The sequence below is a fragment of the Balaenoptera musculus genome, chromosome 8 (assembly GCF_009873245.2).
Source record: "Balaenoptera musculus isolate JJ_BM4_2016_0621 chromosome 8, mBalMus1.pri.v3, whole genome shotgun sequence".
NCBI classification, from domain to species: domain Eukaryota; kingdom Metazoa; phylum Chordata; class Mammalia; order Artiodactyla; family Balaenopteridae; genus Balaenoptera; species Balaenoptera musculus.
This window is the reverse complement of record NC_045792.1, coordinates 90,671,431-90,743,519: the sequence shown is the minus strand read 5'-3', so window position 1 is coordinate 90,743,519 and position 72,089 is coordinate 90,671,431. Positions and strand designations below refer to the sequence as shown.

The 72,089-nt window shown below is 36.4% G+C and overlaps 1 pseudogene; it reads right to left on the bottom strand.

Annotated features, from left to right (window-relative positions):
- Positions 1-40,582: 40,582 nt before the first annotated feature.
- Positions 40,583-43,365, bottom strand: LOC118899564 (annotated as a pseudogene).
- Between the last annotated feature and the right edge of the window lie 28,724 nt (positions 43,366-72,089).

The window sequence follows — 72,089 nt, the reverse complement described above, 5'->3', positions numbered from 1 at the left end:
GGAAATTAGTCGTACAGGCTCTTGGGCATTAAATGACTCGCTTATGGTCACATGGTTAGTAAGTGGTGGAGCCAGTTTGGGGACCCAGGTCTGTGTGATACTACCTTGTCTTTATTACTGGTATCTCCCTCTCCTTTACTCTTTGAATTCTCCATCTGAACACACTCTGTCCTTCAGGACTCTTTCTGCAATGTAGACCCCACACTGACTGTGCCCAGAAGTAATCCCTCAATGACTTCACGTTACCTATAAAGCCAAACATCTTTTTAGAACTTGCCAACCTCTCCCTGGTGAGAATCCTGCTTCCCTCTCTAGTCTCACTTCTTGGTGCCCTGCCTGCCAACGCCCTTGAGTACATCCTCCTGCCTAATGCACTACTTGTAACTCTGCCATACTCGCCATGTTGTTTTATGTTTTTCTGCATTTGATTCATTCCTGAATGCGTTTACCCATTTTGTCTACCCTGTGACTTCCTATTCATCTTTCAAAACCCTTCTGAGGTTCTGGACCGCAAGTAAAATTGGCCACTTCATGGTGGCAGCCATCAAAGTATGCTACTTGGCCTGCTGCTGGAAACATAATTGATTGACAGCCCTAGCTGCTGCTTTCTGTATCCACCAGGGCTTTTGCTACTAGGCTGTGCTTCCATTAGGCTGCTCCCAGCCAATGACTGCTACTGGCTCAGGCCCATTCTTGTGAACTACAAGACTCCTCTGATGGGGAACTGTGGCTCTAGGACTGCCCATTGGCTTAGCTGAATCTTTCTTAAAAATGTGCTGCAGTTCCAGAATCTTCCATCCAACCTTCTGTCCTTCTATTCTCCTTTACACGTGTCAGACTTCTGCTGTAGTTTGAAAGCTCTCCAGTCTTTCTCTTGATCATTCCCCCTTTATCCTTCACAGGCTTTCCCGATAAATTTCTTATATGTCTATTCCCATCTTGGTGTCTGCTTCTTGATGGACCTGAGTAAATATAGCCCTGCAGGTGCCTTTCTCTCTCCTGTACACATACCACCACGAATAAAATATTGTATTTGTTATTTTACTTTTCAAATATGAGGCCAGTAAAATTAGGAAAAACATTGTATTACTTCTTTTATTTTAGCCCTTAGTATACTGTTTGGTACTTAGTGAGTATTTAATGAACTTGCATAAATGAATTCTAAAATTATGATGTTATCTAACATGAGTTTATTTAGGTCAAAACAAGCAAAACTGTGTGTTAACTTCTCAGCTAACACTGCCAATCAATGTGAAGATACCTGGGAGTTAGTTTATGGTCACTAATGCTAGGCTTGTGTTTCAGAGTATTGCCATTTATCTTCTATAGGCCCAAAATATTATCTTGAGTTCAAATGAGTTTTTATGCTTATGAACTTAATTTAACTAAACTTTAAATCTTGAAATCTCACTGAATATCTCTCATCACTAAATGAAGCAGCCTTGATTAATCACTCTGAGCATTTCAAAATATTCTGTCAGTTAACCTATATTTAACATAAGCATGTGTAAAATCTATATGAGAACATTCATTAGTAGGAAAGCATATTCTTAGAGAGCTATAAATTCACATAGTAATTCTTCTTAATATTTCAAGTGAGGAGAAGGATATAGAACATTTCTATTCATTACTGGTAAATCCATTACAAACCTGTTCTGATCCATACAGCAATAGAACTCATTATTTCTTTGTTGTTGGGTTATTTATGCTAAAAAGGAAAAAATAATTAAATATTCCATTTACCATTAAATTTTCTCTTCACACAAAATTACACTGGTTTGGCCACCAACTAAAATCCTATGTCATTGATTGATTCCAGATAATTTTTTACTTTGTTCCACTCCATTTTTCATACTTGGGATCTCTCTTAGAATTTTTCAGTATAATCTCCTAAATATGTTTTGTCTTGTTCTTGTTCTATAGATAATGGTAATAATAAATACCATTTACTGAGTCTATTATGTGTACCAAAAATTATGTCTTAAATGCTATCATCCCAATTTTCCAAATGAGATACTAAGAATCTGAGAAATAAAATAGCTTGGAGGTGATTGTACGACTAGTAAATGGATCGTCAGTGACCTGAACCCAGATCTGCCTAATTTTTGGATTATCTAATCTTAGTTTAATTGTCTAGAGTTTTGACTATAAAATTTGAACAATAGTCTATTAAATCGAAAGCATACAATGTTCTTCTAAGAGCTTTGCAGTTTCCTCTAGAGGAAATAGAGAGCCACTTGGCTTCTAACACAGAGGAAAATAATGTAATTTGATATATACTTTAAAAAAACATGTCAGAAGGAGACAGTTTAAAAAATGTAAAGGACGGCATATAAAACTAGAAAAAGGGTGACTTGGAAGCTAGTTACTGACAAAGCCTAAACAAGAAGTGGTTAAGGTCTGATTTAATAGTGTCAGCAAGGGTATGGACGGGAGGAAGAGAAGACTGGAGAAACATTTCTAAAACCAGTGGCTCAGCAATGTATGGACCATGGGATTTTTGGTCAGATTCCCTAGTTACCCTGCATCTGTTTCCTCTTCTGTAAAATAGAGATAATAACATCTATTTCAAAGTGTTACCGGGAGCTTCAAGTAATAGTATACTATCATATACTTGTATGTTACACACTGTGAGTCTAGGTGCTTCCATGGGGAACTTTATTTATACTAGGAATTCACTTCTCACAACAACTCCAATAACTAAGTGTCATCATTACCAGTTTTACAGATGAGGAAACTGAGGCACAGTGAGGTGAAGTAAAAAAAAAAGTGATGGTGCTGTGGTAACATGAGATTAAAATAATAGCAGGTATTATATGTCTGATACATAGAAGGTGCTCTATAAACGACTATAATTAGCCACCTGGACTAATGCCCTTGAAAAGGAGAACCAAATCTGACTCATTTTTGAACAAGGTAATCTAGAATGTGGAGTGGGCAGAACCGCTTGATTGGATCATCATGGACACAGCACAGGTACTGTCCTTGGTGCTGAAGATCTGGTGGCAAACCAGCCCCTGCCTTCATGATATTTTCCTTCTGCACGAACAGATGTTCTGATGACTAGGTGGTTGAGTACAGGGAGCATAGTTGGAAAACTATTTCTAAATTATTTTCTGTGACATATTTTTTTCCTGTAAACATTTGCTCAGAAAGCTGACACAGGAGTAAGACACTGTAAACTTTCTCCACTTTACAGCCTTTTCAGTGAGGACTCGGAACAAATTTGTTTCAGATCCTTTCTTGAGCCTTTTCCATTTTCATAGAGTTAACTTTTAGCTCTGGCCTATTATAGGCCCCAAAGCTAGTTACAAACTAACTTATTTTCTGTTACATCCTCAGCTCTTAAAATAGTACCTAAAACATTCAACACTTAATTACTGTGTATTGAATGAATAGATGAGTGAATGAATAAATAAAGGCATTTTTCATTTTTCAGACTATGCATTCTTTACATACAGTAAGTTGATCTCTAAGGGAAAAATTGAGTATTTAAGGTTAATTACTAACTAGAATGTATGCTAGGATTTATGTTGTGCAAAAAAGATATAACAATTTGAAAGTGGTTCTTAAGAGTCGTTTATAACAAGCTCTGAGGAGATAATTTTTGTAAGCACCAAAACCACAGCATCTCTGAATTTCAGAAGTGTCATTATGCCATCCTTTTTTTAAAATTAAATCTCACTTTCAAAATTCAGATCACAAATAACTTTGTAAAAACATTAATGTTCAAAATGGATGTGTCACTCAGTCTTACATCATGCCCTACAAATCATGAGAAAACTGTTCTATGTTTTCCTATCTCATCCTTGTACATGGATACATATAGTATGTACATAAGTTTAGAAAATATGCCATTTTGAAGTTCCCTTCTTTCATGTGATATTATATCATGAGCATGTTTATATAACACTATGCAATTATATGATTATCTTTCTCCTATCTGGATGATATTTCCTCTACTTGCCCCAGTCCTATGTGGCCACCCACTCACTTACCTTCAGCAGAGCTGTGGAATTTTATCCATTCCCAGTTGTATCTAAAATATACATTTGCAAGATAGAATCTTGCGAGCATTTTCTAGTTGGTGAAGAGCTTGAAATCCATACAATTAAATAATTCTCTCCATTTAAGGATAAAGACAGAGAAACTGAAGGGGGCTGTGGGAAGCAGAGTAGTCTGGTGAGAAAGGTAGAGGGCCGTGTGGAAGTTCTTTAGATGTGATGTTACTATGTAATCTCAGGCCATCACTTACATCCTTTGTGCCTCAGTGTTCTTGAGTCTGCCTCACTTTAGAGTATATTTGGGGGAATGTAATGTTTATCTACCTAAGATGCCCTACCTGGCTCAAACTAAGCAATGGCATTTCCAAACCAATCTGTACAACAGAGAATCAAAATAAATCATGTAATGTGCTAACCATAATATCGAACACATTGTGTATGTTCAACATATTCTACATACCGCTGTGATTTTTATTATAGTGATAATGATTTGAATCAAGTCTCTACTTGGTGTGGGATAAGTGTATGCTAAAATTGTTCCTTAGTTTGTTGTCAAGTAGAGTGAATTATCTATAGGATTTCCTCACCCTTCTCTTGGAACTTATTTATATGAGAATTCAGAATCGTTGTAGTGCTCTCGACCATATGTAGAAAGGTCAGAGGGAGATTAAGTTTTTTTTTTTTTTTCATGCCAGAATAGTTGTTTATCAAAAGGAAACGAACTGTCATAACTGGAGGAGGACTCGGGCTTGTTCATTCATTCTGCTCCCCCTTCCGCTAATGCACGATCGTTACTGATAGAATATTCTCAAGTGATTCTTTTTAAGTGACTCTAGTAGTGGCACTTCCAATTAGATTGATATTTGTCATAACTATTTTATTGGCTCTTGGTAATAATCACAGAGTGAATTACTGCTCTTACTCTCCAACATCACAATGAATCAGTTCACAGAGGCAATTACAAAGAAGAGTGAATTACTAGGGAGACAGAGTAACTAGTCTCTCTCAAGTAACTAGATGCTGTGAAGTAACCAGATCCTAAAGAATGTTATCATAATATCAGTTACTCTGTTTCTTAACTCATTATTAGGCTTACAGATACTAAACTTTTTCATTTAGGTGTAAAAGTGAATGGCTTTTAGGAACTCTACTGTATTGGCTCCAAATGAAGTATTCTGAGGATGGCAGCATGATAACTATAGTTAAAAATATAGTGTTGTACACCTGAAAGTTGCTAATAGAGTCAATTTTTAAAGTTCTCATCACCAGGGAAAAAAAAGCCACAATGTGAAGTGATGGATGTTAACTAAATTTATTGTGGTAATCATATATATTGTGGCAATATGTACATATATCAAATCATTATGTTGTACACTTTAAATGTATACAATGTTATATGTCAATTATATCTCAGGGAAACTGGGAAAAAAAGAAAAAAATTTTTGAATTAAAAATAGTTTTTGGGGCTTCCCTGGTGGCGCAGTGGTTGAGAATCTGCCTGCCAATGCAGGGGACACGGGTTCGAGCCCTGGTCTGGGAAGATCCCACATGCCACGGAGCAACTGGGCCCGTGAGCCACAATTACTGAGCCTGCGCGTCTGGAGCCTGTGCTCCGCAGCAAGAGAGGCCACGATGGTGAGAGGCCCGCGCACTGCGGTGAAGAGTGGTCCCCACTTGCCACAACTAGAGAAAGCCCTCGCACAGAAACGAAGACTCAACACAGTCATAAATAAATAAATAAATAAATAAATAAAAGAACGAAAAAAAAAAAAAAAAAGAAGAACCTGGCTTCAAATCCTGGAAAAAAAAAAAAAATAGTTTTTGTGTCACAAATGTGCCTAGGTTAACAGCTCAGTTTCACTACTTACTAGTTCTGTGTCCTTGTACAAATTGCTTAATCTATCTATGCCTGTTTTTCCTTTTTTTTTTTTTTTTGCTTAGCCAATACAAGTTTTTATTATTTCTATTTATTTAACATCAATATTTCCAGGCATATGTGCAGGCATATCTTTAAGAGCCTTACAAATAATAACTCACTTTTATCCTCATAACCGCCTATGAGGTAGGTATTATTATTGGTTTTTTTTGCAAATGAGGAGGCAGAAGCAGGTTGCTCAAGGTCACAAGCTTGCTTAACAAAATGGCAAGAGCTTGGGTAGATACAGTACCTTATCCTGGACCTCATTTCTGCTCATCATTCCACTCAGCTATTCTCAGAGTGTCAGCCAGGTTTTCGCTCATGATCACAAAATGGCTGTCACATCACATACTCACACCACAGTATCCAAAAGAGGTAGCGAGGGCTCCTCTCCTAGCATATGGTTCTCTTTTTATCAGGGAGTAAAATCTTTCCCAGAATCTTTCCTGAAAACTTCTTTTTATGACTTATTGGCCAAAATTGGGCCACGGGCCCACCTTTATTTTTTTATTTTTAATTTTTTTTAACATCTTTATTGGAGTATAATTGCTTTACAATGGTGTGTTAGTTTCTGCTTTATAACAAAGTGAATCAGTTATACATATACATATGTTCCCATATCTCTTCCCTCTTGCATCTCCCTCACTCCCACCCTCCCTATCCCACCCCTCCAGGTGGTCACAAAGCACAGAGCTGATCTCCCTGTGCTATGCAGTTGCTTCCTACTAGCTATGTATTTTACGTTTGGTAGTGTATATATGTCCATGCCACTCTCACTTTGTCACATCTTACCCTTCCCCCTCCCCATATCCTCAAGTCCATTCTCTAGTAGGTCTGTGTCTTTATTCCCATCTTGCCACTAGGTTCTTCATGACCTTTTTTTTTTTCCTTAGATTCCATATATATGTGTAAGCATACTGTATTTGTTTTTCTCTTTCTGACTTACTTCACTCTGTATGACAGACTCTAACTCCATCCACCTCATTACAAATAACTCCATTTCGTTTCTTTTTATGGCTTAATATTCCATTGTATATATGTGCAACATCTTCTTTATCCATGCATCTGATGATGGACACTTAGGTTGCTTCCATGTCCTGGCTATTGTAAACAGAGCTGCAATGAACATTTTGGTACATGACTCTTTTTGAATTATGGTTTTCTCAGGGTATATGCCCAGTAGTGGGATTGCTGGTAGTTCTATTTTTAGTTTTTTAAGGAACCTCCATACTGTTCTCCATAGTGGCTGTATCAATTTACATTCCCACCAACAGTGCAAGAGTGTTCCCTTTTCTCCACACCCTCTCCAGCATTTATTGTTTCTAGATTTTTTGATGATGGCCATTCTGACCAGTGTGAGATGATATCTCATTGTAGTTTTGATTTGCAATTCTCTGATGATTAATGATGTTGAGCATTCTTTCATGTGTTTGTTGGCCATCTGTATATCTTCTTTGGAGAAATGTCTGTTTAGGTCTTCTGCTCATTTTTGGATTGGGTTGTTTGTTTTTTTGTTTTTGAGATGCATGAGCTGCTTGTATATTTTGGAGATTAATCCTTTGTCAGTTGCTTCATTTGCAAATATTTTCTCCCATTCTGAGGGTTGTCTTTTCGTTTTGTTTATGGTTTCCTTTGCTGTGCAAAAGCTTTTAAGTTTCATTAGGTCCCATTTGTTTATTTTTGTCTTTATTTCCTTTTCTCTAGGAGGTGGGTCAAAAAGGATCTTGCTGTGATTTATGTCATACAGTGTTCTGCCTATGTTTTCCTCTAAGAGTTTGATAGTGTCTGGCCTTACATTTAGGTCTTTAATCCATTTTGAGTTTATTTTTGTGTATGGTGTTAGAGAGTGTTCTAATTTCATACTTTTACATGTAGCTGTCTAGTTTTCCCAGCACCACTTATTGAAGAGGCTCTCTTTTCTCCACTGTATATGCTTGCCTCCTTTATCAAAGGTAAGGTGACCATATGTGCATGGGTTTATCTCTGGGCTTTCTATCCTGTTCCATTGATCTATATTTCTGTTTTTGTGCCAGTACCATACTGTCTTGATTACTGTAGCTTTGTAGTATAGTCTGAAGTCAGGGAGCCTGATTTCTCCAGCTCCAGTTTTCGTCCTCAAGATTGCTTTGGCTATTCGGGGTCTTTTGTGTTTCCATACAAATTGTGAAATTTTTTGTTCTAGTTCTGTGAAAAACGCCAGTGGTAGTTTGATAGGTATTGCATTGAATCTGTAGATTGCTTTGGGTAGTAGAGTCATTTTCACAATGTTGATTCTTCCAATCCAAGAACATGGTATATCTCTCCATCTATTTGTATCATCTTTAATTTCTTTCATCAGTGTCTTATAATTTTCTGCATAGAGGTCTTTTGTCTCCTTAGGTAGGTTTATTCCTAGATATTTTATTCTTTTTGTTGCAATGGTAAATGGGAGTGTTTTCTTAATTTCATTTTCAGATTTTTCATCATTAGTGTATAGGAATGCAAGAGATTTCTGTGCATTAATTTTGTATCCTGCTACTTTACCAAATTCATTGATTAGCTCTAGGAGTTCTCTGGTAGCATGTTTAGGATTCTCTATGTATAGTATCATGTCATCTGCAAACAGTGACAGCTTTACTTCTTCTTTTCCAATTTGGATTCCTTTTATTTCTTTTTTGTCTCTGATTGCTGTGGCTAAAACTTCCAAAAGTATGTTGAGTAATAGTGGTGAAAGTGGGCAACCTTCCTGATCTTAGTGGAAACGGTTTCAGTTTTTCACCATTGAGGACAATGTTGGCTGTGGGTTTGTCATATACGGCCTTTATTATGTTGAGGAAAGTTTCCTCTATGCCTACTTTCTGCAGGGCTTTTATCATAAATGGGTGTTGAATTTTCTCGAAAGCTTTCTCTTCATCTATTGCGATGATCATATGGTTTTTCTCCTTGAATTTGTTAATATGGTATGTCACGTTGATTGATTTGTGTATATTGAAGAATCCTTGCATTCCTGGGATAAACCCCACTTGATCATGGTGTATGATCCTTTTAATGTGCTGTTGGATTCTGTTTGCGAGTATTTTGTTGAGGATTTTTACATCTATGTTCATCAGTGATATTGGCTTGTAGTTTTCTTTCTTTGTGACATCTTTGTCTGGTTTTGGTATCAGGGTGATGGTGGCCTCGTAGAATGAGTTGGGGAGTGTTCCTCCCTCTGCAATATTTTGGAAGAGTTTGAGAAGGATAGGTGTTAGCTCTTCTCTAAATGTTTGATAGAATTCGCCTGTGAAGCCATCTGGTCCTGGGCTTTTGTTTGTTGGAAGATTTTTAATCACAGTTTCAATTTCAGTGCTTGTGACTGGTCTGTTTATATTTTCTGTTTCTTCCTGGTTCAGTCTCAGAAGGTTGTGCTTTTCTAAGAATTTGTCCATTTCTTCCAGGTTGTCCGTTTTATTGGCATATAGTTGCTTGTAGTAATCCCTCATGATCCTTTGTATTTCTGCAGGGTCAGTTGTTACTTCTCCTTTTTCATTTCTAATTCTATTGATTTGAGTCTTCTCCCTTTTTTTCTTGATGAGTCTGGCTAATGGTTTATCAATTTTGTGTATCTTCTCAAAGAACCAGCTTTTAGTTTTATTGATCTTTGCTATTGTTTCCTTCGTTTCTTTTTCATTTATTTCTGATCTGATCTTTATGATTTCTTTCCTTCTACTAACTTTGGGTTTTTTTTTGTTCTTCTTTCTCTAATTGCTTTAGGTGCAAGGTTAGGTTGTTTATTTGAGATGTTTCCTGTTTCTTGAGGTAGGCTTGCATTGCTATAAACTTCCATCTTAGAACTGCTTTTGCTGCATCCCATAGGTTTTGGGTCATCGTGTCTCCATTGTCATTTGTTTCTAGGTATTTTTTGATTTCCCCTTTGATTTCTTCAGTGATCACTTCGTTATTAAGTAGTGTATTGTGTAGCCTCCATGTGTTTGTATTTTTTACAGATCTTTTCCTGTAATTGATATCTAGTCTCATAGCGTTGTGGTTGGAAAAGATACTTGATACGATTTCAATTTTCTTAAATTTACCAAGGCTTGATTTGTGACCCACGATATGATCTATCCTGGAGAATGTTCCATGAGCACTTGAGAAAAATGTGTATTCTGCTGTTTTGGGGTGGAATGTCCTATAAATATCAATTAAGTCCATCTTGTTTAAGGTATCATTTAAAGCTTGTGTTTCCTTATTTATTTTCATTGGATGATCTGTCCATTGGTGAAAGTGGGGTGTTAAAGTCCCCTAATATGATTGTGTTACTGTCGATTTCCCCTTTTATGGCTGTTAGTATTTGCCTTATGTATTGAGGTGCTCCTATGTTGGGTGCATAAATATTTACAATTGTTATATCTTCTTCTTGAATTGATCCCTTGATCATTATATAGTGTCCTTCTTTGTCTCTTGTAATACTCTTTATTTTAAAGTCTATTTTGTCTGATATGAGAATTGCTACTCCAGCTTTCTTTTGATTTCCATTTGCATGGAATATCTTTTTCCATCCCCTCACTTTCAGTGTGTATGTGTCCCTAGGTCTGAAGTGGGTCTCTTGTAGACAGCATATATATGGGTCTTGTTTTTGTATCCATTCAGCCAGTCTGTGTCTTTTGGTGGGAGCATTTAATCCATTTACATTTAAGGTAATTATCAATATGTGTGTTCCTATTACCATTTTCTTAATTGTTTTGAGTTTGTTATCGTAGTTCTTTTCTTTCTCTTGTGTTTCCTGCCTAGAGAAGTTCCTTCAACATTTGTTTTAGAGCTGGTTTGGTGGTGCTGAATTCTCTTAGCTTTTGCTTGTTTGTAAAGGTTTTAATTTCTCCGTCGAATCTGAATGAGATCCTTGCTGGGTAGAGTAATCTTGGTTGTAGGTTTTTCACCTTCATCACTTTAAATATGTTCTGCCACTCCCTTCTGGCTTGCAGAGTTTCTGCTGAAAGATCAGCTGTTAACCTTATGGGGATCCCCTTGTGTGTTATTTGTTGTTTTTCCCTTGCTGCTTTTAATATGTTTTCTTTACATTTAATTTTTGATAGTTTGATTAATATGTGTCTTGGCGTGTTTCTCCTTGGATTTATCCTGTATGGGACTCTGTGCTTCCAGGACTTGATTAGCTATTTCCTTTCCCATATTAGGGAAGTTTTCAACTATAATCTCTTCAAATATTTTCTCAGTCCCTTTCTTTTTCTCTTCTTCTTCTGGGACCCCTATAATTCGAATGTTGGTGCATTTAATGTTGTCCCAGAGGTGTCTGAGACTGTCCTCAGTTCTTTTCATTCTTTTTTCTTTATTCTGCTCTGCAGTAGTTCTTTCCACCATTTTATCTTCCAGGTCACTTATCCTTATCCTTTTTTCTGCCTCAGTTATTCTGCTATTGATCCCTTCTAGAGTATTTTTAATTTCATTTATTGTGTTTTTCATCATTGCTTGGTTCCTCTTTAGTTCTTCTAAGTCCTTGTTAAATGTTTCTTGCATTTTGTCTATTCTATTTCCAAGATTTTGGATCATCTTTACTATCATTATTCTGAAGTCTTTTTCAGGTAGACTGCCTATTTGCTCTTCATTTGTTAGGTCTGGTGGGTTTTTACCTTGCTCCTTCATCTGCTGTGTGTTTTTCTGTCTTCTCATTTTGCTTATCTTACTGTGTTTGGGGTCTCCTTTTCGCAGGCTGCAGGTTCGTAGCTCCTGTTGTTTTTGGTATCTGTCCCCAGTGGCTAAGGTTGGTTCAGTGGGTTGTGTAGGCTTCCTGGTGGAGGGGACTAGTGCCTGTGTTCTGGTGAATGAGGCTGGATCTTGTCTTTCTGGTGGGCAGGTCCACATCTGGTGGTGTGTTTTGGGGTGTCTGTGGTCTTATTATGATTTTAGGCAGCCTCTCTGCTAATGGATGGGGCTATGTTCCTGTCTTGCTAGTTGTTTGGCATAGGGTGTCCAGCACTGTAGCTTGCTGGTCGTTGAGTGAAGCTGGGTCTTGGTTTTGAGATGGAGATCTCTGGGAGATTTTCGTCGTTTGGTATTACGTGGAGCTGGGAGGTCTCTTGTGGACCAGTGTCCTGAAGTTGGTTCTCCCACCTCAGAGGCACAGCCCTGATGCCTGGCTGGAGCACCAAGAGCCTTTCATCCACACGGCTCAGAATAAAAGGGGGAGAAAATAGAAAGAACAAAAAGAAAGAGGATAAAATAAAATAAAGTAAGATAAAATAAAATAAAGTTATTAAAATAAAAAATAGTTATTAAGAAAAAAAAATTTTTTAAGTAAAAAAAAAACAAAAAAACGGACGGACCGAACCCTAGGACAAATGGTGAAAGCAAAGCTATACAGACAAAATCTCACACAGAAGCATACACATACACACTCACAAAAAGAGGAAAAGGGGAAAAACTAATATATCTTGCTCCCAAAGTCCACCTCCTCAATTTGGGATGATTCGTTGTCTATTCAGGTATTCCACAGATGCAGGTACATCAAGTTATTTGTGGAGATTTAATCCGCTGCTCCTGAGGCTGCTGGGAGAGATTTCCCTTTCTCTTCTTTGTTCGCACAGCTCCCAGGGTTCAGCTTTTGATTTGGACCCGCCTCTGCGTGTAGGTCACCTGAGGGCATCTGTTCTTCGCTCAGACAGGACGGGGTTAAAGGAGCAGCTGCTTCGGGGGCTCTGGCTCACTCAGGCCGGGGGGTGGGAGTGGTATGGAGGAGGTGGGGCGAGCCTGCGGCGGCAGAGGCCGGCGTGACGTAGCACCTGCGTGAGGCGCGCCGTGCGTTCTCCCGGGGATGTTGTCCCTGGATAATGGAAGCCTGGCAGTGGCGGGCTGCACAGGCTCCTGGGAGGGGAGGTGTGGACAGTCACCTGTACTCGCACACAGGCTTCTTGGTGGCGGCAGCAGCAGCCTTAGCGTCTCATGCCCGTCTCTGGGGGCCACGCTGATAGCCGCGGCTCGTGCCTGTCTCTGGGTTCCATGCTGTTAGCTGCGGCTCGCGCCCACCTCTGGGGTCCGCGCTGATAGCCGCGGCTTGCACCCGTCTCTGGAGCTCACTTAGGCTGCGCTCTGAATCCCCTCTCCTCGCGCACCAGGAAACAAAGAGGCAAGAAAAAGTCTCTTGCCTGTTCGGCAGCTCCAGACCTTTTCCCGGGCTCCCTCCCGGCTAGCTGTGGTGCACTAACCCCTTCAGGCTGTGTTCACGCCACCAACCCCAGTCCTCTCCCTGGGATCCAACCTCCGAAGCCCGAGCCTCAGCTCCCAGCCCCCGCCCACCCCGGCGGGTGAGCAGACAAGCCTCTCGGGCTGGTGAGCGCTGCTTGGCACCGATCCTCTGTGCGGGAATCTCTCCGCTTTGCCCTCCACACCCCTGTGGCTGCGCTCTCCTCCGTGGCTCTGAAGCTTCCCCTCCGCCACCTGCAGTCTCCGCCCGCGAAGGGGCTTCCTAGTGTGTGGAAACCTTTCCTCCTTCACAGCTCCCTCCCACTGGTGCAGGTCCATCCCTACCCAGGTACATGGGGAGTTTCTTGCCTTTTGGGAGGTCTGAGGTCTTCTGCCAGCGTTCAGTAGGTGTTCTGTAGGAGTTGTTCCACACGTAGATGTATTTCTGATGTATCTGTGGGGAGGAAGGTGATTTCTGCGTCTTACTCTTCCGCCATCTTCTCCTCCTGTTTTTCCATTTTTAAATGGAGATGTTTACAGCTGCAACCATGCCACATTATTTAAGAATTAAATAAAATAGTACAGGTAGTCATTTAGGGTAGTACTCTGTGTACAGTAAGTCCCAAAAACTGTTAGATATTATATATACCAGATGTATTTTTCTGGCTCTATAATTCAGGCAAATATAAATCACTTATTTTTAAGTGTTAATAAAAGTTGTTGTGGTATAAAATGACCTACTTTAGAGTCTGAAGATCCAACTTTTGTATGGAGTTCAGCAAAAGTTGACTTTATGAACTAAGTCAGATCTCCGAAAATCACTGAAACTAAGCTGTATGTGTAAAGTGTAACAATACACAATTGTATCAGGATTGAGGTAAGGCTCAACTATGTTGTATATTCAAGTTGTCACATCTTGCTTAATACCTTTTGATACTCAAATATTTTTACTGATTGTCCCATTTTATTACCTCAGCTCCCTTGGGAAAGCAATTGAGAAGATGTTACTACACTAGTTTCATAGCTAAGGATCTGAGACTCAGTTAGAATGAAGTTACATAACCAAAACGCAGTAGGACAGGAACTAGAACCTAGGTCCTCTCATGTCAAAAGAATAAACTCCTTCAAGTAAATCTGAAATCTGAAAAGGAATATATATAAATCTGAAATCTGAAAAGGAATATATATATAAGTGATACATGTATAACTGAATCACTTTGCTGTACACCTGAATCACTGTAAATCAACTATACTTCAATTAAAAAAAAAAAAAGAAGAGAGGTCTGTGAGCTAACATGGGCTTAACTTGTGTAGGATCTCACCAACGCTTTTTAGAGATTTGAGCTTTTATTAGAATGAGATGGAAGCTACTGGAAGCTTTTGAACACAGAAAAGACATAATCTGATTTACCTGTTAATAGAATCATTCTAGCTGCTATTTTGACAATAGACAAAAGGAAGGAATGGAGTAAAGTAGGTCTCCATTGCAATAAAACTTAACAGAACTTATAGTGGCTTGGACCAGCATATTAGATGTGAAGATGGAGAAAAGCAGTCATAGTTTAGACACATTTTGGATACGTTTTGAAGTTAGCACCAATGACATTTGTTAATACACTTGCTATGGAGTATGGGAGAAAGAGTGGAGTCAAGATTTTTTGGAATGAGAAAATGGAAGGATGAAGTTGTTTTTCTGAGAAGAAACTGTAGGATGAGCAAATTGCTGATGACAGCAAACTCAGTATATGCTCATTTTAAATTGCCTATTAGAACTCAAAGTGGGTCTAGCAAGTAGACAGTTGCTTATAAGTATGGCACTCATGCAGAGTTAGGCACTAAAATAGAAATTTGACAATCCCAGATGTAAGGATGATCTTTAAAAGTTTAAGCCTGGATTGGATCTAGTTGGGAGTTAGTCTAATAGAAAATAAGAGATGTTCAAGATGTGAGCCATGGTGTATTGTATTATTACAAAGCTGGGGAAATGAGGAGAAAACCTCAGAGGAGACAAAAAAAGTGTAATCCATTGAAGAAGGAAAACTGGAGAGAATGATGTTTTGGAAGCCAAGTAAAAAAAGTATTTTAATTGAAAAGAAGTATCAGATTGGCATAGTGTAAGGCCTTGACTACAGCATTACTAATGTCTGATTTATACCAAGATAGAGTAAGGAACAATTATTCCTTATATTTGAATGTCCATTGTGTGCACAGGGAAGGTGGTGATTAAAGAAAAATAATACAATAAAAATAATACAGCAACAGCAAAAACACTCACAGATAAAAACATTCTCTCTGCCTTTAAAGCTCAAAGGCAGGGAGACAGAATTTGGAACATAGGTTATAAGTCTCATAATGCATGACCATCAACAGTCTGTGGGACTATATATATATAGATAGATGAAGTAGAAATTAATTTTGATAGGCAGCTTCAGGAGGGAATAAAGGTCACATTCGAGCTGGGCATTAAAGAATGACTATAAGTTTGTTGGGTCGGAAATGGGAATGGACAAAAGATTAATGACATTTCAGGCAGATAAGATGGCACGAGAAATGCCATAGAGATACGAGAAGACAGAATATGTACAGGGATGAAGAATAAATTCATTTGACTGAAATAGAGTATGCAAAGTAAAATGGGGGTAAAATAGCAGTAGATACACTTTTTTGCCTTTATGGAAAATCTTGCTCAACAGTCCAGTAGAAAGAAAAGCTTGATAAAGTGAGATATTTATCCAGAACCAAATATTATAATTAATATAATTTTTTAAAAAGCCTTTATATTCTGGGAAAAGCCTCAATGACGACATAGAGTAAAATGAATGTACCCTTGGAAAAATATATGGAAATATAACTTGTTCCCTGTAGGTTACTCCATTAGGCAGATTTTAATTTCAAATAATTTTGCTTGGGCTCTTTTCTAACTTCCTTAAATGTAATGTGTTTTAATTTTATCTCTTTCCTAGAAATGGTTCTCTGTATTGTGAGGCTGCAAGGTCACCCAGGGAGAGTGGGACCAAACAGACCAGAACGTCTGACACACTGAATGTATGTGAGTACAATATTAACAGCATTTTTACAAAAAGGAAAAAGAAAAATTGTCTTGTATATGACTTAAAGTGCTTTGGAGTATATAGACTGTTTGTGAATTAATATGGCTAATTGCTGGATCCTTGGCATGGGCAAGCTCTCACTGGTGAGAAAGGGGTTTGTGTGTGCACCTGTGACAAAGGCTTGATTTCTCCTCTAAGGATACACATTCCATTTTTAGCGGGAATTACTGTCTCTGATAACTGCTCTGCTTCTAGTAAAACTTTGAAAGCCTGCTTTCTGACCACAGCTGCATATATTCCCCACTTCTTCCGCTCCCAGATTCCTACTGAACCCATTCTTTACCCTCCTTTTATCTTTCTCTGTCATTCTGGTCCCTCAGACACCACATTTAGTTTTATTTGCCTTCCTGAATACAACGTCAGCCAACTGGACAGTTCTCCCTAACTCTCTTATTCTCTATCAACTTTCTGTCCTGCCATACATACCTTGCCAATTGTCAAGTTAGTATTTATTTGTGTAATTATTTGGTTATTTTATGTACCTTTCACTAGATCAATTGCTCCATGCAGACAAGGATCATCCTTGTTTGCTGATATAACATAGCTGGTCCACGTTTCTAGGCTGCCTGCCCCTGCCTGTTCCTGAGTGGAATTTGGCCACTTAAAATGTTCATCCCTTTTTTTTTTTTTGTCTTTTGAATATGTTTAATATATTTTTGTCCCATTCTGTTAAAGGGAAAATCAGTGACACTTTACACGTTTAAATTAGTAATTGTGGGAATAATGCAATTATTTATTATCCTTCTCCAGCTGGAAGCTCTTCTAAATCTTAAGTTGAAGTTTCAACTTTAGTTTTAAGGAGATGCTTCTCAAGGTGTGCTGTTTTCTACAGGTGATACGCAATAGAAATGCTGGTATTTTGGTATTGATCTTAGAGTTCAAATTCATAACTTGAAGTTGTTTGTTCCCACTCTGGGGTCAAGAATGGTCACCAAGATTCAGAATGGTCTGGATGTTTGTAAGACAACTTCCGGTGACCTTTTGAGCCTGAGCAGCTTGCCTTGGCCAACTGGGTTTATCTCAGATCCACCTCCATATCAGGAATCCTAAGTATATCAGATGTCAGAACTTGCTCAGGGAACACCTGTGTCATGTCTCTCACCCCAGGAGACATAGGAGTGCAGTTCTAATGGGCACAAGGGGAACTCATTGCCTTGCTGAAAACCCAGGACTCGCATTGACTTCAGGCATGGCTGGATTCCGGGCTCAAACAATGTCATCAGGACTCAATTTCCCTCCGTCTTGAGGTTCTTCCACTGAGATAGTTAAGATGTCAGGAGCTCCAAGGTGGCCCCAGTCAGCTCCAGGTTTTCCCTTACTCTGGCTAGGAGGAGACAGTATCTCCAGACTCTGTATCTCCTCAGCTCCAAATCCAGTCAGGAGAGAATCATGCCTTCTCTCTTACAGCATTTCCAGGTGTCATTATGTCTCATTGGCTCTGAGTGGGTCACATGCACACTTCTAAGCCAATTACTGTGACCGTGGAGATGCAATGTATTGATTGGCTTAGGCCTATATCACATGCTTCCTCGTCAGAATTCTTCCCAAATGGACAGCTTTCTCCCCTTCCGATATGGTCTCCTGCTGTATTTCCTTCTGGTCTCATGGGACCATCACACACCAGTGGCTGTGAGGTGCAATTACCTGGCTGCCTGAGTGGGAAGCAGCCCATATATCCTAGTGGCTTTTTTTTTGAAATACCTTCACTTTATTGCACTCATCACATTATAAATTTGTTTGCTTTACACATTTGTTTTTCATACAAGACAGATGTTTAAAGGGCAAAAGTTATTGATCATTTTTAACAATTTTATAGTGGTATAATTCTTAAACCATACACTTCACACATTTAAATTGCACCATTCAATGGTTTATAGTATATTTATACTTTTGCAACCATCACCACAATCTAAATTTAGAACATTTTCATTACCCCAAAAATAAACCATGCACCTACTAGTTATTCCCCCATCCCAACTCTATGTTGACACTTCCCCACAGCCCTGGGCGACCACCAATGTATTTTGTTTCCATTGATTCTTGATACTTCAGAATAGAAGTATCCAGATAATATTGGAATCATACAGTATGTGGTCTTTTGTAATTAGTGTCTCTCACTTAGCTAAACATTTTCAAGTTTCATCCATGTTTTAGCATATATCAGTTATTCATTGTTTTTATTGCCAAATAACATTCCATTGTATAAATAATCCACGTTTGTCAATCAATTCATCAGTTTATGGACATTTTGACTGTTTTTTACTTTTTTAAAAAAAATTTATTTTATATTGGAGTATAGTTGATTAATGCTGTGTTAGTTTCAGGTGTACAGCTGAGTGATTCAGTTATACGTATACATGTATCTATTCTTTTTCAAGTTCTCTTCCCATTTAGGTTATGACAGAGTATTGAGCAGAGTTCCCTGTGCTATACAGTAGGTCCTTGTTGGTTATCTTATTTTAAATATAGCAGTGTGTACACGTCAATCCCAAATCCCAACCTATCCCTCCCCACTCCCGACTCTTCTCCCAGTAACCATAAGTTCATTCTCTAAGTCTGTGAGTCTGTTTTTTTTTTTTTTTGTAAGTAGGCTTGTTTGTATCATTTTTTTAGATTCTGCATATGAGTAAATATTATATGATATTTGTCTTTCTCTGTATGACTTGCTTCACTTAGTATGATGATATCCAGGTCCATCCTTGTTGCTGCAAACTTATGGTTGTTCAAAATCTCTGTACTTTTGGGGCTCAAATCTTCCCCAGATTGTCTCAGTTTGAAATAAAACAGCCTCTTGCTTTCTAGAAAAGATGAAGCTATCTGTTATGAACATCATTGAATTTTTCTTCTTTAGACCTTAAAATATCTCTGTATCTATCTATAGTCTATTTCCTGTTTCCCAAAATAACTTTTTATACGTATTAGATTTTAATCCTAACATTTTACATTTCTTTATCAACTTTATTAAATCAGCTATTCCTTCCTGATTTGCATTTCTCCATTTTTCTGATTCTTTCCACACAGGCAAAAAAACCCATCATGCTTTTAGGTCCCTTATCTTGGAACAAATTCAACCAACCAAAATCAAAACAAAACAAGCCTCCTTCATCTCACTATTATCTTATTTTTCCCCCCACTTAGCCACTTTTACCCATTCAAAGTCTCTGTAGAACAGTCAGTGTTCTTTGCCAATTCATGTTAAATTCAAGAAAAGAAGGGGCTATTTTTATTTTTGTAGTACAGTGTATTACCAGTACCTAGCACAATATCTAAAATGGTAGGGGCTCAATAATTAAATGAGTTAATTTTAGCTACCCTTTCACTTCCCACTCTCCACCTGAGTGTTAAAATTTTGCTTCAAGCACTGCTTAAATTAATCTTACCAAATAACTAACCAAAATAGCTCCTTTCTCTGTTATTCAGTCCGGGACCATGTTTCAAATACTCCTCTTATATGCTATATCATAATCTATCTTAATTACCATTAACTGTGTGTATGCCTCATCGCTTCATCAAAGCCTCAGCCCCTAGAGCTCAGGACAATTAACCTGGTATTTCCTTAGCCCCCACAACTCTTAACAAAGTGTTTACTAGTCAGTATTTACTAGTGAGTTGAATTCATACCTTTAAATATTGAAGGGTCCTCTAGCATTGCTCTGACCACATTAGTATTACCTTTGATGAAATATTTTGCTCCTAAAATAAAAATGTGAAAATATAACTGGATAGCCTTTTATAAACCATTTCAAATCATTAAAATAATAATTTTTTAAAAACCCTATGCTGAATGAATCATGATATATGTGTTTTGTATTTATGATCACTTTATTTCAACAATTATAAATATTTATCCATACATATATTATATGTACATGTACATACATACACACAAAAACATTGCTTGTAACCACTTGATAAAAGAAAAACCATTGTTTAAATTATTTCCAAGATAATAAAATTCTCTTCGAGGTTCTTTAAATGCACCCAATAAATGCACACAAGAGAAAATAGAAAATCTCTTAGAAACTGTTTCAGGAACCAACAGAGACTTAAGATTTACTCTAAACACTCCCAAACTCATTCTACGAGGCCACCATCACCCTGATACCAAAACCAGACAAGGATGTCACAAAGAAAGAAAACTACAGGCCAATATCACTGATGAATATAGATGCAAAAATCCTCAACAAAATACTAGCAAACAGAATCCAACAGCACATTAAAAGGATCATACACCATGATCAAGTGGGGTTTATCCCAGGAATGCAAGGATTTTACACAGCCAACATCATTCTCAATGGTGAAAAACTGAAACCATTACCTCTAAGATCAGGAACGAGACAAGGTTGTGCACTCTCACCACTATTATTCAGCACAGTTTTGGAAGTTTTAACCACAGCAATCAGAGATGAGAAAGAAATAAAAGGAATCCAAATCAGAAAATAAGAAGTAAATCTGTCATGGGGCTTCCCTGGTGGCGCAGTGGCTGAGAATCTGCCTGCTAATGCAGGGGACGCGGGATCGAGCCCTGGTCTGGGAGGATCCCACATGCCGCGGAGCAACTAGGCCTGTGAGCCACAACTACTGAGCCTGCGCATCTGGAGCCTGTGCTCCGCAACAAGAGAGGCCCAACAGTGAGAGGCCCACGCACCACAATGAGGAGTGGCCCCGACTCGCCGCAACTAGAGAAAGCCCTTGCACAGAAACGAAGACCCAACACAGCCAAAAATAAATATAGAAAAATAAATAAATTAAAAAGTATTCGTTATAAAAATAAATAAATAAATAAATAAATAAATAAATTAGCTCTCCCTTTAAAAAAAAAAGAAGTAAATCTGTCACTGTTTGCAGATGACATGATACTATACATAGAGAATCCTAAACATGCTACCAGAAAACTACTAGAGCTAATCAATGAATTTGGTAAAGTAGCAGGATACAAAATTAATGCACAGAAGTCTCTTGCATTCCTATACACTAATGATGAAAAATCTGAAAGAGAAATTAAGTAAACACTCTCATTTACCTTTGCAACAAAAAGAATAAAATACCTAGGAACAAACCTACCTAAGGAGACAAAAGAACTGTATGCAGAAAACTGTAAGGCACTGATGAAAGAAATTAAAGATGATACAAACAGATGGAGAGATATACCATGTTCTTGGATTGGAAGAATCAACACTGTAAAAATGACTCTACTACCCAAAGCAATCTACAGATTCAATGCAATCCCTATCAAACTACCAAAGGCATTTTTCACAGAACTAAAACAAAAAGTTTCACAATTTGTATGGAAGCACAAAAGACCCCGAATAGCCAAAGCAATCTTGAGAAAGAAAAACGGAGCTGGAGGAATCAGGCTCCTGGACTACAGACTACACTACAAAGCTACAGTAATCAAGACAGTATGGTGCTGGCACCAAAACAGGAATATAGATCAATGGAACAGGATAGAAAGCCCAGAGATAAACCCCTGCACATATGGTCACCTTATTTTTGATAAAGGAGGCAAGAATATACAATGGAGAAAAGAGAGCCTCTTCAATAAGTGGTGCTGGGAAAACTGCACAGCTACATGTAAAAGAATGAAATTAGAACACTCCCTAACACCATACACAAAAATAAACTCAAAATGGATTAATGTAAGGCCAGACACTATAAAACTCTTAGAAGAAAACATAGGCAGAACACTCTATGACATAAATCACAGCAAGATCCTTTTTGACCCACCTCCTAGAGAAATGGAAATAAAAACAAAAATAAACAAATGGGACCTAATGAAACGTAAAAGCTTTTGCACAGCAAAGGAAACCATGAACAAGATGAAAAGACAACCCTGAGAATGGGAGAAAATATTTGCAAATGAAGCAACTGACAAAGGATTAATCTCCAAAATTTACAAGCAGCTCATGCAGCTCAATATCCAAAAAACAAACAACTCAATCCAAAAATGGGCAGAAGACCTAAATAGACATTTCTCCAAAGAAGATATACAGATTGCCAACAAACACATGAAAGGATGCTCAACATCACTAATCATTAGAGAAATGCAAATCAAAACTACAATAAGGTATCACCTCACACTGGTCAGAATGGCCATCATCAAAAAATCTACAAACAGTAAATGCTGGAGAGGGTGTGGAGTAAAGGGAACCCTCTTGCATTGTTGGTGGGAATGTAAATTGATACAGCCACTATGGAGAACAGTATGGAGGTTCCTTAAAAACTAAAAATAGAACTACCATATGACCCAGCAATCCCACTACTGGGCATATACCCTGAGAAAACCATAATTCAAAGAGAGTCATGTACCACAATGTTCATTGCAACTCTATTTACAATAGCTAGGATATGGAGGCAACCTAAGTGTCCATCAACAGATGAATGGATAAAGAAGATGTTGCACATATATACAATGGAATATTACTCAGCCATAAAAAGAAACGAAACTGAGTTATTTGCAGTGAGGTGGATGGACCTAGAGTCTGTCATACAGAGTGAAGTAAGCCAGAAAGAGGAAAACCATTACCGTATGTTAACGCATACATATGGAATGTAAAACAAAACAAAACAAATGGTCATGAAGAACCTAGGGGCAAGATGAGAATAAAGACGCAGACCTACTAGAGAATGGACTTGAGGATACGGGGAGGGGGAAGGGTAAGCTGGGACAAAGTGAGAGAGTGGCATGGACATATATACACTACCAAACGTAAAATAGATAGCTAGTGGGAAGCAGCTGCATAGCACAGGGAGATCAGCTCAGTGCTTTGTGACCACCTAGAGGTGTGGGATAGGGAGGGAGGGAGGGACACACAAGAGGTAGGAGATATGGGGATATATGTATATGTATGGCTGATTCACTTTGTTATACAGCAGAAACTTACACACCATTGCAAAGCAATTATACTCCAATAAAGATGTTAAAAAAAATAAATAAATAAGGGTAGACGGGGAAAAAAAAAAAAAAAAAGAACCTCTGAGGACCTCAGGAAGATAAAGATGGAAAATGCAAAAGAAAAGTAAGACTATGGAGGGTAGAAGTGTCACTATCCATATAACAGGAGTCCCAGAAAGAGAAAAATTCAATAGGGACGAAAACACACACACCTTTGGAAAGCAGAAGCTCATAGATAAGACAACTGGAGCAGGAAATATCAATGAATCTTTAAAATAAAAGTTGTCTGATCAAGGACACAAAAATGAGCAAGGATTTGGAATATTTGAGAAACAGTTACAAGCATGATGGGATGCTGTGTTGTTGGTGGCCTGAACCTGCACATGGTCTTCACCACTGGGAATGTGTCCAAGGCAAGCCAGGAACTGAATTTTAATTTTCTTTAATTTTAAGAAATTTGAGTTTAAAAAGCTAATACTTGATTCAGGTATTGGAAAACTTTTAAGTATGCTTGGAACAACCTGGGTTTATGAATCTCCTCTTGCAGTTGTAAATTGAAACCTAAATACAGATCAACTATATCTGATGTGAATTTAGTAATTATACTGAGATGCACTAGAAGTGTAACATTTACCCCAGGTTTCTAATGCCAAATACAGAAAAGAGAGAGTAAAATGTCTCATTAATACTTTTATATTGATTATATGCTGAAATTATCCTATTTTGAATTTATTGGGTTAAATAAAATATGTAATTAAAATTTAAAAAAATATAGAATTACTCTACACTTGCCTTCCTGCTATACTCATTTTTGCCTTTCCAAAATATGTTCTTATTTTTTATACTGTTTGATACACTTCTTCCTCCAACTCACATGGATTTGCAGCCTGGGTTGAGAATATTTTCCCCGGGTCTGATTTTCTAAGACTCCTTCGGGACACTATGTCCAGTATGACCTGTGGGCTGAATGTACTGAAACCATGGATTAAAGTTTCTCCTCATGCACCCGGCTCTGGCCATTAGGAGAACTCACAGGTCAGTGGAAAGAGATTAGGCAAATCCAAAGTGATTATTTGGTGACTTGCAGGCCAAGTACTTTATTGTTTAATTAACTGATCTGTTTCTCCTTTCGTTGTAACTTTGTATAAAGAGAAATAACTTACTTAAGAAAATATGGCGGATTCAACTTGTTTTTCTCCCTGCAAAAAGTCTTGAGTGTGACCCTCATGCAGATTTTAAGTTTGAATTCTATTACTTGTGTTATGCTCACTCAGATGATCGTTGTTTATCATAGAGGCATCTGCAAAATCTAAATAATATTCAAAGCAGTAACATTTTGAAAATCTAGAATCAGTATCAATTCAGGGAGAACCACAAAGGCTTCTTTTTGGGAGGTCTCTCTGTCTCTAATTCAGTCACTTGGATGACTGTGTGATCTATGCATCTTCTGTAATTATTTGGCATATGCATTTGGCCAATTCCTGCAACCCAGTCTGTAGAGGATGCATCAGAGACACTGAACCGAAGGACCCCCAATTCTATTACTTTCATTCGGGCTTCATTTAGTTTTTCAGGTGGATATGCTTTATTTGCTCCCTCTATGCCACTCTGTTTTGGAGGCTGACCTGTACAGGCTAGAACAATGGGCTCTAGTCCCTCTACAGCCAATGGGAGGCCCCAGCAAGAGAAAATAGGAAAGGAAAAGTGAGATCAGGATATTCATTCCCCAGGATCCCTCTCTGCAAGTTCATCAAAGGCTGGCTGGCTCCGTCAGCCAAAGGTCTATTCCTTTCAAGGCTACCTTCTAGGCAAGAAATACGTAGATACTGCCTACATGCACTGCTTCCTCTCCCACACCCTTCTGACCTAGGGGTCATACTCCTTTTCTCTTACTAGCTCAGAGTCCTGCACCTGGCTTCTCTACATCCTGGTTACTTCTTTGTGAATAGCCTCTTTTAAAATATACCCTTCTCAAATTATCTTAATCTGAGTGTGCCAGCTATTTCTTATCAGAACACTGGGATAAGGTCTCTTTTTGAGATTCTTTAATTAGCCTCATACTGACTACAAGTTTGCAAAGTGATCACTAATAGTGGTGAGCAACAAATTAAATATAAGTATTTAGATAATAGGCATGAACTAAGTGTCAATACAGAAAGAGGTCTTGGGAAAATATTGCATTAACAATGTTTGTTGTTTCCTTCTGAACATTTAGATTGAACCCTAAAACACATTCAGGAATTGAATTATTAGGAGGTGGTACCATTTTGCAGGTACTTTATCTTTCTTTTTTTTTTTTTCTGTTGATGGATAGCACTGAAATTATGCTGAATCTGCCAGGATATATAAATCAAATTTTACCAATTTAATTTTTCCTTTTAGAGGTGTTACAAGTTAATTGACTAATGGGGCCAGTAGCTGAGCTCTTTTGGACCCTGACAAAGGGATGAATCTGGTGGGAGGCCATATTTGTCAAAAAAGAAGTTTGACTATATTAGTATTGTTGGTATTCAACGGTTCAGAAATATTTCTTAATGATTTGCTTATTTTTTTTTTTGTATTTTTAAAGAGGAGATGTCGAAAAGCAACAGAATTGGATCTCTTTCATCTGAGAAAAACTTAAATGAGAAATATGCTTTTTTATTCAATGAAACAAATTAGACTCTGAACTTTTTTAATGTCTATTTTACAGGAGAGAGGCAGTTCTTGATATTAAATTTAATACTGTTTATAATCACCCACCAGAACATTTCCACAGCATTTGAGTGTTTGAAATTTAGTTGCTGCTTTGAAATTATAAAAGAAACTATAGACCTATTAGAGAAAGTTTGAGAAATTGAGAAAAAAGAAGTTTATAACTCTAACCTAGAACTATTATAATTTTAGTACATTGACCTTGATTTTCTTATATAGTTTTAATCTTAGTTCATAAACAATTATTTGCATCCATAGGCCAAGAATTTTTCCAAATTCCTACATAGTTTTATAATAATTAATTTTAGATATCTTTAAAAAACTTCTTTCCACACAGTAAATGTTCAATAAATGTTAGCTATTATTTAATGAAACAGATATTTAATACAGTTTAAAAAAGTTAGAATGCTTTAGTTATAATAACATTCTTTGATATCCACATATTTCCATATAATGAATTAGCAAATTTCATTAATTCTAGGATGTACATTTTTGCAAAATTTTCAAACTCTAAAACTGAAGCACATTTTATTATAGTACAAAATAGTTTAATTTTCAGCATGTTTTTCTTTTATGTGATATGTAAAATAGCAAGGAGTCCGTGATATCGTAATATTTTAATTTCTGAGACTAGATTATCAGACATTGGTGATTGTGTGTGTGTGTGTGTGTGTGTGTGTGAATGTGACAGTGAATACTGAAAGAAAGATTATACCTCCTCACTTAGATGCTGTCTGGAAGTCCTTTCTGTTTTAAACCATGAAAACTGCTACCAAAAAAACCCCATAAAATTTAGACAGTGAAACCAAAAGAAACTGGTTAATTTCATTGCTTGAGTTATAATGTTTTTAAGAAAATATTTGTTCTACATTTCCCTTTTAAACTTTTAAACAATGTTTGAAGTCAAGTATATTTGGGATCAATTTACAAAAAGAAAAATGTTTATGTTGATTCCTTAGGAAAAAGTGTTAAAAATAGATGAAAAGTTTTTCCTCCCTCTAAGACAACATCTTCTGTTTAAAAATAATTATATAGTGGCCTAATACACATACCTGTCCTCCCAATAATTCAGCAGAAATCAAGTTCTGTGTGGAACACTGAAGTGAATTATAATATGTCAAAAAAGAAAAAAAAATGCCTCTGAGTACTTCCCACTTGCAGGCAAAGACATCATTTCGTTGTAATAATAGAAATTACATTTTAATCAATATGCCCTTTGCTATTAATCCATTTTTGACTGCCTGAAGAGATTTTAATAACAGGTTAGGAAAATCATCCATCCAATGAGTCATTCCAAAGAGAAAAGGGCTGGAATTCTTTCATTTCTAATTCAGCATGTACAGAATTGATATGTATATTTTACATTCTTGCTACCCTTGGAAGAACCTAGCATTTCATTGTGTACTCAATATTTTTCTTAGTAACTTAAAAAATCATCTATGGTTTTTTATTGGTGACACAAATTGTTCACCAATCAGCAAATATACATTTTCTTACCTTTGGTAAGGACTAGATGTTTGATGGTATTCTCTAATGGTCAGTGCCTGCTGTAATACAGCTATAAGCTAGGTTTTACTTTTACCAAATTTGCTTTTTTTTAAATTAATTTTACTTTATAAAATAGCAATGCACTCATTTTAGACATATCAGAGAGTATGTAGAATACCCTTATGAACTTGAACACTCATGCTACTCCCTTGCCAAACATAACATTATCACAGATGCATGGATGCATGCAAATATTGTCTCTATGCATGTATTTCAATTTTTTATTTATCATAAATATTTTTTCTTTTTAGTAAGTATGTGTATAAATTTTTTTTAAAGTTTGTGTGGTATTTCTTTGTAGACTCCTATCTTGATTTATTTAGCTAATACTCTAGTGTTAAAAGTATATTATATCCAAAGTTATATTGTTAGGAAAGTGCCAGGATGGACATGCTCATAACTTTTTTATGGATTGATTCTATTTTAGTAGAATCAATTCCCCCAAATAAAATATTGGAGTAGCAATCACACATAATTTGAGTGTTTTACATCCATGCTATATCTAAATGAAAAAAAAATTATCTAGCAATGTAGGAAAGTGATTCAGTATTTTAAAAATATTTATTATTTTACCAATATTTATTAGTCCATTTGGGCTGCTATAACAAAGTACCATAGACTGGGTGGCTTAAACAACAAACATTTATTTCTCATGGTTCTGGAGGCTGGAAGTCCAAGATCAAGGGACCAGCAGATTGGGTGTCTGGTGAGCCCCCACTTCGTGGTCCATAGACAGCTTTCTTCTCTCTGTGTCTTCACATGGAAGAAGGTGAGAGGAATCTCTGGGGTCTCTAATAAGGGCTCTGGTCCCATTATGAGGGCTCCACCCTCATGACTTAAGCACCTCCCAAGGGCCCACCTCCAAATACCATCATATTGGGGATTAGGGTTCAACATATGAATTTGAGAGGACATAAACATTTAGTCTATAGCATATGACAATGCTCTTCTATTATTACTTTGATTTTTCTTTCTTCATCCTTAATAAGCATTAATATTTTTCATATATTTATTGTCTATTTTTATTTTTCCTTTTGTTAATTATGCATTTATGTCCTCATCTGGGTCATGTTTACTCAGGACAAACTAAGAGGAGAGAACATAATGTAGAACATGGAAGTCATAGGGAAAAAGGAAAGAAGGCATTCTCCCCAGTAAGCATCACTGCCTGCTGAAAAGTAATCTCTTCCCCCTGGGGACTTGTGATGAATTTGGCATTTTTACCGAATGCCAAAGCAAACGTGCATTTTAGTGAAACTCCAGTCTGACTGGTTCTTGGCATTTATGTTGATTAAAGGAAAAACAACTTAGACTTTCACTTTCTTTTTAAAGCCACCTGTTAGCAGGTGGTATCAGCACTGTTAACAGTGAAGGTCAAGATCTTTCTACATTAAAGTAAGAACTCAAAAGAAATCAGGAAAATGTATTGACTACAGTGTTTGAGGTGGTGGACTAAGAATTCACTTATGTTACATTCTTTTTGACAGTAGACATGTAATTTTTGTTTCAGAATCCATTTTATCCATCTTTATTTCCCCAGTGCCTAGAATAATACCTGCCATATATTAAAAGTTCAAGAAATGCATAATTATCTCTGATTTACAGACAATAAAAACCAATCATCAGAGAAACTGAGTAATGTTGACCTGAGTCACACAGCTCAAAAGGGATTGTCTCCAAATTCAACATCAGTTTGTCCAAACCCAAACTCTATACTCTAAATATTTCATCTAACATCTCTTCCTAAGATAATGTTTCTCTTGTTATACATTCATTCTAGTGCAAGAAAGGCTAGATAATGCTGTGGAACAAATAACCCAACAATCTCAATTGTTTACAAACAACAAGGGTTTGTTCTCATGTATACCATGTAATAATTGCTTGTTAGCCAAGGGCTCTGCTTCTCACTGTCTTCTCTCCAGGATCTAAGGTGAGGTAGCAAATCCTCCCTGGACCATTTATGATTACCAAGACTAAGGAACAAAGCACAAAAATCTTGTCCTGGCTTGTTAAAGCTCCATTCAGCAGTGACATGTAATATATCTGGTCACATTTCACTAGTCAAAGCAAGTCACCTAATTTCATGAGTGTCATGAAACTTTATGGGCGCTTAAGCGTGGGAAAATGAAATTGGGTGGGCCCAAGGTAGTGACAAGGGTACTTATGAGTGAAAGAGGATGGCAGGAAAAGCCGAGTCTGAGAAGGAGATATGAAGATGGTACACGGTAGGGGGAAAGAAAAAGCTAAATATTGTGGACACCTCCTCCCTCTGGTCACCAAATACTCAAATAACTCTGTGATAGTTAATTTTATGTGTCAACTTGACTGAGCCACAATATCTAGATATTTGGTCAAATATTATTCTGGATGTTTCTGTGAAGGTAATTTTTGGTTGAGAGTAACATTTAAACGAATAGACTTTGAGTAAAACAGATTATTTTGCATAATGTGGGTGGGCCTCATTCAACCAGTTGAAAGCCTTAATGGAACAAAGGCCAACCTCTTCTGAGCAAGAAGAAATTCTGCCTATAGTCTGTGTTTGGACTGGAATTGCAAATATTCCTGACAGAACAAGTTCTTCGTTTAAAAGAGATCATGTTTGAATGGGTAAAAGATGGTATCCAATGAGATTCAAAGGCATTAGTCCAACTTCTAACAGGCAGTGCAATCCTCAGGCAGAGTACCAAGATTGGAGAGGGATGAAATTTATATGGTCCAAGAGGATAATAAACAAACACATATCCTATCGGTTCTGCTTCTCTGGAGAACCCTGACTAATACAGACTTGTATTCTGTGTAGAACACATTCATTCCCCCATAACAGGCATCCCGTTGCTGTGTCCAGCTCAGAGTCTCAGACCCTAAAAGAGGCCCTGTATTCTTCATCAGTGTGGCTATAGCCCTGGAGATCTATGAATCAAAGGGCAAATTATGTGCCCCTTTCACAGCTTATAGGTAGTAATCAAACACTGATGGGAATAAACACTTCTGGAGGATTGGATATGTTCTTTGATTAGGTATAGTTCTGCTCTATTGGAGGGGTTCCTCTGTTCATGAATTCCAATTTATATTCTTTTGGTTTGTCCTTTAGGGATATTATTCTTTTTTCACCATGCTTCTTGGTTGCATCTGAAATATAGCCTGGAAAATATGCTCTCCTAGGAGAAATGAACAGCTTTTTCAACCCACTTTCTGCCCAAGGGTCTTTTTAAAATTTCATATATAAGCCTTTGTCTCAAAAACTTAGCTGGCTCCTTACTTATCTGGTAGACTCTGTGTGCTGGTAGCTACTCTAGTGGTACTTTTTAGGGTGTATCTCTTAGCTTTTGCTACATTTCTTTGGTTTTCTTCTCCAATTACTTCTTTCTCTCTCTAGGCTGAATTATGGGCACCTAGAACTTATTAGGTTTCAGTGGGGAAACAACACCCCTTGTCTCTAATTTCATAGCCAATGTGTCTAATTGAAATGAATTACTAGGCAGCTGAATCCTTACTCTAAGGCACCTTAATCACTTCAGGGCTTTAACAATGAGTGTGCTGGTCATACTTTTGATTGAATCCTTACTCCAGCCTGAGTTCTAATGAACTATGCCCTGAAGGTCTTTTTGTTTTTCTTGCTTTATATTTTATGCTGCAAGTCCTTGAATTTGTGGACTGTCTTTATTTTCTTTAATTACTTATAAGCAGGCAGATTATGTTCTGAGCTCGTCTTTTTTTTTTTTTCTTAGTGATTTGCTAAACATAGACAACACAATGAATTAACATTATATGTTCTAATTTTTCCATAAAGATACAAGTTCATTAGTTCTACGGAATAATTGCCAACTTACAAGAGGTGACATCTTCACCAAATGCCTTGCTGTGACATAAGAGAAGTTACCATCTTTTTCTGTCTCCTTTAACAATTTTCTCACTATTTTTATCCATTAAGCCTTTAGGTCTTGATATGATAGTGGTCTTCTTTTAGGTATCAATTTTTTCATGAGTTTAAATAGACTAGTTTAGTAAAAGCAACTCCAACATATCAGTGGCTTCAAATAACAAAGGCATATATAAATATATATATATATATAAATATATATATATATATATACACATACATATATACTTTTTTATTATGGATTGGAAATCAGCTCTGTTCTATGCCATTCTTATTTAGGACTGCCAGCTGTGGAAGGTTTCATCTTTATGCTTCCATGTTTGCTGAGGGAGACAAATAGGAACATGAATATTGCATACTGACTATTAAATCCTCCCCCCAAAAATGACATGTGTGACTTCTCCTCATGTGTTAATGGACAAAGCAATTACATAACCACAATAAACTTCAAAGGGGTGGGAATGTGCAATCCTACCATATGCCTGGAAGAAAAACTAGAAATATTGAGCAAACAATATTAGTGACTGCTACATGCTTATACCCAACAATACTTTATTTTTGAGAAGAATGCCAGATTGTAATCTCCAAAAGGGCAACACCATTTTTTTCTTGTTGATTGCCATATCCTTGGCTCAGTGCATAGAAATAAGTCTGTACTCAATAAACATTTGTTTAATTAATTGGATGTTACAATGTTTTCTTAATACTGATAGAAGATGCATGACATTTCAGATTTGTAGAGTGCACTTCAACCATTCCATCAAATACAAGCTCTCACTGCCTTTGCATTGATTTGCAAAATGTATATGGCTTTTTCTCTTGGATATTTTCTCTCTCTATGCCATGAAAGTTATGAGTGATGGCCAACTTTCCAAAGAAGAGTATAAAATTATTAACAAACTGGAGGCATTTTTAAAAAGCACAGAGAGAAAACAAGCTGGAAGGGGGATTCTGGCATTGGGGTATACTTTTGCTGATGAATTACTTTCTGCACCAGAAACATATTTCAAATAATCTTGACAAGAGAATGAATGAACTGCCAGGAACTATGCTAAGGCAATGCCAAGTTTAGGGCTTTTGTAACCAATACCAACTTTATTCTTCCTCTATTGCAAGTATCTTCAAAGGAGTTGTAAACAATGATCAGACAACTCCAAAGATAATAAGTGTGGTTCAAGGAATAGCTTATTCAACGTTAGGACAGCTGAGGAGAAAAACCAGTCATTTTCTAGGGGACAAATATATTCTCATTAAACAATGCATTACGTTTTCATTAAAATGGTACTTATAATCCCTACTCCAAAAATATGAATACATGTATAGTGCGGTGTTGAGTGTGAGGAGGAAAGGAAGGGGAAAGAGGAGAAGATAGAAATGAGAGAGACAGAGAAACAGAAGAGGTTAATTTACTGTTCTTACGTGTTGAATTACATATATCTACATTTTTTCCCCTAAACTAAAAATAAAATTGCTTTGCAATACACAAACTCAGCTGCAAAGTCACTGATCATTAAGAGTATTCCCAAACTTTGCATTTGTTGTACCCAACGAGAAGTTGTGCCGTTTGTCTACAGAAGCATCAAACAGTGGGTTTTAGTATGTTTGTATGGAGTAGCACTGGTTGGAGGATTCCAAAAATGCAGTTCTTGCTGAACCTCAAACTTACTGAATTATATCCCCCTCAGAGCATTGATACTAATTTACAAAGAGCCAGATTGTATTAGTTTTCCATTGCTGATGTACCAAGTTAATACAAACTTCATGGCTTAAAACAGCCAACTTAATATCTTACAACTCTGTATGGCAGAAGTCTGACCACAGGTCTCACTGGGCTAAAATTTAGGTGTCCGGAGGACTGCATTTCTTTCTGAAGGCTCTAGGGAAGAATCCATTTCTTTGCTAATTAAAATTTAGTTCCTTGCAGTTGTAGGACTGAGATCCCTGTTTACTTTCTGACTGTCAGTTGAGGGTCATTCTCAGCTTCTTGCGGCCTTTCACATGCCTTGGCTCATGGCCTTCTCTATCTTCAAAGCCAGTAATGGCAGGTCAATTCCTTCTCACTTCTGAATCTCTCCAATCCATTCTTCTGCCCTTCTCTTCCACTTTTAAGGACTCCTTTGCTTAGATTGGGCCTACCTGATAATACAAAATAATCCCCTCATCTCAAAGTTTTTAACTTAAATCATAAGTGCAAAAAAAAAAAAAACTTTTGCTATGTAATGTAACAAATTAGGATGTGGACATTTTAGGGAGGGTGTACATTATTCTGCCTACCGCAAAGGTCTAAGTGTCTTATCCATGTGTGGGCTTCTCTGAGATAAATGAGTGAATGTTAGAAGTAAACAGCAAACTAGCCACTCACGGATTTGGAAAAACCTAAATGCAGTTTACCCTATTAGCATGGGGGAAATAATTGTATACCTTTCTCACTACAAAAATATAGAAAATTTATTATACTTAGCCCAGAACTGTTTCTAGATGAGGTTCCATAAAACAATGCATAAAGGAACAGGAAACCAAGATGCAGTCTCATTAGTTGAGGAATGTGAAAGTGCTTTGTGGGCCCATAAATAATTATACAAATAAAATGTTTTCCTTTAATATCTTCACCAAGTTATGATTCTGAATGTGTGACCATATCTGCTAAACGTGTCCTACAAAGATGAATACAAATATGGATGTGTGATTAAACTTGACTGAAGTGGATTTAATTAACCTGGAGAAGAGAAAAATCAGCGAGTATTTGAAAGGTGTCTTTATTTTTATAAGGGACTAATATGAAATTAGAAATGTGCGGTGCATTTTTGACGATTGAAGTGGTCCCAATGAATGCTTGCTTCCAAGATACTGATTTCTGTTCTACATAAAGCAAGATTTTCTAATAATCTGAGCAGTCTAAAAATGGATAGGACTGCATCATAAGATCATAACCTTCCTGTCACTTAGAGGTCAACCAACAGTGGTGGATGAGCCCTTAGTAGGGGTATTTTGGATAGATTTTAAGCACTAAAGAGAAGGGTTATATACAGTTTTTAGTAGTGTGGTCCTTTTTTCCTAATCAAATTTTCTTTCTTTCTTTTTTTTTTTTTTTAACATCTTTATTGGAGTATAATTGCTTTACAATGGTGTGTCAGTTTCTGCTTTATAACAAAGTGAATCAGTTAGACATATACATATGTCCCCATATCTCTTCCCTCTTGCATCTCCCTCCCTTCCACCTTCCCTATCCCACCCCTCTAGGTGGTCACAAAGCACCAAGCTAATCTCCCTGTGCTTTACAGCTGCTTCCCACTAGCTATCTATTTTACGTTTGGTAGTGTATATATGTCCATGCCACTCTCTCACTTTGTCCCAGCTTACCCTTCCCCCTCCCCGTATCCTCAAGTCCATTCTCTAGTAGGTCTGCGTCTTTATTCTCATCTTGCCCCTAGGTTCTTCATGACCATTTTTTTTTTTTTTTTTACATTCCATACGTATGCGTTAGCATACGGTAATTGTTTTTCTTTTTCTGGCTTACTTCACTCTGTATGACAGACTCTAGGTCCATCCACCTCACTACAAATAACTCAATTTTGTTTCTTTTTATGGCTGAGTAATATTCCATTGTATATATGTGCCACATCTTCTTTACCCATTCATCTGTTGATGGACACTTAGGTTGCTTCCGTGTCCTGGCTATTGTAAATAGAGCTGCAATGAACATTTTGGTACATGACTCTTTTTGAATTATGGTTTTCTCAGGGTATATGCCCAGTAGTGGGATTGCCAATTCTTAGTCTGATAATATTTTTGTCTAGCTTTTTATGTCTTTCAAACATGTAAAAATTAAATCTCAAGTTGTTTGAAATAGACAAACTGCCATAATTGAAAAGCATAACATTTACATGAAATGTGCAGATTTCTATATGCTAATGATTATAAACATATATCAATTGATTACTGCACACTATTCATTTGTTAATATATTTTTTTATAGATTTATTTATTTATTTATTTATTTGGTTGCGCCGGGTCTTAGTTGTGGCAGGCGGGCTCCTTAGTTGCGGCATGCAAACTCTCAGTTGCGGCACACAAACTCTTAGTTGTGGCATGCATGTGGAATCTAGTTCCCCGACCAGAGATCTAACCCGGGTCCCCTGAATTGGGAGTGTGGAATCCTAACCACTGCGCCACCAGAGTAGTCCCTAATATTTGTTTTATGTGAAGCATTATCCCGCTTGGTTTTGAGAATACAGACAGACCCAGGCTTCACAAAGCTTACGGATTTAAGGGGGAGACAGAGGCTAAACTAATGAGCAGATGAACAGATCATTTCTCACAGATTATGTTATAAAGAAGATAAGCAGGATGATGGGTTAAAAAGAATAGCAGAAAGACCAATTTAAATAAGGTAATTAGGGAAGAACTTTCAGAGGAGCTGACATTTAAACTGAATCTGAAGTGTAAGAAAGGGCCAGCTCCTTTACATAACCTTATGAGTTATTAATCCTTTCAATATCACTATGAGTTGAGAACTACTATTGTCTTAATTTCATAGAGGAAGAAACTGAGACTTAACAAAGATTTACCTTGAGCACAAGTTTAAATGCTCAAGGTTGGTAAAGCTTGAACTGGGACTTGAATCTTTAGGATCCCACAACGTGTTAGGGCTGGAATCCATGACCTTTAGTTTTTAGGTCCCTTCTGACTCTGAGTTTCTGTGAGTGAAACTGACTAGTACAACTTGGACAGAGTGAACATATAGGGCATGCTATTCTCTCTCTGTCGGGCTAGTGAATTCACTGGTAACTTGACAAATGCTAAACTTTCATGAAGGAGTTAGAATACTGTGACTCGGAAATATACTCTAAAGCAGATGGTGCTAGTTACAATTTTTGTTTTGGACATGGATTGTGGTAGACTCAGAGACAGAAATCGGTGAAAGACAATTTCCCAGTTTACTTTGATGCCATTTTGATATTGTTGATGTATTAAATGTACATTGGTCGAATAAAAGAAATTTAGGTATCCAGGATGAATATACCTACTGAAGACAAGTAGTTCCTTATCTTGGGTTTAACTCATCACTGAGAGTAGGGTTAAGTCAGGGGGCAAATCTGGATGAGGAAGAGACCTGTGCAGTAGTACCAGCTACCCCTGCTAGTATGTAACATTGGAAGAAGCTGTATTATTTCTCTGAAACTCAGTTTCCTCGTCATGCTCAAAGGCTTTCTGACAGTGTGTGACAAAGCTGTAAAAGCCAATCTCTTCTTCATATTTAAAAAGTTGATGGAAACAAAGATGTGAGTTTAAGAGTCAAGCTTCATGCAAAAATTCGACCTCTAGGGGCTTCCCTGGTGGCGCAGTGGTTGAGAATCTGCCTGCCAATGCAGAGGACACGGGTTCGATCCCTAGTCTGGGAAGATCCCACATGCCGCGGAGCAACTAGGCCCGTGAGCCACAACTACTGAGCCTGCGCGTCTGGAGCCTGTGCTCCGCAACAAGAGAGGCCGTGATAGCGAGAGGCCCGCGCACCGCGATGAAGAGTGGCCCCCGATTGCCGCAACTAGAGAAAACCCTTGCACAGAAACGAAGACCCAACACAGCCATAAGTAAATAAATAAATAATAATTAAAAAAAAAAAAAATTCGACCTCTAGTGAAGAACACCATCTTCAGAGAGGGCTGCTTAAAGGAAGCACAGTGCACCTTGTAGACAGTTCCAGAAAATATCATTGGTATAGATCCCCCAAAACAGAAAAAAAAGTAAATTATTAACTTCATAAATTAAATTTCATTTCCCCTTTTGAATGTTTTCCTACAATTCTTTAAATCTGTCTATGCTTTAATGCCAGCATCATGTATTTATTTGGCCCACGTCCACTCTCTTTTTAAATTCAGAACACACACCCACACACACACTAGCATTACTTTAAGTTTGAGAAGGCTACGTGTATACCATTAACACATATATCTTCATAATAAAAATTCACAAAAGCTTATTTCACTTTAGGGAACAAAAGAGCTGTGCCCCAGGTTACACCTGTTCTTATTCATAAACTCTTTGGGAATTCTTACTGAAGGATAAAGCTTTTCAAAGGCCTCCTGATCTACCAATCATACAAGATTAATGTTATCTTCATCTATTCAACATATTGATATTGAGCTAGTTCTGTGAGCCAGACATTGTCCTAGGCATGTGAAATCCGAAACAGGCATAAGATATAGTGGCTGTGCTCAGTAAACAAGTGTTTTGATATGCAAAGGATGTCAAGTTCACACTGTTTTTGTTATTGCAGTGGTGTTGAATAATACAAATACTGAGCATCTACTTGTAACTGTGAGGCAAGGGCTTTTCACGTGTTACTCAAGCCTACCATATTTCACAATGCCAAGAGGCACTACTTATTTATATATCATATAAATGGTGGCCCCCTGAATGGGAGAATGTGATGGTTCTCACTTATCTTGCTTAATTATCACAAAAATCAAATAGGTAGTTTTTATTATTCCCTTTTCTAAGATGAGAACATTGAGCCTCAAAAGCATTAAAATCACATAGCTATTAAATGGCAGAGCTGGGTTGATATTTGGATCCAAATGATGCTAAAGCCACAATAAATTTATTATTCCATGAAGCGTATTGTTATAATACTATCAAATGGCTGGTCACTCACAATTACCCCAAGGTTCTTTTATAAGTGGAAATCATACATTAGGGGCCATTTATATCATTTATCTTAGAGGAAAAATAATGCCTTGCAGCAGCTGTCCCTTCTAGGTAAAGGCACAAACTACAGATCCAGCCACTTTTTAAAAGCTGAACATTTACAAGTTGAGGGGTCATGCAGAATTTTTTCTTAAACTTCTCCTTTTTGAGACCTGCCCAGGAAGTCTCTCAGCAATAATCTTTCTGTTACAGATACATGTTTCTGGTTTTTTTCCTAGCCACATTATGAAGAGAAGAAAAAAACAAAAAACAAACAAAAAACTGTTGACAGGATTAAACCTGTCACCCCAAAATTTTAGAATTTAAATATGAAAATTTTACCTCCTGTTGAATAACACATACATATATCAAGGTTAATTGGTTTTATGTCTGAACGGTGACACTCATTAATTCTCTTTACTTTTTCTAGCACTAGGGAAGAGTATTTTTATGTGGCCACAGTAAAAGTTGATGTAAATATATATTTAATGATGACAAACATCAGCAGAGTGAATGGGTAGAGGTTAAAAGGAACTAAAGCATATGCAAATTTGAAAGAAGTGGATTTCAATGTCATGAATCATAGTTTGTTATGTACTTGAGCGGGGGATAGAGTATACGATACTAGTCTTGCTATACCAACATTCTCAGATTTGCCACCCACGCAGTGTATGCCTTTGAATATACTCAGGATAGTTCATTAATTTTAAGTTTCTTTTTACTGTTTAATACTTAATGGAGAGAAGCTGTGATATCTCAAAAAAAGTTGATGCTGATTATGACTCTGCAAAGAAAAATCATCTTTATTTAAATACAGATTAAAATGAAGAATATGTGCTACTACAATGTTAATGTGGTTACTTAGCAGAGAGAAAAAGAATGCCAGCTTAATTAGTCCATAAGCTTTGTTCCTCTTTTGACAGTCATTTTTATTTTGTTTCATGACCATAGTTTTGCCTTCCTGCTGCTCCTTTTCCCACCTTAATACCCCAGCCAAGCGAGATGCAAATATTGTAGTTGGTGTGAGCAGGCTGAACAAATGTCATTGGAGTAAATTCATCACCACTTCCTGGGAAACATCACAAAGTATGTGCCGTGATGGGTTTGTAGGTCCATGATTAGATAGGCATACGTTTTATTCTCTTGAACTCTATGAAATAAACCATATGATATAGTTGGAAAATATTGGAGATAATATATTTTATTTACTTTTCCTCTAAGAAGTGACTTAATTGGATTTTGTCTACTGCAATTACCTAAATTCATCTAATGGACTTGATGTACAGATTTTATGATACTCTTAAAAACCACACTTATAAATTCATGAATATGAATATCAACCAGTTTTCTACCTTCAAATTAAGGTTGATTAAATGTCTTAAATAGTTGTGTTACTAATATTCTTTCTGAATTTTAATGAACATAGCTTATTAAACCCTAGGATTGTCATGATTTTTAGAACTCGCATCAAATTCAATTCCTTGAATTGCTTCATGTGTGTCAGTTGTGTTTCCATGATCAGATTTAAAAATTTCAAATAATAGTTTTAGGTCTTTTTCATCTATATATTCTTCTGGTGAAATTCTTCTTGCTTCCTAAACCTCTGCTCTTTCTCTTGGGTAATGCATAGAATAAAATAGATGCTCAATATATATTTTCTGAATTGAATGTTATTTTTCTCTCTCCTGTGGCACCCAGAGCAGTCTAGATCATACGAAAAGAACACAATAAATTCTTATTGATCAATGATGGATACGTCCTAAACTTATGTGTGAGAATCTTAGCCCCCATAGAATCACATCTATATTCCTATCAGAATGCATACAATAATTTTTTTAAAGGTCTTATTTTGATTCTTAATATTGTATGACTAAAAGATAACCTTATTCCTGAATTTTAAAGTACAATTATAAAAGGAAGGAAATAAGAAAATGAAGAAAATTCCCCTTGGTTACTTAAAATGAGAGATTCACAGTTGTCTATTATATCTCCTGATCTTAATCAAGGCAGACAGGTAGAGTGGAAAGAGGTTGTTTTCTGAGATCCTAAAAATGTGGCTTGTCATTCAAGCACTGCCCTTCAGTACCTTTGTGAATTAGGCCAAATCATTAACCTTTTTGAGTTTCCGTTGTCTCCTTTGGACAATTAGTATAATAATTATATTTGCTATGCAAGATGGATCTGAGAATTAAAGAAACTACCATATATAAAAGGACTGTAAATAAATGCTTCACAAAGACAGAAGGTCAAAAGGTGTGAATTCCCAGGTTTCCTATCACTCTGCTATACTTGCATAATACAACTGACAAAGTAAAAATAGTAACTCATTGAAATAGGATACATGCGGCTGGTCTATACACTTCATTAATAGGAAAAAGCATTGTGCTGTGTTTGAAATTTCTGTGGATACACCGCCTTAAGGGGATGGATTAAGTCATCAGAAAATTCCCATTGTGTTCAGTGAATGGTTACTGTGTTTTTGTCTACTTTTTGTTTTTTAATAGCCTTATCCTTTTCACCATTTTTCATTCTTTTCAATGTATTTTATATGATAATTCTATGAAAGTGAATTGTATGTTGACTCCAAATATTGTCAGTTGAAATCAGTGTTTACTAAGGCAAATTCAATGAAAGCAGTGTACAATTCATCAACTCAATTTTTTTTTTCTAGTTAAACAATGATTTTATTGCTTGAGTAAACAGACAAATTTATGCAACCAGGGCAGAGGCTGTGGATGACTTGTATTTCCAGTGGGGGGGAGGACTCGTTTGGTGTTGTAATATCGAGCCAACCGGTGAATAAGGCTCTAAAGCAGAATCAGATGGAATTTAGCATCTTTATCCTTTCTGTTTCTCTCAAGATGCTTTCGAACAGCAACAGGTTTCTTCATTAAATGATAGAGCTCCTCAGGAAGATCAGGAGCAAGTCCTTTGGACTTAAGAATTCTCAAGATTTTATTGCCTGTCACAAAACGTACTTGTGCAACACCATGTGAGTCTCTCAGGATCACACCGATTTGTGAGGGCGTCAGGCCCTTCTTGGCCAGTTTGTAGATCTGCTCCTTTACGTCATCAGACGTCAGCTTCAGCCAGATGGAGATGCTGTGGCGGTAGGGCAGAGCCAACTGGGACAGGCCCTTCCCTGGAGCATGAATGCGACCTATGATGGCGGCGGTGTGGTTCAACTCAGTTGTTAAAACCACAAACTAAAATATGAAACACATAGAATTTTACATAAAGAAGAATTGATGCAAAAATGGATAAATGCATAGCTTATCCAGAGTAGAGAAAATTTTCTCATTTAAAGTAAGAAAGAAAGCAAGATATTATTTCCAACTCTTATCCACCAAAGGTTCAATGGCGATGTTACAGGAAAGTCCACATTAAAGGACGGTATCATATACAGAAAAAGACACCTTACAAGTGTTAGTTGTTCCATATGTTATCTCATTTTGCATTAACTGCTAATATAGGTATAATATCAGGGGCAAAATTACACTTTATTCTTCCTATCTCACCTCCTAGATGTATGTTCCCTAAATGGTATGGTAATGCTCCCATAATACCCAGCACAGTACTTTGCTAGGAGTTCAATAAATGTTTGTTGAATTGAATTACCACATTAACATGTAAGTTGTGAGACTGAGGAGTTTACAGCCTTTAAATCTTATTTTAAAATCTAGGTTTACACAAATTTGCATATTATTTAAAATGAATATATTAAGCCCAAATCAGTGTCTAATTTATATGTATTTCCACGAACTCACTTAGATAGTTTGAAGTGTTACCACTGACCAACACATTGGATAGGACAGAAAGATGACCTTATTCATTTTTGGGAATTGACAATTTTTTAGAAGATTGCCCAGATGTTTGTTTATTTACCAATTGATTTTTTTTTTCCAAATGAACTCTCCTTGGAGATTTTTATTTACAGTTATTCATTCACCACTCTTCGAGCCCTGTCGCTTTGTTGACTTCATGTGCTTAGTTTGAGGGACACTGCTGGATGCTTCTTTGATAAATAAAGCTGATCAGGTCTTGTAAGTAAATGATGACATGTAGCTGAAGCAGTTTAAAGATTTAGCTCTTGCCAATTTGTTGTTTTATTGAATAGTCATATTTCATTCAAGGAAGAGAACACGCTCGTGGCTTGTGGCATTGCAATACATGTACCTTTTCTTTAGAGAAGCTCATATAAACTTATGATAGAAATTGGCCTCTTTGTCAATTTAAAGAGAAATTAAACTGGCTTCTTTTCAATTTCTTTTACCCTCCTTGTCATTCTTTTATCCAAGTAAGTTAGTTCTACAAATCTTTATATAAAGTCTCAGAGAGAAAAATCCAACATGATGTTTATCAAGCTAGAGTGCCTATTCAGTATGCAAAAAAAAAAAAAAAAAAAAAATCACCTTGCTTTTTCTATTGCAGTGCCCCTAAATTGAAGCTATGTGCCTGATCAGGCAAAAATACCTGTGCTTCATATTTCATAGCATCTGAAGCTGGCTTCTTCTGTCTACGTAGATAATTTTAAGTGAAAGATACTGGCATTATTTAACAAGATGAGATTTAGCAAGATATTTTTGACAGGGTTTCCAAAGAAACCACAAAACAATAATGCAGTGAACCCTGATTTTAGAACAAACTCAACTTCTAAATGATTCAAAGAAGCACCATCGATACTTATGAACTTAAAAAAATTTTAATGAAAAACCACAGCTTAGTTTCCAATCAGTCAAGACTTTGAACAATGTATTTCTGTTGGGAATAAAGAAAGAAGGGGGCTCTATAAAAAGAAAAAGCTGTAGAGTGGAGGAATTGTGTTTCAAAGGCTACACACGTCCAAGGTGTTCAGTTGATGAGGTCTTTGTCTTGTAGTCACCAAGCTTCATTTGGTATTTCTATAATCACAATGCAGTTTTTACACTCTGCAATTATCTTTAATTGTAAGGATATGCAACCCTTTAATTAAGCTAAAGGGAAGATAGTAGCTGTTCATATTGAAGAACCCGTGAACTCCAATAGCCTGTTTTGATGTCTGAATGATTTTGACACTCTCTTGAATAGTGATTGCCGCATTTTGTTCCTTGCTTTGGGTGAGTTTCTTAAAGGAAAAAATGCTGTAGGCCATCCCCTTAATAACTTTCCTCATTGCAGCCTGGTTAGCAGAGACTCCTTCTGAAAGTCATCTGCTCCTACATGTCCAGGTGGAAGGAAAAGTAACTCAGCACCACAGGTACTAGTCATTTTGACTGGAAGAAAAAGTTCCACAACACGTCACTTTCTACCAGTGGCTGTGGTTTCAGCCAAAGACCTTGAAGTGTCTGACAGAAGGTTTTATTCGATGCTGAAAGGATAGCTAAGTTGACAGCATGCAAGTAAGTGATGTATTTGTGTACCTCTATGTTTGTCAGCCTGGAACACAGCCACACCCCTCAACAACACGTACACGTACATACACAAGCCACCACCACCATCGTTACCATTATACATTGAAACCCTGTTGTTCCTGGTTCAGCTCAGAGGTAACTATTTTAATTGAACTGTTTGTGTTTCCTTTGTTTCTCTGCTCACTTCATATATCAAAAGCAATCACTCCTTTCACTAGTATTTCCGTAGTACAATGTTTGTAACTCTATTTAACCTATATTTTATTCTGTCTCATATCATTATAAGATATTAAAATGACTCTTACCCCTAACAGATTATAAATACCCTCAAAGCAAGTAATAATGGTTTTTACCCTTTATCCTTTTTTTCTTTGTGTGTGAATAATATATACCTACAGAACACACACACACAAATATTTATCTATATAAACACACACACATACATAGAGAACATATAGAGTATAAATAGAATATATGCATGTATGATCATATGCTATATAATATGAGTTTTAAGAAAGAGAGAAAGAGAAAGATTGCCTTTTCTTATGTATTAGCTTCTGAAAAGGCAATAAAATCATTCCATTTGCCAGGCAATCACCCGTATTCCAGTGAGAGTGTTATATCATTATACTATCAATTTTATATTTTTAAAACTTAACACTATAACACACGCAACTGAATCCAATCCCTCTTCCTCCCCTCCAAAAAAGGAAAATCAATTATTTGTATCATTCAGGTTGATAGGATCTTGCAGTATTGTAGGGTTCTCCCTACAGATCTTTGCAGAAGTCAGAATTGCACTGCTCTCTCCATTCTCTGCTCCCACAGCCCATCTCTGTATTCTGACAATAAGTACACCTCTCTTTTCCTTCTTCTCTTCTCACATTTAGGATTCACTTAGAGAATATACTTAGAGTACCCATCAGGCAGTAATTTTCAAGTTGGAAAACACTGGAAGAGGTGTGCTACAAGTCTAACAAAAACTTTTGAAAAATGCCATATCAAGTAATTGCACAATTTTACTTTCAGTGTATCAAAACATTCTTGTACAGCCTTCATGGATGTTTAGAAATATCACATTTGAATGTTCATGCCTCTTAAAGAGGAGAAAAAGCTGGAGTACCAATTTGTGAGGTTACTTGGCAGGAAAAACTCTGCCTTACAGAATTCAATACTATATATAAATATTGAAAAGTTCTCCAAAACACTTAACATCCATTTCCCACAAACACTCAATAATAAAAAAAATATATGGATACTTTCTTAATTCAGTGAAATAGGAATACCTCAATCCTAAAGCCATAGACTTCTCTACTGGAAAAGTTATAGAGGCATCCCCACTAAACTCAGGAATTAGGCAGAGGTGCCTACTACTTCTCCAACTGTTTGACACTATATAGGAGATATTAGCCCTTGGAATTAAGGTAACACATAAAAGCATGGAACTGAAAGAGAAGTAAGATTATTTGCAAATGACATAATAGTATACTTAGAAAATCCTGGAGAATCAATGTTAAAAATAATTTAAACAGTACAATAATTCAATAAGATAACAAGATGTAAAATTAATATACAAAGTCAATAGCCTTCTGTATTATTTAGCTATTGCTATAAAACAAACCACTCCAAAACAAGTAGATTTGAACAAATGGACAGATATCTATTATTCCTGGATAGGATTTCTTAACATCAGAAAGATATAATCTCTCCCTAAGTGAGAAAATTGATAGTAAAGTGAATTAGTTAAATTAGCTGGTACCAATAAAAATATCAACAAGTATTTTACTGATGCCAGATGAATTGATGCTAAAGATCATATAGGATAATAAATATGTACACATAACTCAGAAAAAAAAATGAGAAAGAGTGATGACAGGCACATGAATAGAGCAGGAAGACACAATAGAAAAATTTAGAAATAGACCCAAATATATAGGATTTGTTTTTATTTTTTTTTTATGTTTATATAGTTAAAGTGGCATCTCAAACCATTAAAGAGAAATTTTAAATAAAAAGATCAATTTGGATCTGTACCCCTTCTTATACATAAGAAATTACACCAAATCCATCAGATGTGATGCATTAGTTTTGTTTATTTTAATTCATCATAAAAGTACTAGAAGCAAAAAAATTGAATTCATTTATAATTTGACTGTAGAGGAATATTTTTTAACACTGACTCAAAATCTAGATTCAACATATTTGAAATTGATAAATTTGACTGCATAAGATAAAGAAATATTTCATGACAAATACTAACAAATCAAAGTTAAAAGGCCAATGATGAAAATAAAGAAAATTTTGGCAAATTATATCACAGATAAAGGGCTAAAATCCCTAATATAAATCACATTTTTTAAATAAGGAGGAAGACCAAAAGCTCATAAAGTGGGCAAAAGACATAAATAGCCATTTGACACAATAAAAGACATACAAAAGGCTCTTAGATGAAAATATAGTCAATTACATTCATAATAAGAAAAATGCAAATTAAAAATATACTTGTCTCTTTCTCACCTCTCCAAATGGCAAAAATTTGAGAGCTTGACAACACGCTCTGCTCATATGGTTGTGAGAAAATAAATCATCTCGTATGATTCTAATGAGAATGTAGAATGATAACATCCATATTGGAAAGAGTTTGGCAAAATATTACCGCAGTATGTATGTAGTTATCATTTGACCCAGCTGTCCTACTAGGAATTTATCCTGAATATATAGCTCAAAAGTGTGAGAAAACATATGCGTGAGTTTATTCATTGCAGGATTTTGTATAAGTTTCAAAACATTGCAAAAACTTAAATGCACAGACAGTGGATTCCTATTCAGCTGGTTCTCCCCTTCCCCCCACAATATGTTTAAATCTTCATTAAGATTGATAATGATTTCCAGTATATCTTTTTAAGTGAAAAGCAAAGTTCAAAAGATTATATATAAAAGGTATCATACTTCACACATGCACACATATGTAATTATATATTTATATAAAATGTATACATACACACATACCTGTATAGTATGCTATCTTTATATATATGTTCATGTATTATCTTTGTGTAAACAAATAAGAATATTTATTTGTATTTGCATATGTTTACAAACAGAAACTTAGAAAGAATAAGCCAGAAATTAGTGAAGTTGGTTATCTACAAGGGGTAGGTTGTTATGAGGTATAAGAGTTAGAGAAGATGAGACTTGTCTATCTTTTTATATACTTTTGCCTTTTATTCTAGAATAACTTTATACTCATTCAAAAATAAGTAAATAATTATGGAGTAAAAAACACTAAAACTGAAACAAATAAAAATCAAAGTCTAAATTTTAATCAAATGTATGGCAAAAGACTAAATCTAAATGCATTTTGAACAGAGTATTCTGTTTTACACTTTCAATGGGATTATAACCTAAGGATAAAAACAATTACATTTTAGTTAGTAGGCTTGATGTTGGTACTGGAGTAGCTATTCCAAATTATTTTTTACGTATTGTAGGATGGGTAAATATTTGTGTTATCATTTTGGGGAAAGAGAAATAGAAATATGAAATGGGGTAAACGTGGAGAAGAAACCCCAGAATTAACATGAACCCATAATTTAAAATACCTATCACCTATCCATCTTTTTTTTTTTTTCTTTAACTTGGTCTAAGTATGAATCTTAAAAACAATGATACTCAGTAGTAATTAGCACACTAAGCACCAAGATTTTGTTTCTAAAAACTGCTTTCCCTTAGAAAGGACCATTGGTCTACAGAGAAATGTTTCATTCCACAGGTGACTTGGGAACGCACAAGTTGAGCCTGGAACGTCTTGATTCACAGAGTAAGAAGATGCTCAAAACCAAAGAGTACATTTCAAAATAACACAGAAACCAATCTGAGGGTGTTCCAACTGGCCAAATTTAGGGCAATTTATGCATCAAAATGAATAATGGAAACATATATTATAAATTTAATAAAGAAGCCATGAATATATATGAATCCTAATTTTTTTAGGTGAATGAAGAAGGGAAAGCTGCTATTAACAGAAGAATAACAAATGATACAAAGTGCAAAAATTATAAAGTCAACATTTAACATCCACAGTAGTAATAATTCAGGCAAGAATCATCCATGAACACTAAAGACATGGAGCAAAAATTGCCCAGATACAGGATATTCACACAGTCTCAAGCTGTTTCCCCCCACACACATATATATTCATTTTTATCCACAAAGGGAAGAAAGCATCTTGAAATGGAAAAAACTGAAAACCATACTTAAACCAAATAATTACACAGCACCAAGTGATGTGAAAAGCAGATATATTATTCTTTAATCTACTAATCCTGATCATAAATTTTGTTTCCAGCTTTTTCCTATATTCATGCCTTTACTCCTAAGAATAAGACTTGCCCAATTAATCATTTGAGCCTTTCTACAAAACTGCTATGTGTGCAATCACCATGCCTGCCGTCCTCTGTGCCTCTGTTACATATAGCTCTCCTACTCAGAAATACTCTTCATTAAGACACAGTTTTATAAAGAACACAAATCTATGTTGGGGAAACCCCAATTTTGTCTGTGGATAATCAAAAGGATCTGAATTAGAATCATACTAGCTGTTTTAAAAAACAGATCCAAAATTTCATGGCTCAACAAGACACAAGTTTATTTCTCTCTCAAGAAACAGTCCCTTATAGGTATTCGTGCTGAGTACTCCTAGGGATATGGTTTCATCTGCTTTTAGCTGGTGTCATAAAGAAGGGCACAGAGGATCATGGCATGAAAGTCTTCATGACCTAGGCATCATTTCAACTTACATCCTGTTGGAGAAAACTTAGTCATATGGCCATTCCTAGTGCAAGACAAGCTGACAAATGTAAATGTTCAGCCAAAGAAAAAGAGAACTAATTTGGGGGTATATCTAGCAGTCCTTGAAATATGGTCCATCATCCCAGTCCAGGCATCTATAAATGACAACACTTGGAATGGATTTTTTACAAACTAAAAGAAAAAGAGTTGCTTTGACTTTGAAATGACTACGTCAATATTCTGTAATGAGCATTCTAGATATTTGACTATATGTGATTAAATACAATAAAGTGTAGAGAATACAGCGTGTGTTCTGTTATCCATCTTTAGGAACTTCTTTAAAAGATTTTGATTTTTAATCTTAATACATATATTTCAGGAAGCAGGTTGAGCTGGTTCTGACATTTCTTCTATTGTTGCCACATGGCTCTTATGCAGCTATCACAGACCTGTGCGTATCAGGACCACTGTTCGTCTGGAGGGCCCTCGTTACTGATTTTTAAAATATTGATGCAGTTGGGACCGGTGTTGGTCAAATATTTTTTAAATCAAATAAAGCAGAGAATTATTAAAACTGATAAAATTCATAACTTCAACATTTTACGTTAACTTTGAACCCACATTATCTTGCCAATTTTTTAATCTAAGACCAAGGAATTCTAAGTTTTCTATCATTTGTACACCAGACCTCAAAATACGTCCATAGTTTCTACTTGGTTTTTACTTTTTCTTTTCTTTTTTTGTGTGAAGCATGAACTCACAGCCATTTGATATACAATCTGAAATTAGATTTCTTTTATATTCATACGCTTTTTCCCATCTTTATCAGTCTCAAATACAACTAATATTCAGCAAAAGATTTTTACTGATTCTCCTTTATTGAATATTTTCAAAGAAGTCAATTTATATTTCATAGAAACAACAACTCTTTCACTTTGCCAAGATATTTCATAGGCTTAGGTAATATTTAATCAAATTCTTTAATTATAATAATAAAGGCAAAACTGCATAAAAGTTTTGGATACAAACAAATATTGTTGCTCAGCATACAAGTCAGTTTTGGAAGCAGAAGTGCAAAGTATGCCATAGACTTGATGGTTGTCCATGATTGGTCAACCAGCTGTAGACATCAATAAGTATGTTTTATAGAGAATCAGGGAGCTTTGATTAATCCAGCCAGTCTGTTAAGTGCAGGTCAGTTAAGAGAGTTTAGATTGTAATTCATGTACTTTGGCTCTCTACCAGCAGTAATATGTGCATACTGCTATCTTTCCATCTCTAGAAGTGTTCCCTCTGAAAGGTAAGCTTTGTTATGTAATCTCTAAAATGGGATAAGGTTTTTAGTCCTTTTGGATAGGAAAAATCATTCCTTATAGAAGTCTAGAAGTAAGTTCTTGATTTGCAAAATTCCTTGGCACTTCCTGTGAATTTTAAATTTTCTCCCTGCGATGGAAGATTGGAACATTTACTGTCTAATCATTGAATCCCTGCTATTATTTGGATTACATTAGAACTTATGTCTTATGATGAATTAATTAACGGACTGAGCCATTGTCCTGCATTTCATAGCTTGCATTTTTCAAATCATGGTTCAATTAACTCTTCTTGGTTTTGTGTAGGGTTTCTGAATTCCAGGGAAACCATTCCTTGTGCTTGCTAAAGTCAAAGCTTGGTCCTTCTGTTTTTAAACAAATTTAGAACTAAAAATATACACAACACATAGCTTTGCTCTATTTTTTTTTTCTTCTGAACTCAAACCACTCTTGTCAGAACACTGAGCATTATTCCTCAGCATCTCAATACATTTCAAGTATTACTTCTGAAAAACCTACGTAGACGAGAAACATTGAGTGAACAAAATTGTAAATTCATTTGAAAATCTGGATACTAGATAGTCTCTCCAAATTATCCTTTTATCATAAATACACATAGTTCAGACTGTTAGAAATTTTTCATATTGAAAATTTTCTCTTTACTTTTTAGGTCCTTAATCATGGTTTCTCTTCCTTCATAACTTTCTTAATATTTTATATGTTTGCTTTTCCTTTATTACACTGTTAAAAATTTCTCTTTGGAATTAGATGCATCTGTTTCACCTCTGTGGTCTCAATGAAGTCAGTGATGATGTGCTTACACACTTCTCCCTGCCAATGCCTAGCACGATGCCTTATAAACTAGGAGCAGAAGCATACACATATATAAAACCTCCTTAAGTGTGCTACTGATGATTCCTTTGATATTTTAAAATAGCACATTTCTCTTCTTTCACTATATGTAATACTTTCTTGTTTTACTGTGTCTATGTATTTATACATGTTCTATATGGATATATATGCACAAATATACATATGATTTTGCTCTCTCTATATATATGAAAGAAGGGGGAAATGCCATTATTTATAGTTCCCAGATTTTAAGTTCTAGTACATTTTAAAATATAACTTAAAAAATACGGGTATTTTTGAATTGTTTGTACAGTCTACTTTCTATCCTTTATTATAGTCTCAAGTTACCTGAAATGTGTACAAGATCTTAAAATATTAATGTAGAATCCAGTGGATTTGAGGTGCACTTATACTAATTGAAATGAAGATTCACCAGTGAGAAGATGTGATTTTTCTCCCTCATAAAGAACTCAAGGAAATCTTGAAATGATATATTTCAAGGTAATGCATTGAGTGTTTCCTTTCTGCTTAGAATGGCTATTTATAGTTGGTTCAATTAATTCCTAGAGTGTGCAGGGCAAAGAATCCCTTTATCCTGTCACCCTAAAGAGCTAAGGGTATGGTCTGTGCTGAGCTAGAGCAAACTTTAAAGCTGATCAAACTTCTAAGCAAAATCCTATATTATGATTAGTGATGGACGTAGTCCTGTGAAGTGAATAGAGATGAAGGAATCACAAAAGGTTCCAAGGTTGGAGTTGGATGAAAGAATCCAAAGGATGAACTGTGTATCTAAGCCTTATCTAAACCCCCTTGGTGGCTGGAATTGGGTCCGAAATCTTGTTAGGACACACCTTCTTGGAAGATTTTATGCCTTTTCTCATTTTAGTCAAGTCAGATGAGCCAAGAGAGCAGTTTGCTGGTTCAAAAGCACCAAGGGAAATATGACTGAAATTGCACACATAGCCTCTAGGATTGGAGAGCAGGGTGCAGATGTCAGGACCATTTCAAAGCCTATGGGGCTATTTGGACCTAATTATTAGCAGAAAACAATATATAAAAATAATTTTGTAAGTTATAAAGTCACCTACATGTAATTATAGCAGAGAAAGCTACAAAGAGTAGCCAATGACCAGATGAATTTCACTTTTACAGAACAGAGAAAAAGAATAAAAGAGATGAGCATAGTTCTTAGTGGTTTGTGTACAGAAAAAAATAACACAAAGCTGTGTATTGTATATTTTTATTTCTAAATATCTTTAAAAATTGGAGAATCAAGTGTTGACTTTGTCAGGCACAGGAGATGGTTTCCCTGGAATTCAGAAGCACTGGGGCTGCTGCAGGCACTTTTTTTCAAGTTCATTCCTATATGAATGAGGATGTGTAACACCCACTGTTGTGACATCTCTGCTGATTATCAACTAAATGTAATTTTGTTTTGTTTTGTTTTGTTATATTTTATATAGTCTTCACAAAATTTAGGAAGGGTTGTTTTTTTGATCCACTGTATAAGATTAAAAATATATAGATTATAGCAGTCTTCATAACTCAAATTTTGTTATAAATGATGACAAACACAATTGATTCTAAGGTACAATTACTCCTAGAGTTAAATTTTATTGTTTCATTAAAACAATTTTAGCAATTTTTACTCTCAACTTTTCAGTTTCACATTTTTTCATTGAAAAACTTTTTCCACCCAGAACCCTGCTAAGTGCTTCAGCGAATACAAAGGTAATCAAGATGCAAATGCTGAAAAAAAAAAAAGATGCAAATACTGCACCAAAAATATTAGAAACCAATTATCTAGTCAATCAACAGATATTTATTAAGATTCTGCATTACAAAAGAGACTACTATTACGTAGAGAGACAATGATGAACGAGGTGGAGAGGACACCTCCTCTTATGGAGCTTACTTTCTAAGTAAGCTAATGGATCTGAGCATCTAACGGATGCTCAGATAAGAACATAAATAATGATTATGCAAGGCAGAGTATACTATATACCACAGTTACAAAGGTCAAAAGGGGATCACATCTTATCTCAATGGACGTACTTGGAAAAAAATGAAAGGAGTGCTGGGTCTTGAAGTGTGGGCGAACTGTGCACAGGTTCAAAGAAGGGATAGCATTTAAAGAAATAGCGCTTGGCAGAAATTCTAAAGGAAGTTAACATATATTCTTTTTGTTTTGGGTGGAGGGCTTGAATATCAGTAGGGTAAAGAGTTTAAGGAATTTGCACATAATTTTATTGCTGGGAAATACTAAAATTCTGGGATGTGGGAAGTGCCTGTATTCAGAGCCAGGCATTAGAAAGTCTCTAACAAAATCCCATAATCAAATTGTTTGTTAATATTGTATAATTTTTTTTTCTTTTCTCCATTCATGAAATGCAAGTAATACATGGTCACTATTATCTCTGTGAAATGATTGTGCTGGACTTGTAATAGATTTATCCAAAGTGTAGACTGCCCACAGTTCTAATGAGACTCCTAGAATACCTACAATATCAGACCCCTCAGAAACCAGGGAAACTCTTTTCCTAGCTGTTTTTTTAAATTAATTAATTTGTAAAATAAGATACTGATTTGGGGGAATATTTATAATTTGATTAAAACCAAGCTACTGAAACTGAGCAGGACCCAACAGTACCAAAGAGTTTTGGAAATATTTGTTGAAATGTTTTCCATCTTTGGACTTAAAGACTATAAACAATTGGAGGTGAAATTATGAATTTTGAATAGAAAGTATCTAACCATTTTAGCCCTAAAGAAATTGGTAAGGAAAAAATTGATTTGGCAAGCATCTGTTAATTCAATTAATGATTTGAACCAAATATAATTTGCAAATGATTTCATGGCTATTAATGCGTCAGATAATGTGCAGATTTGTGACCTTAGGGTTAACTCAAAGCCACATGTATATTCCCTGAAAATTCACTGTGCCTGTTTTGATATTATCAAGAAATGGGCAGCTTGGATTCTTATGCTTAGATATGCAAGCCAGTAGGCAGAAGATACATATGACTTTTGTATGTGTCTGTGTTAAAAAATGTAACTAAAATACCTTTTTTTGGTGGTCCTTTCAAAATCAAGCCAACACCTTCAACTTTTTTTTTAATTAGTTAATTAATTAATTTATTTTTGGCTGCGTTGGGTCTCCGTTGCTGCATGCAGGCTTTCTCTAGTTGAGGCGAGCGGGAGCTACTCTTCATTGTGGTGCGCGGGCTTCTCATTGCAATGGCTTCTCTTTGTTGTGGAGCACCAGCTCTAGACACATGGGCTCAGTAGTTGTGGCTCGCGGGCTCTAGAGTGCAGGTTCAGTAGTTGTGGCGCACAGGCTTAGTTGCCTCCGGACCAGGGCTTGAAGCCACGTCCCCTGCATTGGCAGGTGGATTCCTAACTACTGCGCTACGAGGGAAGTCCAACACCTTCAAATTTGAAATCATACAGATTATAGTCTTTTAACACTGTAACGTTGCTCCTTGGTCATAAGTTGGTAAACTTTCTGGACTCAGCTGAAAGACTGTGTAAAACCATGAGTATGATTTACCCCTAATTGTGCCCCTGAGAACAACTAATCTAATTAAATTCAGAAAATTATCTCTTTAAATAATAAAAGTAAAACCTCCAGGATCCTACTGAAATTTTCTCTTAAGTTTGTTCCCACTTTGTTCCTTACTGTGTGGCAGCTTGAGACATTAAGAAGAGAGCTTGGTGTAGATTTGAATTGACTTAGGTTCAAATCCTGGCTTCTCTCCTCCTGATAGCTTTTGATCTTGGGCAAGTTTCTAAATTTCTCTGAGTCTTGTTGTCCTTAGTTTAAAAATTGAGACTAAGACACCTAACGTTCAGGGTAATTTTGAAGATTAAGTATGTTGTAATAAGAAAAAAATCTAGCTTACAATCCCTGACACTTAAGAGCTTGATAGGTGTTGGACATTCCATTCTGTATTTCCACTTCATGCCAAGCTATCCTACTCCATTAAGTGGATGGTCTCCTTACCAGTGGAAACCGCATTCTAAATTTTTGATCCAAGTTACTAGGACAAATTAATTGCTCACAGTGTATGCAGCATTGTGTGTATTTTCTTTTTCTTATTTTATTATGACACAAATTTCTATATGTTATATTAAGCTCTTTTAAAAAATTTTTTATGGGAGTATAGTTGATTTAAAATGTGTTAGTTTCAGCTCTTTGATTAGGGCTCTCGTACAATCTAAATCCTTAGGAGAGCTATGATTAACTATTTGACAATGCAAGGATTGTTAGGTGTGTGGTCTTTAGAATGAGTCTAAATATGTGAACTTCCTACTGGTCATAAATTGAGGAAATATGGGACACAGCATGTACTAAGCTCTATTAGGCTTTTTAATATACACGGATTATAAGCCAGATATTATGTAAACACTATATTCATTTTCTCATTTAATCTATTCAACAACTCTACAAATATATACTATTATTATGCCCTTTTTGCAAAAAAATATGTTGACATCCAGAAAGCTTGAGTAACTTATTTAAAGTTAAATAGAAAGTGGGAATGTCAAATCACAGACAGATTTTCTGACCCAGTGATGCCTCTGGAGTATTAGTATAGGAATGCCTGAATGCAGAACATGCCAAAAAAACATAAATAGATTTTTATTTAATGTTATCTTGAATTACAAATAGTCAATGTGCATTGTATACAGGTTTTCTTTTTCAAGAAATATGATTCAAAATAATGTATTTTGTTTGTGTTCATTTTTCTTAAATCATGACATGGTCTACATTTTTTTCTTTCTGAGTTTATTTTCATAAGGAATAACTGTTAATGGTATTAAATATATATATATATATATATATATATATACACAATCAAAAGCTTAGCAAATAAAAGACACAGAAAGTCACATAAACTCATTCAACAAAGGAAACAATTGTTTACATTTTTGTATATATACTAGCAGAAAAATACTTGCACACAGATGAACACACGCAAATAGATTTATTATCCATAAAATAGAAGCATACCATAATACTATTTTGCAACTTTTTATTCACATTAAATAATATATCATGAGCATCTTTCCTTGACAAGAAATTTGCTTTCACAAAACTGAGCTTTACTTTTTTTTGTGTAGTATGTATAAAGGTGTTCCGCAATGTATTTTACTCTTTTCTTGAGCATTTAGGTTTAATGCTGCAGTGAACATGCTTTTAATGAAATCTTTGTGCACATTCTAAATTAGTTCATCAACATAAGTTCCTACAAGTATACTAGCTGCATTATGTGGTACACTAAATTTTACAACTTTTGATCAGTATTGCCAAATTGCCCTCCAGGAAGTCAGAACTCTTTATATAGGAGAATATTTCATCATTTTATTAATAATGGCTCATTGCTTTAAATAAAGATATTTAACATGTTAATTTAGTCCAAAATTCCTGAAGGAGAAAAATATAAAGGCAGATAAGCATTTTAGTGTGAAAATTGCACTTGCCTTAGAGGGCCATTGCTATTCATAAACATTTACCTTGAACATCGTAAATGTTCACACAAGAGCCTTCAAATATCTGGAGAAGATATTTCATTATAAACATTCAACATAGCATGGCCTAAAAGTTTGAGATTTGGTTAATCAGGAGAAATTTCCATATTTTAATGAGGACATTAGCATATGTTTTTTAATCACCATGAAATAAAAGAGCTCTTTCCAATTCTTTTTATGAGAAAGCTGATGTCATGGATGTGCTATTTAGTTTCCTTGAGGGAACAACATTTCCAAATAAGTGAGAACTGTTTTTCAGCAAAGAACTGCTTCCAAGTTGGTTAAAACTGGTTCAACATTCTGCTTTAAACTTACATTAGATGCAAGTGTCAAAAAATATATTTTCATGGGTAATCTTTGAACACTACATGCAATAGGTTGAATACTGTCATTTAGATATAAAATTTTAATACTTTGAAAATATGTTGTTATAGGTAAATGAATGAAAATACTGTGTTGAAGAATAAACCATATTTCTAATATATTCATTACTATCAAATCAAATTAACATTTTAAGATTCATAGTTAGTCCAGAATCTGCCTTCTGTGAACCCACAGAACAGATGTACAGAAGATCTAGGAGCTGAAATATATTTCAAAATTATGCTCTCTTGAGAATCTATATGGACTCTGTAGGAGTTATTTCGATATGTTTGAAAATTAATGTATAATAAATTATGAGACATGAAATTAAACTGGTTTTCATATCTGATTCATTCCATCTCATTTATGTAAATTAACATTCATCTTTATGGATTTGCAAGCATCAGAAGTAACAATCCCAAACACCTGTCACATAGCACATAGTTTTTAAACAAAAACTATCTCTTTTCAAAAGACATGGTCATACCTATCACCTTATCATAAAGATATAGGGGTTATTGGTGAATTGTTTTTATATTCTCAAACATTTGCTTTTCAGTTTCTACACTGGCATTGTATCTGGCATTTTACCCCCACTGCATAGACACTAAAGGAAAAATAAAAGCTAATGTCATGCCTAAAAGTGAACCTTTTCAGCAGTTACCTTTCATAGCTCTATTTAAACATTTCTTTAGAATTGAGACATGGACATTCAAATGGACTCTGGCCACTTATGTATTTACCATGTCAAATGTTCAGTGCAATCCCTCCTCCAATCTGCAGTCTAGTCAGATGTGAGTGGTAAAGCTAAGTATGGGCAGTAAACAATTGGATTTCATTGTTGGCATCACAGATGGGAGTGGAGGAAAGTAGACAGATGTTGGGACTCTTTGTATTATTTAATAAGCAAGTTGTGTCCAAGGAAAGACTATATCTTTGCTCCTTAATTTTTAAAAGAAACTTCCCTGTTTTCTGCTCTTCTGGGACGAAAAAGGACACTGGACATGCTAATGAGTGTATTAAAAATTATAGGTGTGAGGTTTGCAAGTGTAGCCAAAGCTACCTCTGTTACTGAAGTTTGTGTGCCTGACACACAGTGAAGCCAAATAAACCAAAATGTTGGAATTTGGAGCAGAGAAAGGTTTATTGCAGGGCCAAGCAAGGAGAATGGGTGGCTCATGCTCAAAAAACCCAAACTCCCCAATGGTGTGGGGGGAGAAGTTTTTATAGGCAAAATTTGGGGTGAGGGCTGCAGGGTGTGTGGATTTCTTCTGATTGGTTGGTGATGAGGTAACAGGGCGGTGCTCCATGAATCTTGTGCTCAGCCTGAAGTTACCATCCTCCACCTGGGTGGGGGCCTTAGTTCTGCAGAAGAGTTCAAAGATATTACTATGTATATCCCTTGAGGAGGAACCAGGACCCTGCCCCAAGGCTGCACTGTTGTTTCTTGACTACTCCTCCCTTGTCTCTGCATCCCCTGCCTTCCCTGATTAGTAACTATTTGAATCTGCCCTTTGGAATTCAGGGAAGGTTAAGGAGGCTGAATAAAGCCTATTTCCCTCAAACGAGAAACAGGAGACACAGAAAGGATTTGTACCCAAGGGCCCCACAGGATCCTTCTTGGTTTCACCTCAACAGGATTATTCTAGGGCTAAGAGATATTGAGAACATGAATTTCACCACTGAAGTCTCTGGCAGCAGTTTGGACTCCAAGTGAAGTAAATCAGTATGTATTTAGTGACTAAATAATTGATGTAATTCAGGTAAATAAATGTAAGTATACTATTTATTGTTGATTTATTGCTATGCCTCTTGAGGCAGTCTTCAAGTTTGTAGGAGAAATGTGCCATTCACAACAGCTTCCATCTGCTGCCCACATTCTCGGGTAGCACAGTTTATATCCAGACACCATCAATTCTTCAGTAACGGGCATGTGTGAGGTCTACCTACTTCCTCCCAGCCAAAGCCCTGTGCATTTCCCATTGTGCAGCCATCCAAAATACAGGGTGATTCTGAGCATGGTAATACCCTCAGGGAATTTCAGGTTGATGCAAAATCAATAAGGGCTTTGCTAAATAAGCACTTAACATGGTACCTAGTACATGGTAGATGCCAAAACATATTTGTTGAATGAATGTGGTTTTGAATGATATGTACTCTGGACAAGTAGACTCAACCTTTTAGATTACTCAGCCTTGGGAGACTGCATGCACTTCAAGAAGCTACCTTTCAGCATTTTCTCTTCAGTTAGATACCAGATAATATGAATTCTGGAGCATTTTCTGATGATACTGCCTATTTAATCATGGAACTGCTTACAATTCCATTTTAATGTAGCCCTAAAGTCATTACAGAGCCCATACATCAGAGGATGCAAATAGATAAATCATCTTTTATACATGTCCCAAATATAAGCCACAGGATCCTTGACCTCTAATGCTAATCATGGCTTTGGATAATAGCAATAGGACTGCTGCCTACCATACTTGGCATAGCCTGGTGGTTGTTTAACAATGCGTCCATCAGCTACCCACATCTTGCGATTTAGATCTTGTACTTCTTGTTTCTTGTCAAGCCTAGATGTACTTCCTCTAAGAAGACTAGCAATCTTGAAAAATGTCAGTGTCCGTATTTTAGCTAAGTAAGTACTGAGCAGTAATTTTAAACTTAGCAATTGTATTATTCACTGCTCAGCAGTGCATTTGTGTCTTAAGCGTGGTGTCTAGTAATAAATTTATATATGACATAAAAGTAAGCCAAAATACATACACTTTGGGATGTATTTTAAAGAGTTTTTTAATCAAAAAATATTCAGAAATCATTCAATCAATAGCTAAAATTTTTTCCCACAAAACTAAATATTTCATAGTATTATATACATTTTCCACATATATAGTATCAAAATCAAATTTTACCTAGAAACAGAATTACAAGGTGCCTTTCAGAATTCAACATGTCCAAAGGCATAGAATTATCTGTATAATAATAACTATTTCCAACATACTCTGCACTGCATCATTTTAGAACATTTATTTCATAGAGCAAGTTTATGGCCAACATATGAATATCAGTCTTATTATTTTGGAAACAACCTTATATGATTTTCAAGTCCAATATTTTGAATACCGTAACAAAAATTCACTTTCTATAGTGATTCCTAGTAGCTAACATGAATTAATGATTCCACGTCTACAACACATTTTTGCATAATTTCCTACCAGGAAAGGGGCATTTTCTTAAAAGCATTTAAAGAAAGAAAGAAAGAAAAATTATAGAAAAAGAATGATTGTCAAAGCTCTAACTACTTATGTATGTAACTATATTATGTATGTAAAATTATAATATATATGTAATTTATATATATGTTGTTGTTGTATGTTGATATACATTTGTACACTTCTAACTCAGAATGTAAGACTTCTCATTTGACTGATGAGAGATCATTTGAGTTGATGAGTTGGTTTTGGATTCGAATGGCAATGCATCATGAGTTTAGAATTCTTCTACATCCAAGTGTTTATATTAATATTTCTTCTAACTGATCATAAAAATTTAAACGTACATGATTATAGAAATCTTTTAGGACGTCAGTCCAATTTATATCCATATTTTTCTCAATATAATCCTACAGTAGGTAGTAGTCATCTATAGGAGTGATCCACTAAAATCATGTTCATTTTATAAAACAATGCCCCTCCCTGGTCACAGTTGATTAGACTCGAGACTAGGAAGTTGCATTTCTCTTTTGAGAATTTGGAGTTGCATCTCAGAGACTTTTATTAAGCTCTTCTAGGTAGTGGAACTGGGAAGTGACAAAATTAAAAAAGAGTAAGTCTGATTATCAGTAGCAATGTGCAAGGCAACACAGAGACAGCTAATGAGAAGATATGGAAAAGAAAGTGATCCCCAAAAGAGACCAAGATGACACACACCATGAGACTGACACTGGGAACGTGGCCCCTTAGTTGGAAAGGCTTTCAGACTTACTGCTATACTTCAGAGGCATGGCTCACGGATAAGGAAATAGCTCTAGTATAACAGACTCCATTTCATTGAAGCAAGCTTTGGAGGAGTTCTATAATATGCAATCAAGAGTGTTTTCTCAGAACTGCAATTTCATTAAGTATTGCAGACCTATTAGATTCTAGGCTAAGAATTCAGAGAAAAAACGTAAGACAGTAAACACCACTCTGACCTCAACTTCATCCTATTTAGAGAAGAAGGAGAAAGACGAGGAGGAGAAAAAAGTAGAAGTCAGTGTGGGTAGTAAGAAATTACATTACACTGCGTTAAGTATTGAAATAGCAGAATATGGTAAATTATATAAGAAGGACAGAGTGTGGGACATTGGGATGCACTTCACAGGAAAGATGGCATCTGAAAAGTCTTAGATAAGTAGGACATCACTAGGCAGAGAAAAGGGAGAAGGAGTTTTGAAAATTAGAGAGAATAGCATGAAAAAAGATACAAAAGTGGCCAGGAAGAAGGAATGCATTTGGGAATAAAAGCCTGGAAAGACAGAGCAATGTCAAAATGGCCTTGAATTCTAGCCTAGGGTATTTGAATTTTATCCCACAGGCCATAGGTTGTGTGATCATACGTCCCAGTTTGCCAGGAACTGTTGTAATTGATACTCACCATCTTAGTACCATTATCAATAGCACCCCTTTCTCATTCTCAAGAGTGTCACAGTTTAGGCAATTTTGTATTTGGCCACTATGCCCATAGGGAGCTACTAAAGGGTTTTGGCTGGAAAATAACCTAAGTAAATCTTCATTTTACAACTGTCATTCTTGGAATTGTGTACAGCAGCAAACCAAGGCCTGGTCTAGTCGAATCCAACTTGTGGCATGTTTTTGTAAATAAAGTTTTAATGAAACACAGTCATTCCTGATTTTTACTAATTCTCAACAACAAAGTTGAATGGCTGTGATAGAGATCATATGATCTACAAAGCTGAAAATATTTACTGTCTGGCTTTTTACAGAAAACATTTTCTGACCCCCAGTATAGAGCAAAGATGGAGGACATAAGACTAGAAGTAGAATCATAATGTCTTTTAAAAATATGAGTATATGTCTTTTTCATCTCCAGTAATATTTAAGTTTTGGTACCAAGTGGCAGGTTTATTAAACTATGGATATTTGGATAGTGACATTTTGTTCTAAGATGTCCTTCTTCACATTAACAGAGAGCCGTGGCAAAAGCCCACAAAGGTGCTCAAACTATTGCATCTAAAATACAAAAGAAATTTATTTTCAGATCTTTTTGTTCCAAAAGTTCTTGCCCAGTAAGAAGACTCCAGCTGCCATTAAACATATAAAATAAATAAACCTCAAATATGAAAGTAATTACATAGAAGGTCACACAAAATGAACATAAACGGTTCAGGCTGAAAATGGCTTCAATAGCATAAATCATAGGGACAGTAAATAGCAACCCCACCCATGCCTTTTTTCTTGGGAAGGAAGGACAAGTGCCAGTTCTGATTGGTTTTTATTGCTCTGACTCAAAGCACCACAACCCAATATATGTTGCCCTTAAATAACCTGCAAAGGAAAAGTATTTGTGTTGCCAATGGCCTCAGAAATGAATGAGACACATGTCCAAGATTTTAGTTGTGTAAGATATACAGTAATCAACAAGAAAGGTATTCTGTTGGAGTGAATGTTATAAGATTATAAAATCAGAGAAGGGACAGTACTTCCTTACATTTATAAGATCTCTGTAAATATTATAAAGCACTGAGATAGTATTTTATTTCTACTTCTATCAAACCATGTGATGTAATCTTTACTGGATAAGATTCTTTGTATCAAGAGGTTGCAGTACTTATAGATAGGAGGACTGAGTCTCAGAAGAAAGGTATGATTTTTTGAAGCCCATGTAATTGGAGTAAGTTCATGAACTCAGGCTTTCAGAATGCAAGAATGTTGCTTATTTTCTGGCCCTTGTGCAAGGACCACCCATTATCTTACTTCTGACTGTTTTCTGTGACACTTGCGGTAGAATTCAGGGGTACTTGCTCTTGGGATAGGGGAAAAAAAAAAAAAAAAAAAATATATATATATATATATATATATATATATATACACACACACACACACACACGTATATATCAATACTTTATTTGCACTAGCATATTTTTTTTGAATTCTATTTATTTTTTATACAGCAGGTTCTTATTACTTATCTATTTTATACAGATTAGTATTTGCACTAGTATCTAAGAGAAATTATCATTTCTGTCAATTGTGAATGTAGGCAATAAACCATAGTTGCATTATTTTTTCAAAAAAAGTATCAGTTTTCATATCATATCAGAGTTGTGTCAGATAACCATAAAATATCATTCATACTCATCACTACTCTGAATTTATTATAATTAGAATTACCACTAGATGTAATTTAATTCATTAATAAAGATGCACATATATTCTTATATCAAAAAATGTTAACATTGATAATGATATAGCAATATTTTTTTGCTCTGTAATGCTATGTATTGGTTTTTTTGTTTGTTTGTTTTTAAACAGTAATCTGAGAAGGGACCCATAGGTGTCACCAGATTTCCAAGGAAACCGTGGCATTTAAAAAAAAAAAAAAAAAGACAAATTCCTTCCAGGGTCCACAATATCTGTTCAGTTAGCTGTTGCTATTTAATGAGTCAATCCAGAATTTAGTATCTTAAAACAACAGCACTTGTTATTATTCTTTTTCATGGTTCTCAGATTTGACTGGGATCCAGCTAGGTGGTAATTACACAGGAACTGCCATGCTCTTGCATCCAGATGTTGGTTGGAGCTGGACTCATCTCAAAGGCTTCCCCACTCTCAGGTCTGACAGTTGATGCTGGCAGTTGGCTACGACTTAACCTGGGCTGCAAGTGGCTGTTTGGCTTTCTCAAAGTGTGGCAGCTAGTTCCAAGACTGAGCGTTCTAAGAGATCCAGACAGAAGCCATATTGCCTTTTAGAACCTAGCTTCAGAAGTCACAGAGCATCACTTTCTCCAGTAATAGCCTTGCCTGGATACACGGAGAGATGACATTGACCCCAACTCTCAATAAGAGGAGTGGCAGTGTCACATCATAAGAGCATGTGGGATAGGATGTATTTGGGCGGACCTCTTTGAAAAATACAGTCCACCATGATGTTCCAAGATTTTCCATGCTTCTGAGTCTTTAACATGGTGTATATCCTGTTCTAAATTTCCTTCCATTTTTCTTTTATCTTACACTCCTGTTTTTTCCTTTCAATCCAAAATAAGGTAGAAATTATACTGCTACCTTCCCTGAACATTCTCCCTTCTTTTCACACACAGTTAATTTCTTTGTGGGGGAAAGAAGGGGTTGGGGGTGTGCGTGCTACAATTTTATCTTAAACTTGCCTTTAATTTGTGTTTAACAAATCCTAGTACTTATTTGTAAGTACTCTTTCTTTCCTCTTACTTGTGACTTCTTTGAGGATAAATTCTCCTTCTGTTTCCCCCACATGCCTACTCACTTGTTGCACCTTAATACTCAGCTAATGTTTGTGGAATGAACAGCTGCTCTTTGAAATTCAGTCTGCTGCTGCCTATCAGAACAAGTCAGCTGCCATCAAAAGAGTCAGTACCCACTGTATTGAAAGATGGGCTGCTCACAACTAGTTGTGGGGTAGCAACAACTTCATTTGCTAGTTCTTTCCTTGCAGAGTTGAAAAATGAGTTCAAGGTGACAACCCTAGCTCAACATAACCAAATACTATCACTGATTATCATAGACTTTATATGAATAACGTCATTCCTGCCTCAAAACCAAAGGCAGAGACACCACAGCATTGCTAAAAACCTGAGAACATGATTTCTCCAAGAGATCAATGTGCTTGGATAAAGCAGATGAAATGCTGAGCCATGGGTTAAGGGATCAATTATGAGAGATTATTTTAAAATACAAGTACTTAAGTTATGTGGCTTTCTGACACAACATCAAATGACATCTTAGAAGGGACCAAAAAGTTCATGAGAGATTAATTTCAAATCCTGGTGAAGGAGGAAGAATTAACCTTGGACAGAATCAAACCCATTCATATTAAAGTTAAAAGGGAAAAATTATGTATAATCTTTGAGACTCATATGAAATATGAAACTCTGGCCATTAAACAAACTTTTTTTTTTTAAATACAAGATTAAAAGGTGGGCTAGTTCACTGAAAAAATAAAAACCAGGAAATTCATAGAATTTGCTATGCTTACTAACAACCAAAAATGGACCTCTGTCATGACGAGATTCAGGTAGAAGTAAGCTACTTCCTAGGTTCTACTATTTTGAGATGTGCAGTTAAGCGCTATGATTAGATAGAAACCACGATGTATACACCTCCCAACTGAGAGAGACATAGTCATGAAATTGACAGAGAAGATCCATTTGGAAAGAAAGGTTTGGCTTAAACTCACCACCAGTGAATAACAACAGATTGTTCAAGAGACCAAGACGAGCTACATTTCTATCCTAGAGGAAAGGTCAGTGCATGTAGGGCCCCTTATTTAATTCATCAAATAAGAGTTGCAGTGTTCATTTCTGCTGAAAAGATGATCACATTGTGCATTTTGCTCCATTATTCACAAATTTTTGAATCTTGACTCAATGCTCCCAACAGATCAGAAGTATGAATTTTGGACATCAAAGTGGCCTCATTTGTAAGCTCTAGTAAGAAATGATGTATTGTATCTTTAGAATTAGACTGATAGGGGTGGAAACATTTTTTGATAAAAGTTGTAATCTTGAAAATATTTCTTTGATATAAATATTCTTCTTGGTTCTGAAAAATTTTTGAGTAGATTTCTTTATCATTTAGTTGTATTTCTGTCAACTAAAAAAAAAAAAACCTTTGTATAAATTCTGTCACTTTATACTAACAAGCCTATCTTTATTGTATTAGTTATTAGGCTGAATGTAAAAGGACTTCTAAACTGATTACCTTTTGTAGAAATATGATTCAAATGACTTCTCAATGTTATGTATTTAATACATGAATTCATTCGGAGAGGAAACAGAACCATCCTTTTACCCTCCACATCTTTATTCACTGAGTACTCCCTTAGAGAAAGACAGCAGTGTTGCCCTCCTGTCTCCTAGCAGTCCATGCCCCAGTCCCTGCACTGGATGCCGTGTCATGTAGCTGGAGGAAACAGGTGCTCTGGCCCCAGTGCAAACCCAGTGAACCTGAATCTCTAGAGATGAGATTTGTGCATTTATACTTTCCAAAATCTTCCCAAGTGATTCTAATGTGCAGCTGGGTCGGAGCACTTTGCAAAGCATACACAGGCCTCTTATTTTTGAATTTTAGCACTTTCTCCACAATTGTAGCATTTGGGGTAGGTGCTTTTCTGATGGGGAAAGAAAGAAATGGTAAGGACATCATTTTCCCAAATACAGGAGGAACGATGTGCATTGAAGCTGAGGAAATAATCCGTGAGCTTTATTCTTCCCAGTGTAGGAAAAGTATGCTCTCATTGTTCATGGTCCGTTTAGACAGGGCAGCTCGCAGAGGCTGAATCTGGGCCAGCTAGGCAGAGAATAAGGTTTCCTTGCATAAACTAATGAATGGTGGGATGAGGAGTGTTATTGGAAAAATGCATCAAAACCTTACATGTTTGTTTAAATGGAGCTGTGGTCAAACTCTGTATAGAACAAACCCTGTGCAATCTGAGTCTAGGCTGTGAAATTTATTTTGTGTTTTAAGTGTAGGGGCATGAGGAGAAAACCCCAGTGCAATACATAAATCTTGATCAACTTGTTCAGAGCTGTTGGGAGATACTTTTAATTCCACTGGAAAGAGGCTTTCTCTCATATTGGACATTTACTCTATGCTTTTATTTCCTGATCTTTATTAATGGCCAACTGGCCTGTCCCATAGCTGGTGGTGGTCCTTCCGGAGGGAATTTAAATGGTGCACTAAATAGTACTCATATATATCACATTCTGCTCTTTTATGTCAGGGGTGCAAAACTGGTTTTTTTTTTTTTTTTTTAAAACCACTGTACACTTTAAGATTTATTTATTGATTGATTGCTATGTTGGGTCTTCGTTTCTGTGCGAGGGCTTTCTCTAGTTGCGGCAAGCGGGGTCCACTCTTCATCGCGGTGCGCGGGCCTCTCACTATCACGGCCTCTCTTGTTGCGGAGCACAGGCTCCAGACGCGCAGGCTCAGTAGTTGTGGCGCACGGGCTTAGTTGCTCCACGGCATGTGGGATCTTCCCAGACCAGGGCTCGAACCTGTGTGCCCTGCATTAGCAGGCAGATTCTCAACCACTGCGCCACCAGGGAAGCCCAAAACTGGTTATTAAAATATGGTTTTCACAAGTATTCTATTCAATGATGGGAAATGTATTGTTTTGGATTCTTACCATAAGAAACATGAAGCATGAAATACGTGTATTAGAAGTGCATAACTCCAAATGAGACTTCAATGAATGAAAAAAAGTTAAAAGGATTTAGCATTAAATTCTCTTTTTAGCTGTACAGGTTGAAAGTTTAACTAACAGTGAATAAAAACAGAACTGAAGGTTAATTTTTGTTTTAAATTTAGGGATTCGAGTTTTAGTTTTTAATATCTAGTAGACCAAAAACACTAATGAAAAATGTTGTGATTCTGATTCTCAAAGTGAGAAACAAAGTGAGATAGTGACATCAAAGTGAGATATTTAAGCCAAATACACACACATACAACACACACACACACACATATTTCACAGAGCACACAGGAAATGTGTTTTGCTGTTTTACTTGTCCATATAGACAACTAGAATATAAATTTCATGACACAGTATGTAGGCCTCTCTTGATCCCCACTATGTCCTCAAAGCTCATAAAGTAGCTGGCATTTTGTATAGTTTCAGCATATATTTCGGGGCAAATAAAGGTATATGATTTATCAGATCTGGTTTAGGTATGCTTATACAGTAAAATATTGAAGTGGTAGTCTATAAGAAGAGCCATTTTAATAGCAGGGGTCCAAGATTACTCCCATTACAAAAAAGAGTTTATAGGAAAATGTCTAGGCTGTAGTAGATGCTCAAAAATAATGAGAATAATAGGAAATTCTTGTCATAATGGAATAATTTGCTTTAATTTTATAAGTGGACCAATAAGGAGCTTGCAAACTTTTCTTCCAACCATGTAATTAAGTTGTTTGTCCCAGAATATATACTGTAGCTTCTTAGACAAACAGGGAAAAAAAATATTTGCTGTGCTTTTATAACTTTCAGCCAATGACACATATGCCAGAGACATACTATCCTTTACACCACGACACCCACATACCACCAGTCCACTTACTACACAGCACCCTCCAAATGCTGGCTATCTCCAATGAACGCTGTTGGTTGTCAAGTTGTAGGAGAACCAAATAATAGATTAGATTTGAAATTATTTTCAGCTATAGAATACTCTGCAGATGAAAGGGCTCTTAATTATATTTTTATATAACTTTGACCTTCTCTAGATGCCTTATTGTTTTCTTTTTATTTGGTCTTATGCCCATTTGAGAATGGGAGCTCCTTGAGGCTGGGGCCTTGTCTTGTTTTTCATCATACAGTGCCTGGTACATGATAAGCCTTCAGTAATAATAGTAGTAGATGCCATTATTGTTGTTGAAAGTGACAGAGATGTCAATGAACAATTTTTACATTTGTAATAAATTTGTCTTACCTTTATTACCTGGAAAACATTGGGTTGTGCTTGCTTCAGTTAGTTCCATGTGCTCAGAGATCATTTTTTTCAACTTTTTTTCATCTCAGTTTCCTTAACTCCCAAATGAGGATAATCCAGCCCCCCACAGATTTGTTTTCAAGGCTGAATGAGATAATGTGTTTGAAAGCGATCTTAAACTCTCAAGAGTCGTTTTTTGTTTTTTTTAAAAAATTAATTAATTTATTTATTTTTGGCGGTGTTGGGTCTTCGTTTCTGTGCGAGGGCTTTCTCTAGTTGCGGCGAGTGGGGCCACTCTTCATCGCGGTGTGCGGGCCTCTCACTATCGTGTCCTCTCTTGCTGCGGAGCACAGGCTCCAGACACGCAGGCTCAGTAATTGTGGCTCACGGGCCCAGTTGCTCCGCGGCATGTGGGATCTTCCCAGATCAGGGCTCGAACCCGTATCCCCTGCATTGGCAGGCAGATTCTCAACCACTGCGCCACCAGGGAAGCCCTGAAGAGTCGTTTTTAGTGACCTTAAGTAAGCTAAAGTAGTATAAGGGACAAAACAAATGTCATGTCTCTGAGACCAAAATAGTTTCTTAGAGAATAACAGAAAGTTATTTTCTTCTAGATGACTTAACATCATCCTGTACAGGGAGAAGGGGACAAGATGGCCCAGAAAAACAGGATCTCTCAAAAATCATTATTCATATTATGAAACATAGTTTCAATTTTTATCTTTAAGAAGATATAAAAGAAATCATTTCTAGCCTTTTTAATTGCAGCTTTGATTATGTATTATGAAGCACAGAAGTAATCCCCCGAGATGATCAGATACTTGATATTGCAAGTGATGACTATAGGCATGGGAAGTAGACACAATATTGCAAGTGCTGACTGTAGGCATGGGAAGTAGGCGGTCCTGTTCTCCTTGAAACTTGGTGGTTGTGGGTGGTCCTCAGGGGTTAGAAAACAGGAAGAAATTCCCCTATAGAGTGGTGTCGATTTGCATTCAAGGCTGCAGAGCTAAATCTTCTGAAGTTTATAATGAAAATCCCCATCTGAGTTTCCATGCTGACTCATCTTAAAGTGGTGTGTTAACAATGTGGGCGTAGCAGGAGTTTCTGCCATAAAGAGAGCCGTCCAAAGGCTCCCTCTGAAGGTGAAGTTCTGATGTTCTGAATTGCCTCTCCCACAGCGGGGTCATAGTGAAATTTTAAATTTCAGTCTCTAACAGTTGAAGCCTGAGCCCAGTGATCGCCGTGATTAAAAACAGCTTCCCTGTTCCTTTTCCATAGTGATTGTGCTAACTCAGGAGTAGCTTAGTGGGACTTTTTCCACTCCAATCCACTGACCTCCCTTATCCTCATAAACATCCCCCAGACACCCCAGGGCACACACAGTTTAAGGAAAAGCTATATGCTTGCAATGCAAATGCTCTCAAGACAAGTCTCATAGGTTTCCTTAAAACCAGATGACTATACCCAAGTGCTTCCTAGACACAAATTCTGGAGCCTTCCCTAAATCTCTTCTCTCTGGAGGTTGAAAAACAGCCAAAAGGAGGGGCATTTCATGAGTTAGCATGAGTTTCTCTCACTGGATCCTGCAAAAGGCTGAAGTCACGTGGGTTTTTCTGAACCATTTCCCTGGTGCATTGCCAGAGCTACATAACCTAATGAGCATTCGGATGGGGCAAGGCAAGCTGAGGTGTGCATCAGGTGCACTTGTCACAGGTGCAGACCTCTGAGAGACTGGCTTTCAAGTCTGATTTGCAAATTAGATATGCCCGTCACTTTGGATTAGCCTCCAATTTAAATTCAGCTGTTATCATTTCCATCTTAGCATCACATGCTTTCTGACGGAAGGCCCTGCATAAAACTGCAGTCCCAGAAAAATCCTGTCCATTAACATAATGCTAGGAAGCCACTTTGGTAGACTAAAATGAACTAGACACGAAATGTGTTGCCTTAGCAATCGCATCTGCCTTTTCTCTTCCAGGAGTGTTTATTTGAACCTCTGAGTGGTCTGTGCTACTAATCAGAAAATTGAACTTGTTGTTTAACTCATTGGACAGTAATAGTGACACTAGTTATTGTAAAAGATAACAGTTCATAAGTTTCTCATTCACGTTTTATAGAGAGGCAATGTAATTGCAAGTTCATAAGTGAGGAACTGAGACCTAGGAGGCCAGATCTACCTTGACTCACTTGGCCAAGGTTTCAGGGCTAGTGAGCAGTAGGTCAAGCATTCAAACTCCCATCTTTCTAACTGCAAAGCTACATCCGTCTGTTCTACTACATTGCAGACATACGTAGAGCACAGTGATTAAGATGGCTATAATTTACTTCATACTATGTCCAAAGAAAGATTGTGTTGGTGAACAAGGCAAATGCAGTCTTTAGCTTCAGCTGCATTATAATCTAACTAAAAAAATAATAAAGCTAAGCAAGTGATTAAAGTGCCATTTACATGCTTAAAGAGGAACAAGAGGGCACTCTGGCATCATATAGCAGATGAACTGCACATGTTCTGTAAGGGAATATGCACAGGAAAATTGAACAGTAGCATTTGGCCAGGTAATGATGGGTAAAGTAAGCATGAGGTTAGAAGAAGGGAAAGTCTGAACAAAAGGAATGGCAAAGAATCAGGGTTGAGAAAACACACGGTTACTGAAGAAAATGAAAGATGGCCTGGATGGAGAAAGAGCTACGGGATGGAGAGTGAAGAAGATGTTGATGGGCTATGAAGCTTTAGAGGGAAGCAGAGGTCATATTGTAGAGCACTTTGTAAGACTATCATTGTGCTAAATACTCTGTTGAGAATAATAATAATTAGTATTCTGATGTTTACAACAATACTACAAGTTACTATTACTTGTTACTTGATACTACAAGTTAGATATCATCATACTATTTACCAATAGAGAAGCTGGGACTCATAGAACTAGGGTCCCAAAACTCTGGGACTCTGATTAGGACCAACAAAACTGTTGGCTTGGCCCAAAGCCCTTCATCATGAAGGTACCTGCCACTATTGACTCACCTTGTCACTTAGATACAAACTGAACAGGGACAGAGTCAAATTATCTTCCTGTTGGTCTTTACTGTAAATGTGAAAGATGACCCAGACCACATGTCTAGTCAATTCATTTTGTGATGACAAGTGGGATCGTGTAGTCTTAGGACATAATTGAAAATATACATGATTTTTTGTGAAACTTTGCAACCAAGAACATCATTAACATTTAATGCTTTAACCACATTTATCCAACTTTGTAGATTTGACATTTTATACTTTGCTGACCTTTTTGGGTTGTTAAAAGGAAATATCTTTTCTGTATTCCTCTCCCTCTATTACAGCAGAAGAAAGCCAACTGTATTAGTATTTATAGAAAAAAAAATAAAGGGAAAAAAAGAGATAAAGACCACATTTCTTACTACTTTTTTTTTTCTTTTCTTTTAAAGTAGAATTATCCTGGGCTTTCAACCAGAGACTTTGGGCTGCTCTTTTATTGATCTGTCTGTTCTATATAAAGATCAGACCATATGCATCTGTCCAAATTGGCAAGGATTCATTTATAGTCTTTGCTTTCATATTTTTATTTGTTACTTACTGCTACAGTCTCACACAGATAATTTAATAGAATAAATCTCCATATTTCATCCAATAGATTTAAAAAACTAGTTTTTCCAAATCCATATTTAACATAATGCAATTATTTTATGATCTCTGTAGATAGCATTTACTTCTCTGGTAAAGTGGTTATGTCCCTAATCATACATCTTAAATTAACCCTATGAATTAGTAAGACTCGGCACCTTATTACAATATGTGTGTTTGTGTGGCGGGGCAGTTTCTCCACACCACCAAGCAATTCTCAGACACCAGCTGGGTGTGCTACCATTCACCTCAATTCTAACACTATGGGCTTGGAGAGAGCATCACATCCCACAGGTTAAGGGCTCAGGCCCACAAGACTAACCCCCCACCACAACTTCAGATGTCAATCGCAAGTCTGGGTTGTCACCTGAGATTCTGACCAATTGGCTGTAGATCTGAGGGTCCAAAGCCCCCCTCCTTGGCTTTCATTAATCTGCCAGAGCCAGCTGCTTACAGAACTCAGGGAAGCATCTTTCTTACTAGATTACCAGTTTATTAGAAAAGGATGTAACTCAGGAGGAGCCAGATGGAAGAGATACATAGGGCAAGGTATGGGGAAAGGGCACAGAGCTTCCATGCCCCCTCTGAGTGCCACTCTGCCTCAGTCACCCTATGTTCACCAAATGGA